Below are 52048 nucleotides of genomic sequence, written 5' to 3' on the forward strand. Positions count from 1 at the left end.
GATGGTAATGTCGAACCAACCGGACATTGTGGTGGTGGATAAAGAACAGAGGAAAGCAATACCAGGATGTAGCAATACCAGTCACCCCCAAACTGGAGCAGTGGCTCAAACAGATCCCAGGAACAACATCAGACATCTCAGTCCAGAAATGTGCAGCCAAGATACTGCGCAGAACCCTCAAGCTCCCAGGCCTCTGGTAGAGGACCCGAGCTCAGAGGATGAAAGAGACCACCCAAAAAAATTGTTATCCCAATCTTAATATATATATATATATATTAAGATTGGGATAACAATTTTTTTGTCACTCTGTGGTTTCTATTCACCCTCTTCATTCTGTTCAGTGGCCTGATTTGTCTCCCAGCCCTCACGAGGCCCAAAGCTGGTACAACGTGGTTAGATTCACCAGAAACGTATTATGTGATAAAAATAGATACGCTGACATGCTGTATCAATTCTTTTATAAACATATATATTTTTTGTTTTATTTCACTCAACTTTTGAGTTGAGAAACAGGATTACCTACAATATACTTTCAAAAGGTAAAAAGCATCTCAAAGATATAAAAATGTCACAATCACTGATCTTTTCTGTACGTTGGGCAAAATTACAACATGAATCAGTCTGTCCTCTGTGCCACAACAAACCACACTCATGCTGCACAAGACAATCCGTTTCCTCTCAGGGTTTGGTAAACTTACACCTTTTAGCACTGCAGTAGCAGAAGAATGCGGTGAGGATGAGCGGGGGTGGGTGGACGAGTGAAAGGTGTATGTACCATGAGCTGACCAAGATCTCATCATTTCCTTTGTCGTCTCTGCAGATGACAGAGTTAGTTTCTCCTTCAACCCTTATTATTTGTGAGAGACATTTGACAGTTTTCAGAGTTGCATTAGGCCGGACTGAACGACCTGGCAGCTACTGTCAAGTCATGAACGTCGTGGTTGGATTGTTGCTGACCCTAATCAGATTCACGCCTGGTGAGTTCATGGTTTTTGAGCCCATTTAAAAAATGTTGAATTTCAAGTAGTCCATATACTTTCTTTACAACATTTAAATAAGTGGAAGTGAGTGAATAAGAAATAAGAACCTGTTTTAAAAAAAAAAAAAAAAAAGTAAATAGTTGACCAAAGGTTACTTTATGCCATGTGAGATCCGACTGAGTTGTAGTTTATTCCATATTTGTTCAGAAGTGCACAGTTTGCACTTTGTCCTTAATTTAAGTTCTCATCACAACTAACACAGTAAGTCACTATGCTGAAGAAACTATCAACGTGATTTGATTCATGATTATGAAATCATGAAACAAATTTTAAATGGAAGGATGTGAAATCTTTTTCCTGCTTTCATTTTGTGAATCTTAATGTACAATTGGGTGAAAAATCGCAGAGACTTAAATAACATGCGGTGTACCGTATGCATATTTATCATCCAGGGGTAATTCTCTGCAGCTCGATTTAAATTAATTTCATCAAATCAGTTCACCTCTAAAGGGGAGACAACCATTCAGCTCCTGTTTTAATCACACTTTATTGCAGTTTAGCAATAAAGTTTGGGAAAAAATTTAGTCACTCTACCTATTAGTTTCAGACCGTAAAACATCATTCAGCTTTAACAGGTAATTCATTAGTGGTTTTAAAAGATCACTACATCTTACTCCGCGCGCCACCTGCTTACAGAAAGAACAGTTTTATTTTCACGTTCAGTTTTAATCATCCAGACGTGAGTGAAGAATCTGGATAGCATGGGAGATTTTTAGTAATGTTGCTATTCAATCACTGCTATTATGTTTGAGCCACTTTTGACACTTCTGCAGGTGCAATGATTAGTGTGAGAAAGTGAAAGACTGATACGCAATAGTGTGAGGTGTTGTGGTCATTTTGCAGCTAAAGAAAATATTCTGACCCTTTTCTTTTGCATTTCTTCATTATTCTGTCATGCTTAGCAAAACATAATTATGACTGATAGTAGGGCAGTGCATGAGGCTCACTGATGTATGTGCAGCTGTCCAAGGTTGGATTCCCGAATAAAACTCACTAGAGCAACCAAAGCTTTAAAAGACTGACCAGTTCTTTACTTTTTTGTCATATTTTACTGCTTAATATGGCAGTGGGCTTTTTGTAAATTATAAAATAAACTTTCGTTGGTGTTCACACGCAGCCACCAAATAAGAGTAGAAGTACTGAATACCTCTTGAACAAAGCACTCATATTCAGTGAACATTAACATTTAATAATTAAGCAAACTCGTGATTTTATGTACGTATTATAAATAGCTGGATTCTGAAGGATCACAATCGTTTGCTTTTTCAACATGTTTTTCTCAGAATCTACAGCTGTACAATTTGACGGTGACGGCAGGCAGGATGCAGCTCAGCGTTGCATCGCTTTGGGAGGAAATGTGGTCATTCAACTGACTGAAAACACCTCAGAAATACCTAAATATAAATATATATATATATAAAAATTTATGACAGAAAGAATAAGTATTTTTCAACTACCCTGCATAGATTTGGTATATATAGTTTTAAAAAGAAACCTCATCAAGACTGACTGTAGCTCCTATGAACTGACACCAAACACTTCAGATTATTACATAGAGATGGATCAGCTGGGAGGATGTCGCCGGAAACGTGCAGCATTGTTTTGATCCGTGGATCACTAAAAAAAAAAAAAAAAAAGCAGCTTTATTACAACTCTCTGCAGCAAGTGGACAGGTATTGACTCTGTTTGACCCATTGCTTTGTTTTGAAACATTTTTTTATTCTGTCTCAGAATCTGCAGCAGGAGAAACTCACTGTGATGGAAGAGAGGATGGAGGTCGGTGTTTTGTAGCTTTGGGAGCAACAGTGGTCATCCAGCTGCTCAACAAAGTGTCAGAAATACCTAAATATGAATGGAAAAATGAAAGAGTTGTAATTCTTAGAGGCAAAGGGTACAATTTCTCTCAAAATGCCCTTCAGAACAGATCTCTTTTTATTCCCAGCATTGGTACAGTTAGAATCAAGAACCTCCAGAGAACGGACAGTGGAGAATACACTTTGAATATCTTTGATTCAAATGGACGAAATATGGAAAGACGAGCTCTTCAGCTGATTGTTCAAGGTGAAGCTTTGTTTTCTCCGACCGATAATTAACTTTATTGTAGTTCTACCCATAAAGAATCACTTCATAATTTCTGTTCCGTTTTCAGCTCCTGTATCTTCTGTCCATCTGGTCACTGAGTGTTTGTCCCGGTTAGAGATGATGGTGTCCTGTCTCACTGAGGGAGGGGACAGTCCTCAGTACATTTGGACTCTGGACGGAGACAAACTGACAGACTCTGAACTTCTATCAGCAAATAATGAGAATGACACTATTATTCTGCGACGCGGTGTCTCAGGAAGTCTGGCCTGCTCAGTCAGGAATCACATCAGCGTTGGTTTCAAAGAGCAGATCATCTCTGCTTGTAAAGGTAGGAAGAACAAACACAATGCAAGATGCACTAAACACAGCTTACTTTTGTTTTTATAGACAAACATAGTCCTTGATACAAAGAGCAGCTTGTTTTATTTGTCATGTTGCGCAATTCTAAGATTCTTAAACCACAAAATTTCATTTGCTGAAATAATTATTTAAATCTTTGGAACTGGAGTTATGAGGTAGTGAGAGATTTTAACTTAAAACACACAATTGTTATGTTCACATAAATGTCAAATGACCAAAAACAAAAACACAACCATGACTTTCTGTCAGATGCAACCATCAGCATTTTTCTTTAAAGTAAAACTTTTATGTTCAGCTTCCATGTAAAATCAAACAAGCATCTGGTTACAACAAATGAAATCTACAGTAACAATCAACTTAAAATAACTGTGTAATGCAAATAACTTTGTGAACTTCAAGCATCACAAGATATCTGCATTGGTTTTTAACATCTGTCTCTCAGAGTTTACAGCAGGAGAAACTCACTGTGACGCCACAGAGGACGGAGCTCAGTGTTTTGGGGCTTTGGGAGGAACTGTGATCATCCGGCTGATGAACAACGCCTCAGAAATACCTAAACATGAATGGAAAAATAAAACATCCATATTCCTCAGAGGTGAAGGGCATAACTTCTTTCAAAGTGTCCTTCCAAACAGATTATTCTTTCTTTCCAGCAATGATACGATTAGCCTTAAGAACCTCAGCAGGTCTGACAGTGGTGAATATACTCTGGAAATATTTGGTTCTGAAGGACAGAAAACTCTGCAAACTCTTCAACTGGTTGTTCAAGGTAAAAACATTCTGACTGAAATTGACTTATCAATAGACTTTTTTTTGTAAGTATTCATATTATATTTACCATTTTACTGCATTTCCTGTTGTAGAAACAAACACACTGCAAGTTGCAACTTACTGTCTTCGGGGCAACATTTTTACATTTCCTCCTGTTGCAGAAAATTGGGGATCATGTGAAACAAAACAATTGCATTATCAATATTTATGACAATGTTTTCTCATTCTAGCTCCTGTGTCGTCTGTCCAGCTGGTCACTGAATGTTTGTCCCAGTTAGAGATGAAGGTGTCCTGTCTCTGTCAGAGAGGGGACAGTCCTCAGTACAGCTGGAGTCTGGATGGACACACACTGACAGACTCTGAACTTCTCTATGAGCAGAAAGAGACGAACATCATAGTTCTGAGAAAAAACATCTCAGGTCGTCTGGTCTGCTCAGTCAGGAATCAAGTCAGCCACGCCTCTGAGGAAAAAACTCTACTTGTTTGTAAAGGTGGGTGGGAAAAAATGGACTTTGTAACCAGACTTCTTCTTGTGTAGGAATTGCGTTTCACACTTTGTTTTTGACATTAGCAAGTGAGAAAATGATCATTTTTTAAATCATTAATTGTGATCTGTGCAATTTGATTGGCAAAGGTTAGTAGTTCTTCTCTATTCTAAATCACAAATTCATAAAAATCACGTTTATCTTATCTTCTGCAGTACAATGTGTCCAGAAATGTTAAGAAAATTTATACTTGACTTTGCTGTTTATATCTCAATAAAGCATCTGCTTCTTGTCGCTCTTGTCTCTACAGATATCTCCCTGCTCGTACACAGTTTGCTGTTTGGTGCAACATTTGTTTCCTGTGGCGGGATCTGGCTTTACTTCAAACTGAAGGAGAGCAAAAACAAGGACTTTGTCATTTACGCCAGAAAAGATAATCCAGATGACTTTAATGTAATTGAACAGTCTGATTTAACTAAGCATAAACACAAATAAATGTTTTTGTCCTTGTGAGTACATAAAAATATATATATGCAGATATTAACCGTTTTTAGTATTGATCATAAACATTTAAAAAGTGTAACTCAGTGAGAAAAAAAAATACTGACACTGCTCAGAAGTATAAGTAGAGAATAAGTCTCACATTTTATAAAACACAAAATACAAAGGAATCTATTTTGAATCTATTTTAGACACATGTTTAAGTCAAACTGTTACTTCTAGGTTTTTTTCTAAGGACTGACTTTTCAACAAAAATAGAAGCAGAGTGAAGATGAAAACGAGAGTCCTTTTAAAAGAAGTAAATAGAGGAAGAGAGTTCTCGACAGCAGTCAGTCCATATTCAGCTAAGCAAAGCTTCCTGTTGTGCTCCTTCTTTGTCTCCTTGTTTACCATCCATCCATCCATCCATCCATCCATGGTCTTTGCCTACATATCATTGGGTCGCTGGAGGGGTGAGCATGAAGCAGGTGCATCCTGGACAAATTGCCAGTTTATCTCGAGGCATCAGAAAGACACAGATGACCACGTAGAGACACACACACACGAAGGGCAATTCAGAGTCATTCATAAACCCAGCAGATAAGTGTTTGAACTGCAGGATGTGTGAGGAGGCTGGAGAACCCAGAGAAAACCCACACAAGCAGCAGGACAACATGCAAACGGCCTGCAGAGAGACTCCAGACCGGCTTTCAATCTTCTTCCTACAAGGTGACAGTGATGCCAGCTCCACCACTGTGCAGCCTGCTGATCATACAGCAATGAGAAAACTGGAGGACAGTTTTCACTAGCTTTCATGCAAACTGACTTGAATATATTGACAGTGAAAAGCATATTTCCAGCAGTTTGCGGCATTAACGTGGTCAGTGTATTTTTAGACTTCCTCTGCTGTCTTCACTTCTCAGAAGTAAAGGCATTGGGTGTTTAAAAAAAAATCAGCTTTTATGTTAGCTGGTTTACAGGTGATGACAAAATATTGCTTTATATGCAGTTAAAATGAACTTTTATGGGTTCGTTTGAAATTGTAAGAAGTTGCAATTTGTAAATGATCCTGCATTCCCTTACAACACTAATTTAGCATAAGATCTGGGGTAACTGGGCTGTTCAAACTATGTGAAGTCTTTAAGGTGACATGCCTGTAAGCAATCATAAAAAAAAAAAAAAAAACTGTGAAAAGCTTGTTTTTGTTTTGCACTACAGTGGAAATGTAATATAAGTTGGCTTGAGGGGGGCAGCAGAATTGACTAAACTGTCACCACTTCCTTTTTCACCTCCTATAGCTTCGTCTGCTCAGGCCGATCAGTAACAAGATGCATTTTAAGCTATTCAGCTGCACAATGGTGTCTGGTAGCTGGTTTAAAATAATAGCTGTGGTTGGAATACTGATGGTGGTACTGGAGGTATCCTGGGGTGAGTTGGACATTTGTTTTCTGAAAGCTAATTAAAAAAATGCTGTAAATGACACGATTGAAAAATGTTAAACATTGAAATAAACTGGATACAAAAGGAGAATATTTTATGTTGAGAACTGCCTGAACATCAATTGAATTTTGATACATTTTAGTTAGGAACTGTAGAGTCACAGCTGTTCTGTTATTTGAACAGTTCGACTCACATAAACTTAGTGAATGTGAAATGTAGCTTAATAGATGTGTAATTGGTCCCATGACGGACATCACTGATCTTTATCATGAAGACAGATATTAAACTAAAGATGTTCAATCAACACAACAACATCACCACCTGGACCAAATGTGACCTCTTTCCAAATTGACTTCTCGTTGATCTCTTAATCAGCAGAAGCATGCTATCTGCTAAATCTCGCCATCAACGCCTCTGCACCGTTAGGTATCTCTGGGTCATAGTTTAGACTGATTTCAAACACTGCATGAAGAAAAGGTCACCTCTCCATCTTCTCCATTATCTTTTCATAGCTGTAGAAATAAAGGATGTTAGTGTTCAAAATTCAGATATTTATTTATTTGAAATGTATTTTTCAATTAACTGCTTTTCATTTACTGTTCACTAGGTTTGGAAAATCAATTGCAGGTGAAAGTAAATAAAATATATATATATATACAAAGAAAAACATGGTACATTCAATTAGAGAAAAAAATGAATATTCACAAAGAAACTCTAAAGCTAAATATTTTTTTTATTTCCCTTTCCTTGTTTGTTCATCTTTATTTTCTTTCTTCAGTCTGTTGTGTCATCCATGTTGTTTCTATGTGCATGTAAAATGTAGGGCTGGTCTTCTGTTTGACATTATTTCTAATGAAAAGGAAGACAATCTGACACCCAAATCTCAGTTTGGACATGAAGCATAAATGTTTAGATTCCATCTTGAATATTGTTAAACCACTGTAACAATATTCAACCATTGTCCTAAAACACATTCATCCAAGAGCCACTGAGAAAGATTCCTTGAAATTTTCTGATTGGCTTTGGATTCCCTTTCAAATGGGATTTATATCAGGTGTGGTGCAACTGGAAATACACGACATTTGAAACAAACTCATGATTTATTATTCAATTTGTAACTTTTGAGCATCATTTTTGGTGCTTTGTTTTTAATTGCTTTGTGTTTTTTTAAACTTGCAGGTGCAGAAACTTACTGTGATTTCAGAAAAGATGGAGCTCAGTGTTTGGGATCTTTGGGGGGAACAGTCCTCCTCCAGCTGATGAGTAACATTTCAGAAATACCTAAATATGAATGCAAACATAACACATCAAACATCTTTAGGGGTAAATTCAATAATTCTCAATTAACTGGTCTTCAGAACAGACTTAACTTCATTCCCAGTAATGGTACATTAATCATAACGAACCTCAGCAGAATTGACAGTGGTGCTTATACTCTGGAAACCTTTGACTCAAATGGAAAGAGTGTAGAGAAGAAAACTCTTCAGTTGAATGTTGAAGGTAAATAATTTGTTTGTTCTACTGTCAGATTAAATTATTTTGATCGAACATCTTATTTTGTTGGCATTTATAACAAATGCTGTATTTAACAGAGATTTTTCCTTTTTGCTTTCATTAGAAATGATATAAAAAAAATAACTGGATATTATGTATATTTTTGGACTAGCTAAATTAAAACTCCGCTATATTATTAAATAAATGTTTCTCTCTTAGCTCCAGTGTCCTCTGCCCAGCTTGTCTCTCAGTGTTTGTCCCAGGGACAGATAAATGTGTCCTGTCTCTCCGAGGGAGGGGACAGTCCCCAGTACAGCTGGACTCTGGATGGACACTCACTGAGAGACTCTGAGCTTTTCTCTGGAAATAATGAGACCAACATCATCGTTCTGAGACAGAACATCTCAGGACGTCTGGTCTGCTCAGTCAGGAACCAAGTCAGTTTGATCTTCAGGGAAATACAAATATCTACATGTGGTGAGTTAGAATATGCTGAATATATTTTGATGAATTTAAAACTAAAAAGATTGCTCCCTACATCAACTACCTTTCTTTTCTCACAGTCTTCATAAACTGTTCTGTGAATGGGACAGAAATATCTACCTGGATGTTTCAAGAAAATGACAGTCTATGTGTTGAACCAACCGGAAACCCTTCACCAGACACACCAGACATTCTTAATGCTTTTGCAGGTAAGGAGTAACTTTAAATCAATAGCTTAGCATTAACACAACTTTGAATCAAACCTAGAGGATTGATCAATCTTGTACAGTACATTAACAAGTGAAAATTTAGTAATGAGGGTTCATTTTTTAAATGTATTTTATTTTTATGTAAGGAACAGAATGGTGGCCAGTAGTAGCTGTTGGACTCGGAGCTCTGATAATTATCGTAGTTGTAAGCTCTGCAATCATCTGTGTCAGGAAGAAGAAAAGAAACAACAGAGGTAATAAAGTTATTCCTTAGTGATGACATTGACATTGAAACAAAACACATCCAGTTGACATCCTGTGCTATAATTTCCCATTCTTCTGTAGTGGAGGAAGATAATGTAGAACTAACCAGTGATAACGGGAGAAGAAGGCAAGAGGAGCAATCTGGGGACGTCCAATACGGCCAAGTGACGAAGAAACCTCGGCATTCTGATGTAACGTTATCAGATGATGTGTATGCAAAGGTCCTTAAGCAAACCTAAACTAGATACATTCATGTTGTCTGCATTATACTGAAATCAAGAAAGAAGAATTCACAACCAAATATCTTTGTTTTTCCTCGATTTTGAGCACATATATGATTTACTGCCTCAAAAAGTTGATGAATGTACTTTTATTGACGTTCTTTTCTTGTTTGTATTGACCGTACATGTTGATGAACTGTAAAGTTGAGATAAAAGTTGTGTAAAGTTGCGTGTTTCATCGGTTACAAGTTGTAGCCAGCCATATTTGCAATCGTGTTATATAGATGTGATCAAATGAGCTTCACTGCTCGTAATACGGAAGAGGAATAGGGCCACTGAAAAAAAAATAAAACAGTTCTGACTTTCATCTCAGAGTTCTGAGAAAAAAGTCAGAATTCTGACTTTAATCTCAAAAATAATAATTCTGACTTTAATGTCAGAATTCTGAGATTAAAGTCAGATTTTTTATTTTTTATTTTTTCCTGTGGCCCTAATCCTCTTCCATATTTTAATCTCCTCTCTACTGAATGAAAACAACATTTTGTACAGCAGGGTCAACAAAAAAAGTTTGTTTTCCACCAGCCAAACTCCATAATGTCTAATGAAACACGTTATGATATGTTTGAGATTTTTAAGAAGTTTTTAAAATCCATGCAAGCAATGGGACTACGAACATTAGTACACAACACAACACAAAACACATGCTTAAATGATGCTGATATCTTTTTGTTCCTCTTCTTGTCGTCTCTTGGAACACTTCCTGTCTTTTTGTATCTCTTTGCTTTTTTGTCCAAGGCAAAGATCTCAGAACTTTTTCGACAAGGTCAGAGGTTCTTGTCAGAAAGGATCTTGACTTAACATTATTTCTAACTTGCAATGAAACATCCCCATCAAAAGTCCTGATATTTTAGGAGTTCGGTCTCATCCAGAGGATGACACGTTTCCAGCGTAGGTTACCATGGTGATGGACCCAGTTAGGAGGTGAACCAGCTGTGCGATAACAATCTTAACTTGCTGTAACTTTGATAACATTGACTAATCCCACTTCCTTGTTCATGTGTCATGTGTACTATTTTATACTGCTATCATGTTCGAAATAAATAAATAATTTCTAAGTGCATTTCTCTGTACATTCTTTAAGTGTTTAAAGCCACTAAATACTGATATGCAGTAGATAAAATGTTGAATAACTTCATATTATTTTATATTATTTTCTCCATGTATTTAGTGCAGGGGTCAGCAACTTTTGTAACACTAAGAGCAGTTTTGTCCTCAGTGCAGCTAAAACAAATTTGTTTGGAGCTGCAGAAGCAACATGATTCTGAAAAATAGAGCTCGTTTTTGTAATATGTGCTATAAAATATTTGTGGGTTTTAAATTAAATAATCCTATATTTGTTTTAGTTATTCTCATAAATATTATTTTGAATGGGACATTTACAGTTTATAGAAAATGATCTAAAAAGGACATGGTTTGTGGCTTTCCCTCTGATTTATATTTTTACTTTTCCAATCTTTTTCAGCAAAGATTTTATGCTTATATCAAATATTTAAAGATAAAAGAAGGTCAAAAATTACATCTATATTTTCATCTTCTGCTTCTGCAAAGATCAGTTTTTCCACTCTAGAATTAAAAAAAAAAATCTATTTTGTCTGGTGTCATGGTACATATAGGCTTACCTTTTAATAACTGTGGTGGCAAAAGAACCTGGTGAGACGCAATGAAGGTCCTGTTTCATTTTCTAATCTAAAACTTGATGAAGCAGTCATCACTTCCTTTTTACCCCACTGCAGACATAGTTTCTATCTTTACATGTATTAGTCATACCAGACAGTTTATAGTTTATAGTGCTGCATTTCGTCTGACTGTCATGAAAGCTGTTTTTGGATTATTGGTGATGCTACTTAGAGTATCACAAGGTAAGTGGTTATTTTTTATTTTTACAATCATATTTTTTTAGAACAGTTTTTTTTGCTAACAACACTGATTTTAGTTAAGGCTACTAAATTATCCGTATAAAACAGACTTAACGATGCTAAGTTGTTGATTTGATGAGATTGGGGACGTGATATACTGTCAAGACAAAACTTTGCACCCAGCTTGGTGATATTTTGTACCACCTTTGACAGCCATAGCATTGCTTTTTTTTTTCTTTTTAAAGAAATGTGGTTTTGACATTTCCCTACAATACATATTTGCTGTCAAATTTTTGAAAAGTCAGTGCTCAGCTTTTATTAGTGTAAAATGGAAATCAGTCAATATATCACAGCTGCTCATTTTCCATTAAAATCCTGCCAATACGGTTCATTATATTGGGGAAACTAATACAAAAAAAATAAAATAAAAAAAATAAAAAAATTCGTGTTGACATTTCTTTTCTTGAGCAGCAGTGGAGACTTTCTGTGATGGCAGACAGGATGGAGCTCTGTGTTACGGAGCTTTGGGTGGAAGTGTGGAGCTCCGGCTGATGGACAGCGCTTCAGAAATACGCAGATACAAGTGGAGGAAGAAAGTATCAATGGCCAAAAACTACCAAATGATTCTTACAGGCCAAAGGAACAAGATTAAAAATAATACTTTGAGTAGCAGATCTGTGTTTTTTCCCAGTAATGGAACGTTCTGGATCAATAACCTGAACAGCACTGACGGTGGTGAATACACACTTGAGTTTTTTGATTCAAATGAACAAAAGACTCGAAGTCAGACTCTACAGTTGTTAATAGAAGGTAAATCTTTTTGTCATCTAATTCTTTCAAACTTTGAAAGATACTTTTTAATCATATCAACAGCTTCTCTGTGTGTGTTTCTCTTAGCTCCAGTGTCCTCTGTCCAGCTTGTCTCTGAGTGTTTGTCCCAAGGACTAGTAAGGGTTTTCTGTCTTCCCGAGGGAGGGGACAGTCCTCAGCTCAGCTGGACTCTGGATGGACATGCACTAACAGACTCTGAGCTCCTCTCTCGAGATAATGACACAAACTTCATTGTCCTGAGACAAAATATCTCTGGACGTCTGTCCTGCTCAGTCAGGAATCATATCAGTCATGTCTCCAGAGATCAAACTGTGTCTGTCTGCGAAGGTGAGATAATTTACTTTGACCAAATTTTTATTTTATTGTCTTGTTAAATACAGTAGTTTGCAAACTTATCGCCACTAAACCTTTTGAACCATCATGCAACCATAAACTTGAGCATTTTGACTCTCTTTGTGTGCCATACATTCGTATTAAGTTTTCCTGTGAAAACTGTTTATTATTTTACTCTTTAAAGTTATGTACTACTTTGTGTTGGTCTGTTACAGTATTCTGATGAAATGCATCTAAGTTTAAGGTTGTGATGTGACAAAATGGAAAATATATAAGTTGTACAAACAATTTAAAAGGTGCCGTATCCAAAGGTATCAAATCTTCAGGCTGTATTAATAACTGTCACACATAAGATTTATAAAAGGTAACATATGTACTTTACGACTGAGACAGGATTAACCTCCAAAATACCACACTTTATTTTAAAATAATATATCTTTATTTTACATATGTAATTATTTTTAGTTCTGTGCAAATGTTAGTTTTTCTGTTGCATTTAATAATAAAAACTGGTCACGTTTTCATATGAAGATGCAAATAAAACTTATGAATTGAGGAGGTTTTCTGTGAAGAACAAGCAAACTATAATTGCAAATCATAGTTGAATTGATAAAATAATCATTTAAAAATGAACAAAAACTAAACAATTATAATGGCCTGTAAAATAAGTGGAAATATATTTGCAGGAACTGCAGCACTGTCATGAGTTTTGTGTGTAAGTGGACTCTCACAAAAAAGACTCTCATCTACTTGCAGAAATGGAAACTTACTGCGATGGCAGACAGGATGGAGTTCAGTGTTATGGACCCCTGGGGGCAACAGTGGTTCTCCATCTGATGGATAGCTTATTAAAAATACCTAAATATGAATGGAGACATCAAAGCTCAACAATCCTTAAGGGCAGAACGAACACATTTTTTCCACATCCCCTCCAGAGCAGATATCTCTTAATACCGAGTAATGGTACATTTACCATAAAGAACCTTATGAAGGCCGACAGTGGTGAATATACTCTGGAAACATTTGACTCAGATGGACGGAAAACAGGGCAGCATGCTCTTCAGCTGACTGTTCAAGGTGAATTTCATTTCCTTCCTGATAAAATTATGGCAATGTATCATATCATTAACACAGAACTTTATACATTTTCTGTTTATTATTACAAACTTTGAAGAAAAGACACCAAAGGTGTGTTAATTTCATTAGTATTTCACAGTTTATTGTCTCTCCTTCAGCTCCTGTGTCCTCGGTCCAGCTGGTTACTGAGTGTCTGTCCAAGTCAGAGCTGAAGGTGTCCTGTCTCATAGAGGAAGGGGACAGTCCTCAGTACAGCTGGACTCTGGATGGAAACACTCTGACAGATTCTGAGCTCATTTCTGGAAACAATGGGACAAACTTCATCATTCTGAGACAAAATGTCTCAGGACGTCTCCTCTGCTCAGTCAGGAATCACATCAGTCGTGTCTCCAAAGGAGAATTCATTTCTCCGTGTAAAGGTGAGAATAAAATCATCCCAATGCTTCTTTTAAATATTTAGTGTTTTAGATTGCCTAGAAAAGGATTTCATCAAAAATATTTTTTTACATGATCATACGACATTTCATGATTGATTGAACCACCACAGCAGTTTTACACAGAGGGACACATTGCACTGCACTATGTTCACCAAGACTTCTGTCATATATTTATTACCTAATTACAGCATTGTGTTTTCACTGTATTGATGCTAACATAACTTTTGGTTTTTGTTCTTCAAGTCTCAATAGATACTTCTCTGCTCAGATGTGGTTTGATGTTTGCTGCAGCCGTTCTTACATGTGGTGGGATTGGCCTCTATTTCAAACGGAAGGAGACAAAATATAAGAAAATGTTAATCACACCACAAAGAAACGTGAATCCAAAGGACCTTCAAGTTATTGAACAAAGTAATTTGACTGATGATTAAGTGTTACTCTTTATCTTTTGTTAATGTGTGAAGATTTCAGCAGCTCAGTTTAAATGTTCGATAAAAGGTCTGAATAACTGCTTTATTTTAGCATCTATGTAAGTATCTGTCCTGACATTTAATGTAAACATGCATGTTGATTTAAATATAAAATTTTCATTGTTAAGCCAAACCGTAATATTATACAAGTTATACTTTATATACTTGGTAGAGAGCAACTGATAGTTCACAGACATTCATAATTTAATTCTTATTCAAATTTGAAAAACACTTTATTGATCCCAAAGGAAAATGAAATGTTGTTGTAACTCATTTATTCAAAGTCTTCAAATAGTTATTGTAGGCAGTGATGGCTGTTGGCAGGAAAGATCTCTTGATTAATATTTGGACTTTGAAATTATGTATACTTTTCCAACTTTAAGAAGCCTTTTATGTACATATATTCATCATTGCTTCTAATACTTAAAAATAAACAACTAAAGACTTACCCGTTTGTCGTTTATCCTGTTTTATTTTCAGTTGTGCAAATGTAATGAATGACAATCTGGTTCTTTCATAAACACAGTGCTGAAGTCAAGAATCTCTATTTTAGTGTACAACATCCTCAGTTACAATTTCCTCAGTTAAATATTGTTTACATAATTGCTCTACTTTCAGATAAACATGCAACTCAGATACACGTGTTGCACCTTCACCACGTGTGAAGGTGCAACACACACAAAGAAGAACAAAAGTGTTTTTCTTTTGTTCTTCTTTGACGATCATTCAGATTAAAATGTGCTTTTGATACATTTGATTGATCTTTTCCTCTTGGCTCATTTAATGAATATTTTTTTCTAATTCCTGTTTCTCTTGAAATTATTACAATGATTTTTTTTTTCTCAAAGTCTTTTATTTAATCCCAAGCATAGTGATGACGTCTACTGACTGTGGAGCACAGGATAATGACATTGAAAGCTGAATTTATAAGCAGACTTTGTCTATAGTTTCATTTTGTGCCATGTCAGAAAATATTGACAGTCCTATCTGTTAAGTCTGTTGATTGGTTCAGGCCTCATAAATACATTCAGTACGTATGAGGTTGATTCACTTTTTAAGCTTCAGTTTGTCAACCCATGAAATTGGAAAAATATTAGATGTATGGATAGAATAATACTAATTTAGTCTGACTTTTATATTTAACACTGATTTTACAGTAGGTTGAGCCGCATTAAGATGTGTGTTGATGTTTGAAGTACTTAAAAATGTTTTTTTTTTTTTTGTATTTTTAATCTGACTCAGGATAATCGAAAACTTCAGATGCTGAACTAAACACTTTGAAGCTGAATTAAAAAACCTTCTCAATGTTGCCATCTGTTTTATAAAAGGACCAACGTGGCAAGAACCCACCAAGACATGTAAATTCAATTTATATAATCTGACTGGGATACCACAGTTTCATTGAACTGAGTTTATGTCATTGCTGTTTTGAGAAGAGTGGTATGGGTAGAACCCAGTGTAGTCCCAATGATCCTCTCTGCTGTGCCCAAGGGCATTTTGTTTACCTATTCAAATCTGTCTCACAGAGTCGTCACTCATGCATTCCACAGATTCCACATTTCTCCATGGAAGAAGATCTGTCACAATGACAGATCTCCATCTAACATCTTAGTAGTTTTCTTAGCATATTCCACATATGTGCTTTTTGTGCAAATCTTTGCAAATTTCTGGAAATAAATGTTTCTCTTTCAGCTCCTGTGTCCTCCATCAAGCTGGTGCCTGAGTGTTTGTCTCAGGGTCAGATGAAGGTGTCCTGTCACCCAGACGCAGGTGATAGTCTGCAATACAACTGGACTCTGGATGGACGCACACTGACTGCTGATCATCAATGAGAAAACTGGAGTTCAGTTTCCACTAACGTTCATGCAGGCTGACTTGAGTATAACGGCAGCAAAGATGTATTTCCAGCAGTTTGCAGTATTAGCATGGCCAGTGTATTTTTAGACTTCCTCTGTTGTTTACACTTAAGAGCTCTCACAGTTAAAGGCGAAGTGACAAAAGAATGTCAGCTTTTGTGTGACATTGTTTAAGAAAGTTTAAATAAAAGCAATTTATACGATGGCAGATTTTTGTTTTATAGTCAGTTAACTTTTACTGGTTCACTAGAAATTGTAAGAAGTTGGGATTTGTAAATGATTCAGCATATTCACTTGCAACACTAATTTTATATAAGATCTGGGGTAAATTGATAGGCTTTTGCTGTTCAAGCTATTTTTAAGATTATATGCAATCACAAAAAAACTGGGAAAAGCTTGTGTTTGTTTTGCACTACAGTGGAAATGTAATATAAGTTGACTTAGGGGGGCAGCAGAATTGACTAAACTGTCACCACTTCCTTTTTCACCTCCTATAGCTTCGTCTGCTCAGGCCGATCAGTAACAAGATGCATTTTAAGCTATTCAGCTGCACAATGGTGTCTGGTAGCTGGTTTAAAATAATAGCTGTGGTTGGAATACTGATGGTGGTACTGGAGGTATCCTGGGGTGAGTTGGATATTTGTTTTCTTAAAGCGGATAAAAAAAAATTGTAAGTCACATGGTTTAAAAATGTTTTATCAGTGATTCTTGAGAATAAGGACAAAATGGGTTTTAATTTTCCCATATTTTTTTTTTATTTCTCAACCTTATGTATGCAAATATGACAAATAATGTTCAGAAAATATGAAAATGCTAAGGTACAGGCTCCCAGTTGCGAATTTTTTTAAAAAAATTAAATTTTTAATCGACCTGACCCAAAACTTTGTCATCACCATCTGACAAAAATAAATCTAAAATGATTTTTAAAATACCCCATTAGTGATATTTTTACTCAATTTACAGACAAATGCTTCTCAAGAAATAAAATAAATATTATTTAAAACAAAAAACAAGAAAAAGTCCATCTGATGGAGTTGACAGTGCATGACGGAGTTGACACAGAACTGAAGGTGGTGACAAACTAGTGAATAAAATGAAAAACTTGGTACATGTGAAGTAATGCAATTCATGTAAAATACATTAAAATGAATTAGTTGCACAATTAAGTGAGATTTGACAACAATTTCACTGAAAGAGTCAGAAAAACTCTGACGGAGTTGACATCTGACGGAGTTGACGAAATGCCAAACTACCTCAATTTACATGATGTTATTCTGAAGGAGGCCATATTGTAGCTCGTCAGGTCAATGAAATCTTTACAGTTTACCAAAATTAAGCTTTTATTTCGCAAAATTTCAACAAAGTTTTGTAAATTGTCAGTTATGGAGTTGACACATCATGGTTGTGACAAACAACTTAGGAATAAAACAGAAGAAAAAACTAAAGAATAACTTAAGCTAACCGGAGCTAACTAGGCCTCCTAGCAAAGGAAGAGAAAAGACAACGTCATGGGGTCCTCAGAAGTTCTGGTGCCCCCCAATAATGCCTGATTTTTTTTACATTCTTTTCATTTCTGACGGTGTTGACAAAATCTAAGGACAAATTTTAACGGAGTTGGAAAATATCTAAAAATTATTTTTAATTCAATTTATCGATACTTTTATAATTATTTATATGACTACTTATACTTAATTGTCATAATATATAATTTTAGTATTTCTTTGTTTTAAACTATAAGAATGTATTGAGTTCTGCTCCTGGACAAGGGCTTTTACAGGCATCATCCACCGACTACAATGTTTAAAATAAAAAAATATTCAGCAAAAAAAAGAAAAATATACATTGTTGTGCTCACATGACACAGGTTAGTTTAGTTAGATATTTGAAAAAAATATATTTTGTGTATATTTTATTCAAATTTCATGCTTTATCCATAGGACCTGTTTTGTCCCTATTCTCAAGAATCACTGTTATAACATTAAAATAAACTGAATACAAAGTGAGAATATGTTGAGAACTGCTTGAACATCACTTGAATTTTGTTAAGTCACAGCTGTTTTGTTATTTAGATTCAAACATGAGCTTAGATAATGTGAAATATAGCTTAATAGATGTGTAATTGGTCCCACGATCTGAGAGCTATATGACACACAGCATTGATGAAGATTGATATTAAACTAAAGATATTTAGCTTAAGCTCAATCATCACAACAACATCACCACCTGGACCAAATGTGACCTTTTTCCAAACTGACCTCTCAATCTGCCAATCGCCAGAAGCATGCTATCTGCTAAACCTCGTCATCAAGGTCTTTGCACCGTAAGCCAGCTCTATACTTTGGGTCCAGAACCTCTGGGTCATAGTTCTGACTTATTTCAAACACTGCATAAAGAAAAGATCGGTTCTCCGTCTATGGGATTATTTTTTTGTAGCTGTAGAAATAGAGGATGTTAGTGTTCAAAATTCTAATATTTACCAAGCTGAAATGCATTTTCAATTAATTACTTATCAGTTACTGTTCACTAGGTTTGCAGTTGCAGGTGAAAGTAAATCTTTCACCTGCACATCTGTTTAATGAGAGTCTAAAGGCACGTTCACCCAAGATCCACTGTGAAAGATTTTTATAATGTGTCTGATTGGCTTCAAGGTTTTCTTGAAAGTTATCTCATGAATGTCAGGGAAATACAAAAAACAATGCTAATAAAATACAAAAAACAAGAATTTTGAAACAAACTCATGATTTATTATTTAATTTGTAACTTTTGAGCATCATTTTTGGTGCTTTGTTTTTAATTGCTTTGTATTTTTTTAAACTTGCAGGTGCAGAAACTTACTGTGATTTCAGAAAAGATGGAGCTCAGTGTTTGGGATCTTTGGGGGGAACAGTCCTGATCCAGCTGATGAGTAACATTTCAGAAATACCTAAATATGAATGCAAACATAACACATCAAAATTATTGAGGGGTACATTCAGTAATTCTCAACTAATTGGTCTTCAGAACAGACTTAACTTCATTCCCAGTAACGGTACATTAATCATAACGAACCTCAGCAGAATTGACAGTGGTGCTTATACTCTGGAAACCTTTGACTCAAATGGAAAGAGTGTAGAGAAGAAAACTCTTCAGTTGAATGTTGAAGGTAAATAATTTGTTTGTTCTACTGTCAGACAAAATTATTTTGATCGATCATCTTATTTTATTGGCATTTATAACAAATGCTATATTTAACAGAGATTTTTTCCTTTTTGCTTTCATTAGAAATGATATAAAAAATAACTGGATATTATGTATATTTTTGGACTAGCTAAATTAAAACTCCACTATCATTAAATAAATGTTTCTCTCTTAGCTCCAGTGTCCTCTGCCCAGCTTGTCTCTCAGTGTTTGTCCCAGGGACAGATAAATGTGTCCTGTCTCTCTGAGGGAGGGGACAGTCCCCAGTACAGCTGGACTCTGGATGGACACTCACTGAGAGACTCTGAGCTTTTCTCTGGAAATAAAGAGACTAACATCATCGTTCTGAGACAGAACATCTCAGGACGTCTGGTCTGCTCAGTCAGGAACCAAGTCAGTTTCATCTTCAGGGAAATACAAATATCTACATGTGGTGAGTTAGAATATGCTGAATATATTTTGATCAATTTAAAACTAAAAAGATTGCTCCCTACATCAACTACCTTTCTTTTCTCACAGTCTTCGTAAACTGTTCTGTGAATGGGACAGAAATATCTACCTGGATGTTTCAAGAATATGACAGTCTATGTGCTGAACCAACAACAAAAGTTATTCTGGGTAAGAAGTAACTTTAATTCAACAACTTATTTTCAACACTTCTTTGAAAAAACCCAAGATCCTCAAACGACTGGCTTGAAGATCCTGCAAATCTTGTTTGGAAAAAGATTTGCAGGAAAAAAAATATGGTCATGTGCAACACAATATTATTTCTTGTGACATTTTAAGAGTGTGTAGTTTTCAATAATTGATTGCAAACTTTGCAGACAGACATATAGCAGTGGACTACTGTATCCAACATAACATAACTATAGTATTGTGTTTTAACATACTATAACATAACTCCTGGTTCTTGTTCTTCATGTCTAAACAGATTATTCTCAGCTCAGATGTGGTTTGATGTTTGCTGCAGCCGTTCTTACATGTGGTGGGATTGGCCTCTATTTCAAATGGAAGGAGACAAAATATAAGAAAATGTTCATCAAACCACAAAGAAAAGAGAATCCAGAGGACTTTCAAGTTATTGAACAAAGTAATTTGACTGATGTTTAAGTGTTACCCTTTGCAGGTATCTTGCTTATGTGTTAAGAGTTTAGCAGCTCAAAAAGGTCAGAATAAGAATATCTGCTCTATTTTAACATCTTTAATACCTTTCCTGACATTTAATCTAAAAATCTCTTGTTTTCTTAAATGTAAACTGAACCTATTGCAAATATGTATGATTTGTCGTATGCTTTCACATATGAGTTTGTTAAACTAAACTATACTATTATTAAATTTATACTTTTGAAAGATGCTTACCTGATAGAGAGCAATTTATAGTTCATAGGTGTTCATATGATTTGCACTTGGAATTTATGCATATTTTTCCAACTTTGAAAGTCTTTCTATGTATCTGTTCATCACTGTAACTAATACTTTAAAAATAAACAACTAAGATTTATTACCTGGTTGTCATTTATCCATTTTTATTTTCAGCTGTGCAAATGTAATGAATGACAAACCTTATTCTATGAACATTGACTCAAAAATGAGAAGTCAAGAATCTCTATTTTAGTGTACAAAATACTGTTACAACTACCTCAGTTAACTATTGTTTACTTAATTGCTCTCCAATCAGATACACATGCAACTCAGAAAAAACTATGCATTAAATAAATTGAAACATTCATTCCAGCAGCTATGTAAATATAAAATATGTAGAGGGTCATTCAGTCTGCATTGCTTGTATGAAGAGCAGTGTTTTCTTTTGCGTTTCTTTGAGCATCTTTAAGATTAAATTATGTTTTTGATACATTTTCAGAGGTAATCGCTCTTTTCCTGTAAGCTTATCTAACAAATACTTTGAGTTTGTTTCTTTTTGATTTTTCTCAAACTCCTTTCTTCTATTTAAACTAAAATCTGTATGAGGACATAGAAAGTCATGGCAATTTGTGATTTCTAAGCAGAGTGATGACATGCGCTGACTGAGGAGCAGAGGAGGATAACATTGAAGGCTGAACTTCAGGTTTTGTTGAATTTACATTATTCTGCTGCATCACAACTGGAATTGTTTTCTTGATATTTAGGGATCAAGGAGCCATTTGCAAATCATGCAAAGTACAAACTTTGCATGATTTTGTAAATTATAATAATTCAATGCAAAGTTGGCATTTTTAATGGACTTTCAATGCAACTTTTAGAGCAACTTTGCATTAAAAGTGTCATTATTTACCGAATGACACTTCATGACAACTGTCATAAACACTCATAAAGACTTCTTTATGTTCATGACAGGTGTTATGTCATGTTTATGACAGTGTCATGTCAGTCTTATGCACACCCCTTCAAATAAAGTGTTAACAAGCTTTCTTTACTTTTCCAGCTACAATCATCTAAAACACCTGGTTTATTAAAACGTCCCTTTTCATGAAGCTGGTAATATTTGTGGGTTTGGTTCTGTTTTGGGGTTTTTACTCCAGCCCTTTTTGCTTTTTTAGTCCTGAGCTGATGCAGCTGGTTGAGTAAGATTTATGTGTCAATTTCCCTTAAGTAACATCTTCATGTGATGATATGTTCACTTCCCTTTTCACCTCTGTGCAGTGGGGATATTAAGCCTATCTTCTGATTGTTCATCTGATTCAGAGTGATCATGGTCATCAGAGCATGATAAATATTTTCTTAGCACTTCCTGACAGTTGCTGTTTCAACAGATGTAAAAGGACATGGCAGCCAGTGTTGGACTGCTGTTTCTGCTCATAGGAGTCTCTTATGGTGAGTTATTATTACATGTGGAATAATCAGTGTTTTATTTACAACATAGCAATGTTTTTTTGTTTTTTTTTTGCATCTGGTGACCTTAATAAAAATAAGCCTAATTTTACATTTGTTGGTGTTTCTTGGCAGTTCAAGTGCTTTGCCGTCTGCGACTTTTGTTTTTATTGAAAGGAGTAAAGTTCTGATCTGACCATGTCCTTCCAGTTTTGCTTTTTCTTTCCTTCTTCATTCTTCCTTTTTTTTATTAGAAGCTTTAAATATTGTTTTTTACAGAACAATCTTGAGCTGAAAAACAACTTTTGAAAGTTCTTGAAATGATTCGAAAAACAAGGGTCTTCATAATACATCATACTGAACGACAGAGGTGTAACTTTAACTGTCCAGCTCAAATGTTATAGAGCAACTTATCATTTTACAACCTCAGCAAAATGTGGCATAGATGTGAATTTTACTTGCTCCTATAATTATAACTAAAACTTTAAACAAAAAATTATTTCATATATAATTTCTAAAAGTTTTTGAATATAACCAGGGAGTTGTGTTGAGATATAGACAATTAAACTATTTAAAGAGATCAATTGTTACTATTGTGTGATTTTAATGTTCATTAAAATTTATTAAAATCACACAATAATGTAATTTTGTGTTATATTTTGTATTATGTGTTTTTACACAGTAGTGTCCTTGTTAAAATAACACAATAGTGTTAAATGTACCCAGATTTTAATGTCTAGGTACAAGTAATTTATCACTAATCAGTTGGTAACAAAAGTTCAAGATATTTTGAACAAAGTTACAAAAGTTGTGTCAGGAGGAACGGACCAGAACGTCACCAAACTAGCAAGTCATACAGTTTAAAAGAAAATTATCCCTGACACTTTGCAAATGTACGTAAACTTTTAAATTCAAAGAAATTTACAAAAAAAAATGTCTAAAATCAAGAAAAAAAAAAGATTTTCACTAATTTTGCGGACATTTAGCATACAGAAATAATTTTCTGTATGCTTTACTTCAGACAGTGAGAACTTGTTTTTGTATATGTCTCTTTATTCGGTGTATGTAACCTTCTGGTTTCAACTGTATTATAAAGTGACATCAACTTTATGACGGTGAAAATCTTCAAAACAAAGTTTGTGTGTTTTATGACTTGTAAGAGCAAAAAATGTAATGAAGGCTTTATATGTGTTTTTACAAAATAGTTTTTAATTTAAACAATTGTGTCATTTGAAATCTTTTTTTTTTTTTTTTAAAGAAGCTCAGATATATTTTGTTTAAACTGCATTACACTTTTTCATTATTCTACTATTCAGGTAATAAAACTTTCTGTGATGGCAGAAAGGAGAGAGCTCAGTGTTTTCAACCCTGGGGAGCAACTGTGTTTGTTCACCTGATGGATGAGGTCTCAGAAAAAACAAGATTCCAATGGACAAAAGAAACAACAATAGTACTAATTTGGAGAAGCAATGGACTTGTGACAAACACATTAAAGAGCAGATCTGAATTCATCTCCAGCAATGGGACATTTAGGATCAGCAACCTTAGGAGCAGTGATGGTGGTGAATACACACTTAAACTTTTTGATTCTGATGGAAAAATAACAGGAGAACGGACTCTGCAATTGTACATTGAAGGTAAAGTCTGGCGTACAAATTCAAATTGGTAAATTTACACAAAACTGAATTGGTAAATTTTTGATAATCTGCATATTCGAAATTATTTGTATAATTTTTCCATTCATGACCTATGTGAACCTAAAAACAACTTCACCTGTTGATGTCTGACATTGCAGCAGAACTGACTGGTGCTTTCTTATTATTTTCCACTCTACTAACTTTCTTTGTATTTGAAACAGGCCAGTCCCCACTAAGAGTTGGAGCAATCTCTGCTCTGCTTTTGTTTTCCATCTATGTCGTCTGTGTAATCGTCATCTGTGCTCAGAGGAAAAGGCAAAATGGAAAAGGTACTAATTAATGCTTATTTCTAACTATTGCAACGTAAACGTTTATATCTTGTAGGAGAGAAATAGTCAAAACTCTAGTTAGAAGAATATTTGGCAAAATATCTGTTGAGTGACTAAATCTTGCTTTTCTACAGGAGAAGAACTCCCTGCTGACTTAACCTACGCTGACGTCAGAGTGGTGCAACAGCAAGAGAGGAAGCCAGCAAAGCAAAACATGGAGGAAGAGGTGGAGTACAGCCAAATAAAGATTGCAGGATGATTCCAGTCAAATTTGACTGAAGAAATGAAACTATATGCAGATGAAATGAACTGTTGTCTGCTTTGGTAAAGACTGCAGCACTCATTGCAGATCCACAGAGAAGATGACGATGCGGACCCCTGAAGATGTTTTACTCATCTTTAGTCATTGTAACTTTTAAGAAACCATATTTGCTAGCAATGCAAAAACAACTGCTTGTTTATTTTAATTGCAATATTTGCTCATGACTGTAATGTTAAATTTGATAAAGAAGTTTTGAGAAATTGGCAACCACTCAACCCATTAAATTACAAAAAAAAAGTTAAGAGGCAAATGCGCTGGAGTCCAAAGAAAAACATGTTATTAGTCTTCATATTTTCCGCAGCAACTCCCTACGCAAAATAAAAGTTGTCAGTGGTGAAACTAACAAATGCCTTGTACTTTTAAAAAAAAATCACCTTAACTAATGGGAGCAGAGCAGGAAACTGACTTAATGAACTGGGAGGTGAATGATTAGTGATATGATAAAGAGATGAAAGATTACTGATGACTTTCTTTTGTGAGGGAGGATGAATGACTAATAAAGAGACATAAGGAGTTTGAATTGCTGCAGTTAGGCTGATGTCCATTTCTAACTCAGTTTGCAGTAATTCTTTAATCTTTCCAATTTGGGATAATGGATTGGTTCTGCTGTGTGAGATGTTCAACATTGTGGACCTTCTCCACAACTTGACCTGACCTGTTTGCTCCCTGTCGGTCTTCATGATGGCTCTCTAACAGAACAGAACTATTCCTACTGAGATTAGTTCACACACTGCACACTCTACATAGTCAATAGGCATCGATTTAAGGTAATCTTGAATGCCCTGGAATAAAAAAAAACTTTCAGAGATTATGAGTCTAAATAGAAATACATGAATCAATTTTCAGGATTTTAATTGTAAAAAAATAATAATCATACAATTAAACACATAATTATTAATACTCATGACCAAAAGATTTTAAAAAAATTGTATTCAACTAAGAAGTTGAATATAGATCGGACTTTGCACTTCTCAAAACAGCACAATATAAAAACCAGTTTTGAAAAATAATGTGCTAATTACAAAATTAGCACAAAATTGATCTACAGCCTTCACAATAATCTTGGGATAAATGTTTATCTAATACTTTGGTTATTTGTCTTTAGTGATGAGCTCCTTTCCATCACCCTAATCTTGATCTCCCTCCACAGAAAAAAAAAAAAAAAAACATGTCGGAAAAGAAATTAAAGATTCAATTAAAGTTGCTATTGCTTAACAGTGTAGATCTTTTCTTCCTGTTCCTAAATGTACTGTGCTTTGTTCTGGTCTATCACACAAAATATAAATTAGACACATTTAAATACATGATTTGCAGCTGCAAAAAGAAACAAACTGTGGGAAGGCTTGTTCAAGACACTGTAAAAATTAACTCGCTGTATCTGACTTGAAATGAATGAATGAAATGTACTTTGATCAGGGTAGAAAATATGCTATGAGCTTCACTAAAATTTGAAGACAGTTCAGCAAAAAAACATTTGCATATCTGTAACCTAAAGTTTTCCAGCAATTTACTTGTTTTAATATAACGTATGTTATCACATTATAAAAAATTATATCCATAAGATAGTTTTTCTCTACAACAAAGCAAACTGGGAGAAAAGTATAATAAAACCTAAGAAACAGTACCTTTTGTCTAACAGCAGAGGGAAACCTAACAATAAACAACCTAAGTACTTGAATGTAAATAGTCTGTTTTGCTTGCAGTTTCATTTTATACACTGCTCGGATCAACGTATTTGTAAACCATCAATTTAAATGTGTGAAAACCTTATTACAGTAAAAAAGAAAAAGGTAGAAAAAAATTACAAAAGTAACTTTATACCATCCCAAACACGGGGCTGTCACTCACAGACTTGATTGTCGTAGCTCTTGCATGATTGGTCGCTTCATAAGGTATTTGTCATAGTTAGACACAAAATGAGATTTGAAAGAGAACGCCTTGTTTGGGTTAAGAAAAGGAAATAGATGGTTAGACCCAAGAAAGAAAAAGATGGTATTCAGTGCAAACCTTTGAGTTTTCTCTCTCTCGCTCACTTCCTGTTCCCACTTATCCTTTTCAGGGATCTGCTGGGAAGGTAACTTTGCCAGCTGTCCTACATCCTGGACAGGCAATTCAGGCAGTAATTGCCTGTCTAGGTAGTTACTGACAGGCAAGACACAGAAGACAGCAAACAAGTAAAAAGATGCTCACACATTCTTACCCAAATGCTCTCTCAATGCTTTTTTTTATAGCAGCTCTAAAGTGTTACAATTCTGTTATTATGTTGTTTCTGTTCACCTTTTGAACAGAGTAGGACATAACTTTGCTAGATGTACAAGCAACTCTTTCCCTTTAAATGCACTTTGGGTTTCCTGCCTTGCAGAGCATTTTTGTGAGGTTTTCTGTCTAAGTGTTACATTTAAGATTTACATTTTACTGGCCTCTGCAGTTTTGAGGAACAAAAATAAGTTGCCCACATTTCCTTCATTTACATAAAAAAACACAAGCATCAATTCCTAAGAATAACTTCTATGGTTTAATTGCAGTCAGGGCACGTAGTTTGACGAATCATCCAGATCACAACATAAACAGTCACAAAATGAGTTGTTTAAACATTGCAGGGAACATTTAAACATTCCCTGCAAGTTACTTTTATTTAAACTAAAAAAAACAACTTTACAATCTTAAAACCGTGAGAAAGATCAACTTTTATACTTTCTGTATGTTGCAATGTGTCAGATAACCTAATCTTCATCCACCATCTGTTTGGTCTCTAGAGTCTCTCCTGCCTGTGCTTCATTGAGGAAGCACGTTTGTGTATTGCTCTTGCCAAGTTAACCAGTTTTTAATTTCAATCATCAAATACAGATGGCACATGTTCCAGAATTGTATTTATAAAAAGTCTTAAAAACCACTTGTTGTTTTTCCCCTCTGTTACAGTCGCTGATCCCAAATAAGTGCTAATTTGTGTTACACTAACCACACAAAGTTTATATGGTGATGCTCTTCTGTCATTACAAAATAGAAATTAAAAGTTGTTTAGTTTTTACCACTAAAAAAATAATACAACCTGGTTGGAGAAAGCTGTTCCGTCTTTTAGTCTAGAGGTGACTAAGTTATCATCACTTCCTTTTTTCATGTCAGTACGAGCATCTTTTTTTTTTTTTTTGTTTTCTCAGGCTGATTCGTAGCACGACATTTTACCCAGTTCACTGTTGAACAATGGGGCCTGGAAACTGCTCTGCAGTCATTGAAGCTGTTGCTGGACTACTTGTGTTGCTACTTTGCATGTCTTGTGGTGAGAAAGTATTTTGTTTTTTATGGCAGGTTTAAAATGCTGCGTTTCATTTGACTTCAATCTGATACAGACGGGAACATTATTGAAGAGCGTGCATGTCTATGGATAGGAAGTAAGACTGTCTTGATAATAGTAAGTGTAACACATAATACGTGTTTGGCTTGGTGGTACTTTTAATTTCGTAGAAAAGTTTCGTAGCATTGTCTGTTTCAGTTGAGTATCACAACTCCTTTGAAAAAAGCACAGGATTGGTCCTATAATTGTTTTTTTTTTCATATAAAGGAATTAACTGAATGAGTTGTTCTATTTAAATAAACGACACATAAATGGAGAAAACAAATAAGAAATGGGAACGTGACATAAAGTAAGGCAAAAGTTTCAGGAAGCAGGAAGTGATGCTTATTTGAATACAAAAACAAGCAATCAGCACTTTATGTAAGAACAAAAGCATAAATATAATTTTGCTTTTTTGTCTTTCAAGCCTTTGCTGGAGTAGAAAGTTGCTGTGATGGCCGACAGAATGGAACTCTGTGTTTTGGACCCCTGGGAGGAACTGTGTGTGTCAAACTGGAGGACAGCATCTCAGAATCGCAGAGTTATCAAATAAAACATTCAGAGTCAATAATCCTTCAGATAAGAAAGAATGAAGTTATTTTGGGTCCCCTTTCAGACAAATATCACTTGATTCTAAGTAATGGTACATTTAGTATCAGAAATCTCAAGATGACTGATGGTGGTGAATATGTTCTGGAAATATTTGATTCTGATGGAAAGATGAAAGAACGTCGAACATTTCATTTGTCTCTTGAAGGTGAGTCAAATTTTTTCTACAGCTAACCTCTTACACCCTCAGGGGGTATAAATAAATTTAAACTTAACATTTTGGGCAAAACCTTTATGCGGAATAGTTTTTGAAAGATCAAAGCCTCTTTTAGCGGATAATAAAAAATAAAAAAAATTTAAAGGCACGTGGAGCCTTTGTTTACAGAGCGAGCCGAGGTCGTGGCAGCTGGACCCACCGGTGGGTCCGTCTGGTTCTAGGGGCTAAATAAAGTCACAAGAACGTACCTAATAGTTTTAAAAACAGATTTAATTCTTATACTTTACTGAGACACATAATGTATCCCTCATTCAACAGGGAACTTGATTCAACCACTGATGCCTTTTCTGCTCTTCATTGAAAATGAAATATTTTCTAAATTGGTTGTAATTTCTCCTTCAGCTCCTGTGACCTCTGTCCAGCTGTTCGCTGAGTGTTTGTCCCAAGGACAGGTGAATGTCTCTTGTCTCTCTGAAGGAGGGAACAACCCTCGATACAGCTGGACTCTGAATGGACAAAAACCTTCAAGCCGTGAGCTCCTCTCTGGAAATAGTGAGTCTAACACCATCGTCCTGAGACCAAACGTTGCAGGTCGCCTGGTTTGCTCAGTCAGTACTAACGCCAATACTCTTCTCAAAGAGAAAATCACATCTACCTGTCGTGAGTGGGGAAATTCCTGGACAAAAATAGATTATTTAAAATTAAAAGCTCTGATCACCATGCAAATAATATTTTTTGTTTGCTTCTTTTGGAATACAGACTTTGTGAACTGCACTTCAAATGGTGTACACATATCTAAGTGGGTGTTTAAAGATAACAACACTCGGTGTGTTGAACTTCTACCACAGACACATAATATTATGGGTAAGATGGCAGATTTAGAAACACAACTTTAAGTCTATGTTGGTATTTTATGAAGTGAAAACCTCTTTTGTAGAGAATTTGATAAGGTATTATGTATTTTTTGAATTACAAATATTCATGAAATCACATTACCTTTCTTAAAAATCTTTTTTCTTTCTTCACTTTTAAACAGCGCTATTGCCAATAATAAGTGGTGCACTTGGAGCTCTGTTAATCATCCTTGTTGTCAGCATAGGAATTTTCTGTGTGAAGAAGAAAAAGCCAAACTACAAAGGTACCATTTATCACAATTTTCTAAGTTTTCATAAGCAAACATGAAGCTCATAATTATGATGTTAATCTTGTACCTCTCCTTGCTGCTCTTCTTCAGAAGAAAATAATTATGGCCAAAATCAGACCAGTGCTGATCAGGTGAGGAGGCGACAGGAGCTGAGCAGAGATATCCCAGTGGAGTACGGCAAAGTTAAAAAGCAACCTCGGCGGTCTGATGATGTGATATATGGAAATATGGACAACAGTGTGTATGGAAATGTGGATGACAGTATCTACGCAAATCTCTGAAAAAAAAAAAAAAAAAAAAAAAAACCTATGTAAGGAATTTGGGAAGTTTGCAGCGACTGCAAAACGACAACAGAAACAAGGAGGATGGGAAGCAATCTCCATCCATCCATATTTGAAGGCTTGCTGTCTGATTCTCAGAGTGTTTATGCAAATCTGTGTGCTGTCTTTTGCATTAAAATGTTTTGTTCCTCATCTCTCTTCCTGTTACTGGTTACAATGAAACAAATCTTTTTAGAACTATGAATGCAACAAACATGCATAACTAAGGAACTTAGCTACTGTTCTGTTTCATTTGCTTTCTTTATTACGTGCATCCCTTAGTTTTAAGATCCCTCATGCTTTTTTGTTCTGTGCCTGAATTTATTTTCAGCTCTGACTTTTAGTCTTTAATCATATTTATGTAGAGTTCAGTTCCTGCTTCAATTTAAGTCCTGTTTCTGCAGAATCTGAATTTTATTGTAACCTTTTGCTTCAGTTTCCTCAGCATGTTACTGTCACAGCTGACTGATTCTGCTATCACACTCATTTCACTCTGGTAATCATATGCCTCAGTATTTAACTCTATCTCTTACAATCATTTCCTGCTGCTATGCACCTGTTTGGTTTTCTCATGTTCTGTAGGTTTTTCTTTTTCTTTTTCATTAAACTTCCACTATGCCATTCACATCCCCTTGTCCTGCTGTCTTTTGGGTCTTCAACAAACACGACAGTGAGGTGTCTTCAAGTGTTATTTGCCAAAAAAAATGCCAGATAGGTTAGTTGGTCTCTCAAAAATGCTTTAAGGTGTGTGTGTGCGTGTGTGAATGATTTTTGCTGTATTTATATCCGTGCTGCTCTGAAATATATTGGAAACCTGTCTGGGATCTACCACACCTTCTACCCAACCCTGCATGAAAAAGCAGGCACAGACATGGATGCAACAACGTGCTTTAATGTTTAGCTTCAAGAGTTTGAAATACTGAAATTTAAAAAATTCATTAAGTTTGTTATATAACAATTGTCAAAAAGTTTTGTTTTCAAAATGCTTGGCTTTCATGAACTCGATGGTTTTATAAGAAGTGTACACTGACTTGTTTGTGTCTCTGCCGGTCTTGTAATGGGCCCGTCTGTAACGGATGCTGCTTGTCGCACAGTGACAGTGACAGTAGTGTTGAGTACAGGCCCTGTGCAACTCTTGAACATGCAACGGAAGTAGAAAGCTGATGAACTGACAAAGCCCATTTTTAAAACTCTATTTTAATTTGTCATGCTGACTCAGGAAAAGACATTACTAAATAGGAACCTAACTTTTGACAAGTATAAATATATGAATAAACGACTTCTCTACAACCTAAGTATTTTTGTTTAAGGTGGATAAAGTACTTCAGTAACTGGTGCACAATACTTTTTATGGTACAGTAACATACAAACAATGAGCAGCTGTGAGAGGAGACTAGGAAGGCAAGTGAACATGAACGGAGCCGAGGAGAAAATAAACACTGACCAACTGATATAGTTGGCAAAATATAATTGAGTTAACTCTTCAGCATCCCTTCAAGTCTGCCAAATTACTGGAAACTAATTTGGCAAATCAGGAGCAGGATTACATGTAAAAGCTGCAGTTCAGTAGCTCTAGTTGGAGATGTTGACCCCTGATCTAAATTGCTTGCCCTTAAGTATGAGTACGTGCATGAATGGCTGTGTGTCTTTGTGTTGCACTATGATGGACTGACAGCCTGTCCAGTGTGTTTATTTATAATAATAATAATAATAATAATAATAATAATAATAATAATAATAATAATAATAATAATAATAATAATAATAATAATAATAATAACAATTTTAGGTATAATGTCCTTTTTAAGTAATTGACATTTCAAAGGGCACAATTGGTGGAACAGGAATCAAACCAGCAACCACTGCTGCCCCCTCAATTTATTTAAGCATCCAAATGAATCTCTACTCTAGTAGAGACTATTCTTTATGAGATCAAAATCACAAACAATACAATAAAGTCATGCTTTTGCAAACATTACACAAAAGACATAATACCTTAACATGAACAAAATTAAAACACAAAAATTAAAATAAACCATCTCAATAACTGTGACATTTTACCATCATTACAAAAGAGCACAAAAACAAGATCAAAACACAAAACAGCAGCAATCTTCATTTTGAGTATAAATTCACACATTCCATAAATTCAATGTTATTTCATTATCTATTATAGGTCATTTAAGACATTTATTTTTAGTATTCAGCAATAATGTAGTTACAAATGGCAACATGTTCCAGTGAGAAATTGTTCTGTACACAGCTGTTCTTTTTGAGTGTTAGGAGGCAGAGGTAATATCAAAGTAACAATAGAGGCTTGTTTAGTATTAAAAGCACATCTATTGTAGGTAGGAATACCTACAATAAATGGTTTATGTGAAGTCCAGATTTTGTGTGAGGAAAGAAGAAGAAGGCTGCATGTTAGTCTGTCGCAGACTTTCACCCATGATAGGGATTGATGCATAAACTTTACAGTCATTGCAAAATGAGATCCGAGTCCTGCAGCTTTATTTTTGAGCTACCCTCACTCCCCTCATATTACCCAGATGTTTTTTGAAACACTTGATCAAATAGCTGAAAAATATTTAAGTTGACAAGTAGCCCTGGAAGGCTAATCAAATATGGAAGATGCATGTTAGAGGACATAATTAATAACACTCCTGTTTTGCTAGTTTTTTTACATGCCATCCATCATTGACTGAACCAAGATGTTTGAAACAAACATTAGAATCTGTTATGGACTCAAAACTGTCAAATGTTATGTTTTGCCTTTTCGTTGGAGAAAAAAAATCAGCCTAAAAACAAATTGGCTCATAATTTTTGGCCTAAAACAAAACATCCGTCCAGTCAGTTGGAGCAAGGTTTCCCTCTGCTGGCCAATAGAGACAAATACACTTATTCTTGTCTCTTTCTGCTCTGATATGCCTGGCACGCCTCCATGTGGTCAGAGATGAAATAGCATGCATTGATTAATTAATTTGCACACTTTCATTATAAATATTAAGTGGTCGTATTGATTTCAACTATGTTTAGCAGGGTGGAGTTCAATCACAGCCTTTATATTGATCAGCTCTTGTTACTTTGGAGATGTCTGAAGGTTTGTTGACGAATGGATCTAACACTTGTACTGATCTAATGGTTGTGGTTAGATTCTGACTAAAGTAGGTTGGATATAAATGTTTCTCTGATCACTTAAGAAACATCAATGAGTTTTACTCTTTCTCAAAATAATAATTAATAATAAATAATAATAATTGACACCTTTGAACCAAATAGATGGATAATTGACAGATTCATCCTAAGGTTGAGTAACATTTATTAAAGTTGTTTTTTATGCAGCTGTTTTGCGATGATTTGTATTCTGTCTTGTTGAACCAGGTTCTGGGGGTTTGGCAGGAAACATTTAGTGTGGATTTAATTCATGAGGTTTCACTTTGATTGCTCTACAGTCAAAGTCTGTGTGTGGAATATGCTTGGGTGTAACTGCGTTGTAAGCTATCAGAAAACAGCCTGGATGTTTGGTTGTGATGTCAGTTTACCTACATATCAACTATAAAACTAAGTAGTTAACTTTATTAAGTTATGGTTATTACTTTTGTCACAGCAAAATAAAGTCAGCAATTACAATTGCTGTGGGAATTGGTTAATTAGAGAAGCCCAACTTGAAAAGACACGGCTCACCACTGGTGTGTAAAAATAATCAGGCTAAATGTTGATCACAGACTTATTTCCTGCATTTCGGTGATAGAACTGTGTCTGCTCTAATATGATATAATCCTATAAATATTTTCAGCAAGTTGCAACAAAATTTATCACCAGTTAGATTAGCTCAAGTCTTGATAAAGTGATAAAATCCACAAAGTATATAATTATGAATAATTTGAGGAGAGCTTTATAATGAAGTTCCTCTTTTTGAGTTTTTTTGCCTACAGTTTAGTTGTTCTAATATTGATGTCATAGTTTTTGTGTGGTGTCGCCATGAGCTTCCGTCTTTGCCTAAGTAGCCTATATGTTCACTTCCTTTTTAGATCTCTCCATTCTCTCTGTATTAAGTTTTTTAATCAGTGACAGGAGTTCAGTCCTATTAAGCAGATAAACATTGATCTTGTCAAAGATTACTGAGAGCTGCTCATCAATAGACTTGAATAATAAAGAAAGATGGCAGCGGCTGTTGGACTGTTGCTGCTGTTACTCGGAGTCTCTCAGGGTGAGTTAAACATATTTTTTTACGTTACTTTATCAGGGTTTTATCGGGGCTTTAGATACTGTGTGGGCAGTAATTCAAATAAAATGGCTTTAAAGTAAAAACTACATTAAAATGCTTTATCCTTATTCTTGTTGAACAGCTCAGGTTTACATATAGTTAGAGCAGCAAAACTACAAAAAGCTGTTCTCTCAAAGCTTGCGCATCTTCTTCCTCTTTTCTTTGTCTTTGAACTCAACTCGTCGAGTGGCAATATTTCTGAAACATGTCTTAGTATTAGTTTTAAATGGAGTTTTCTCAAACACAAACTTTACTTTTTAAACATTTTAACAATAGAAATAAGACTAACTATAGAAATTTTGAAACACAGAAATCCTACTTTATTGTCTACATCTGTGTTTCATGGTTCTCTGGGCACATTGCCCTGTATGTTTAAGATATTTCCCTGCTTGCATGGCCTGAAAATCAAGGCTAAATCACAGTATTAAAGTACTTATAAATTACTAGAAGACCATAATATATGTAATATGATATCTATCTATAAATGTTGCTATGAAAATGTAGATTAAGAAAACGTATGGTTGTCTGATATAAATATGAAAAATGTGACTGAAGAATCAATTTATTGGAAAATGCAAAGTGGAAAAGAGTATAGAAAATCTGTTATACCATATTTTCTGCACTATAAGGCGCACCTAAAAACCTTCAATATCCTCAAAAGCAGACAGTGCGCCTTATAATCCGGTGCACCTTATATATGGACCGATATTGAGCCACAACAGGTCTAGCAACTGCGGTAGCTGCCGACTTCATTTTCGCCCGTAGAAGAAGAAGAGAGCGGTGCATGCTGGGATAGTTGTCAGAACGCAGAAAACTCATTCTTCTGTTTTCATTTCAGTTTTTCTGTGTTTGGAAGATGACAATTTTAATTGTAAAAAAATGTTTTTTTGTACTTTTTCTATTTCAGGTCTGTCAGCTCACTGCGATGCCAGAAATGATGGAGCTCAATGTAACGGGACTTTGGGAGAAACTGTGTTTCTACGGCTGATTCACAACGCTTCAGGAATTAGATTTGACTTGTTAAAGGGGAATGTAATATTACTACAATGGAGGATAAATAAAACAGCTGAAAATGAAATAAAAGACAGATCTGATTTTATACCCGATAATGGAACATTCAGGATAAACGACCTGAAACACAACGACAGTGGTGAATATAAACTTGCAGTGTTTGATTCACGTGGGGAGATTACAGAAAACCGGACTCTTCATTTGTCTGTTCAAGGTAAATACCTTACAAGAAAATAAAATTAGATTGGTTTAATTGACATGATATGGATAATATATCTAACTGACTAAAGCTCTGTAAAATTATGCTTTTCATGATCTCTACTAGAACTTATAAGTTTTAATTTCTTTATTTCTGTCAGACAGGTTTATTTGCATGCCAGCATTTATACACAAAGTGGTACAAAGCAGTCAATAGAAAGTTTTAAATGTACAGAAAGAAAAATTACATTAAAAAGAAGAAATTAGTATTGCATAAAGAATGAAGCAGTGAACTGTATATTTCAACCACATTAATAACTAAGACTAAACTAAAAGCTGCCTGCTCATGTTTGGCTCTTGTCCTGTGAACTCTTTGATTTCATACCTTCTACCTAATGTGATGTTACATTATCTTTCACAAGTCATTGCAGCCATTTTCTAAACATCTAAAACATAAATATTATTTCTCAATGTACCCTCAACATCCCATTTTGGCAGAAGAAAACAGAAATATAGAAATTTTTACAAATTTATATAGATAAAAAACCTGAACTATCACATGGTAATAAATATTCAGACCCTTTGCTGTGGCACCCATAATTAACTCACATGCTGTCCATTTATTCTGACCCTAATTGAAACTATTGCAATAAAACACAAGAAATCTCCCAGACTATGAGAAATAAGATTCTCTAGTCTGATTAGACAAAGATTGAACTTCTTGTTTTGTGTTTCAACTGTACTGTATTGATGCTAACATAACTCTTGGTTCTTGTTTCTCAAGTCTCAATAGATACTTCTCTGCTCAGATGTGGTTTGATGTTTGCTGCAGCCGTTCTTATATGTGGAGGGATTGGCCTCTATTTCAAATGGAAGGAGACAAAATATAAGAAAATGTTCATCACACCACAAAGAAACGTGAATCCAGAGGATTTTCAAGTTATTGAACAAAGTAATTTGACTGATGTTTAACTGCTACCCTTTGTAGGCGTCTTCTGTAATGTGTGAAGATTTCAGCAGCTCAGTGCAAATGTCAGAGAAAAGGTCTGAATAAGAATAACTGCTCTATTTTAACATTTTCAATGTATCTGTCCTGACATTTGATATAAAATTGTCCTGTTGACTTAAATGTAAATTTTTCATGTTTGTTCACATTTTGAGTTTGCTAAGCTAAGCTGTAATAATGTGCAATTTATTGAAAGATGTTTACCTGATAAAAAGAAATTGATTCTTCAAAGACATTCATAATTCAGTTGAAATTTCAAAAATACTTTATTGATCCCAAAGAGAAATGAAATGTTGTAACTCATAAATTCAAAGTCTTCAAAGAGTTGTTGTAGACGGTGATAGCTGCTGCCAGGAAAGATCTCTTGATGAAGATTTACACTTTGTAGATATACACATTTTTCCAAATTTAAAAGGTCTTTTGTTTGTGTTCATCACTGCAACTGCATCCATGCTTAATGTTATGTTTTCATATTTCATTGTTTTATATGTATGATTTTGTATATGTAGTCAACATCATGTTATTTTAAATTGCTATCATTCAACTTTTTAATAGTTCTTACATATACTGATTAAAAAGCCCATCTAGGGACAACTGCTGCAAATTAGCTCATGCTATAAGAACTATGACACAAACATGGGACTGCTGTTCGATTCAGTTTGTCTATGTTATTGTGTTTCTGTCCTTATCAAATAAACCCAATAAAAATGAATACTTAAGCAACTGAAGATTTACCTGCTTGTCATTTATCGTTTTTTTTTTATTTTCAGTTGTGTAAATGTAATGAATGACAAACTTGTTCTTACATAAACACTGATTTTACAAATACATTTTTGAGTTTATTTCTTTTTGTTACAATGATTACAACTCCTTTATTTTATTTAAATAAAAACTAGCCAAACTGCCTACAATATATTGCCAAAAGTATTTGCTCACACATCCAAATTATCAGAACCAGGCGTTACAATCACTTCCATGGCCACAGGTGTAAAAAATTAAGCACTTAAGCGTGCAGACTGTTTTTACAAACATTTATGAAAGAATGTGTTGCTCTCAGGAGCTCAGTGAAGTCCAACATGGAACTGTGGTAGGATCCCACCAGTGCAACAAATCCAGTCGTGAAATTTCCTCACTCCTAAATGTGGCAGTGTGCCTATAGGCTCTAAATGCGCCACACAATGCGCCTGTTTTCATTGGCTGCGGAGTTGGCCGTCAGTATATGAAGCTTCCCAGCCCATTGCTTTGCCCACAGGTACATTACTCAGTATGTTCATTAATTTCTCACTAGTGACATCTGATGTTGAAACTGTGGCAGACATACTTAAAAAAAAAATAGTAAATGCAATATTGTCACAAAGTTTTTGTCAAACTCATGTTTAGTAACAGGAGAGTCAATTAAATCCTATTTAACTCATCTTTTTTAGTTATTAAAATTATTTGTAGCCAATTCTGGTATATGTTGACTGTCAGTGGCTGTTTTCTTTTGTCATCGACTGATTTGACAATAGACTTTTTTTTTTTTAGTGTATTCGGAGTGCAGTGCTTGCTGGGGCAGACAATATTCTTTGAGTTTTGAATTGCCTCCCGAAAAACTAAAATTCTTCAAAAAGTCTTTTTTTCTTGGATTTCTATTGGCTCTCTGATCCTTTATATTTTTACTCATCAGGCCAGAATTTTACTCTTCCCACAGCTTTAAGTCTGTTTCTGCTGTGCAAGACTGATAAATCTTTGCAGAATAAAGAAATAGTGGAAATTTCAAGAAGGTCAGGCTTTTGGAGGTGAAGGGGTTAATTATTTTTATTTAAGAATCTTGATTGTCTCAAAGTATTCCCAGATGTCAGATTTTTTTTCTTCTCGCTGGCTCCATTTCGATCAAGTTTATTTGCAGCACATTTCAGCAACAATGCAGTTTCAGAGTGCTTTACATAATAAAAACACACAAATATAAAGTCATAAAATATACAATTTTCTCAATCAACAACTGAGAAAACCGGTAACAAACATTACATTTTGATGAGTGCCATCATCAAAATCACTAATACACATGAACTATGTTGGTCAAGGTTCCTTTTATTTCGGCCACTTCTGAAAACAAATACTCCTCTGATGCGAGATCAAATGCAACAACCCATGAAGCGGCACGGCTCATCATGCTTTTATTTTGAAATCCGACAGGCAAACTGAAGCAGTCACGTGACCCAGGCAACTCGAGGCACAGTTTGCTGTCAGTCACGTGGTTTTCAGCAAGACGAAGCGGGGCTTCATCTGACACGCCCCCTTTTTACTCGGTACATTCCTCGAAGCCCGGCTTCAGATCACTGCTACTGATTCATGTGTTCCTGTGTTCTCTGCATTCAGATGCAATTTAGGACTTTTAGCTGGCTGGGTGGGTGTGCCTATGATGCATGTTGAAGGCTTACGTTGTTCCGCTCCTGTTTATTCCTGTTCTAAAAACAAGCTTCTGAAGAAATCAGTCAGCTACTTGTTAGGCAATTCTTTCCTTTGAATCAGCAAAGACAAAGGACATGTATTACAAGCATGTCCAGTATGCAGTAAGATTGGCATTTTTTATGGCATGAGTGTTCGTGTGTCCATTGTACTAGACAATTTGATCAGTCGATCATATTTTGATTTAAAATCAGTGAGTGTTTGTTTTATTTGTTTTAAGTATTGTAGATAGTAGTTCCAGGGGTGCAGAGCACAAAACTTATCAAGTATGAACTTCCTGTGAGTTATAGTTGTCACCCTTTCTCAAAATAATTAAATAATCGACACCTTTGAACCAAATAGATGGATAATTGACAGATTAATCCTAAGGTTAAGTAACATTTATTAAAGCTGTTTTTGCTGTAGTTATTTTTGCGAGGATTTGTAGTCTGTCTCGCTGAACCAGGTTCTCATTCTGGGGGCTTGGCAGGAAACATTTAGTGTGGATTTAATTCATGAGGTTTCACTTTGATTGCTCTACAGTCAAAGTCTGTTTTTGTGGAATATGTTCAAATCAAAGGAAGGTGATCGTGTGCGTGGGTGTAATTGTGTTGTGAGCTTTCAGAAACATCAACAGCCTGGCTGTTTGATTGTGATATCAGTTTATCTACATATCAACTAAGTAGTTAACTTTATTAAGTTAAGGTTATTACCTACGTCACAGCGAAAAGAGGGCAGCAGTCACAATTGCTACGGCAATTGGTTTATTAGAGCCCAACTTCAAAAGACACGGCTATTATTACAGCTGGTGGGTAAAAATAATCAGGCTAAATGTTGATCACAGACTTATTTCCTGTATGTCTGTGGTAGAACTGTGTCTGCTCTAAGATGATACCATCCTATAAATATTTTCAGCAAGTTGCAACAAAATTTATCACCAGTTAGATTAGCTCAAGTCTTTGTCCTACGTCTGCTCTAGTTTTGCCAAGACCTTTTGATATGCAGTGAACTTTTAAACTTCATGGGTTAAACTTAATACTTTAGTAATTTTTTACATCAGTTAGACATTGTTTCTAAACCTTATTCGTCTTTTGTATTTTCCTCTTGTTGAGACTAATTGGTTAACCTGGCATAAAATATTTTTTTTTTTGGTGTTCTTTTCCACGTTGGTAGAAATCCATAAAGAATATACTCATGAATAATTTGAGGAAAGCATTATACTGAAGTTTAATTAACTTTTGATTAAGTATTAGCCAAAAAAAAATAATAATAAACAGAAAAACAGAGATTTGAACAAGTGCCAGCTGTTGCTTCTAGAAAACCATAACGTCTGATCATCTTGACTTTTTTTTAGATTATTTTATACGAGTATATAAGTATTCATTCTTTGTGGTTTTTTCTGATAGGTCAGTTGTTCTAATATTGATAGTTTTTGTGTGGTGATGCCATGAGCTTCCGTCTTTGTCTAAGCAGCCCGTATGTTCACTTCCTTTTTAGATCTCTCCATTCTCTCTGTATGTAGTGGCTTGTCAGTGACAGGAGTTCAGTCCTCCCAAGCAAATAAACGATCTTTTCAAAGATTACTGAGAGCTGCTCATCAACAGACTGGAATAATAAAGAAAGATGGCAGCGGCTGTTGGACTGTTGCTGCTGTTACTCGGAGTCTCTCAGGGTGAGTTAAACATATTTTTTTTACGTTACTTTATCAGGGTTTTATCAGGGTGTTAATTACAGTGTTGGCAATACTTAAAAAAATGGCTTTAAAGTAAAAACTACATTTAAAATACTTTTTATCATTATTCTTAGTGTTTTCAAGCAGCTTAGCCTTACGTGCTCAGTCTGCAAAACCACAAAAAACTTCCACCTTCTATCTTCTGCTTTTTTAATCTTCCACATCTTTTGCTTCCTCATTTGTCTTTCAAGTTAACTCTTCGATAGTGCTTCATTATTTCTGAAACATGTTGACATGTTAATGGAGTTTTCTCAACCGCAAGCATGACTTTTAGAAAATCTTAACAAAATAAATAAGATTGATTATAGAAATTCTGAGATACATAAATATTATTGTCTACACCTGTGTTTCCCAGTTCTGGTCCTCTGGGCACACTGGCCTGCATGTCTAAGATGCTTCCCCGCTTTCATGACACTGAAAGTCATGCAAGCAGGTTCCTCTTAATGTTTCTCTTAACTAATATTAAAATACTTATACAGGACTTGGAGACTATGATATGTGTAATATATTATCTGTCTATAAATGTTGACTGCTATGAAAATGTAGATTATGAAAATGTATGGTTATCTCATAGAAATATGAAGAATACGAGTGAAGAGTCAGATTATTGGAAAATGGAAAAAAATCTAGAAAATGTCTTGTAATTACTTTAACATGTACAAATAAGCTGATGCAAACTTTCAAATAGGCAACATGTGTTTCCACTGTTATTAAAGTAGCTAAACAATCAAATAACGCATTTGACCGTGGTTGTCAGCGAGACATAAAACTTAATATTACGGGTGAATATTGTCTCAGAAAACTCATTCTTCTGTTTTCATTGCAGTTTTTCTGTGTTTGGAAGATGACAATTTTAATTGTAAAAAATGTTTTTTATTTTTTTCTATTTCAGGTCTGTCAGCTCACTGCGATGCCAGAAATAATGGAACTCAATGTAACGGGACTTTGGGAGAAACTGTGTTTCTACGGCTGATTCACAACGCTTCAGGAATTAGAATTCAGTTGTTTAAGGGGAATGTAATATTACTACAATGGAGGATAAATATAACAGCTACAAATAAAATAAAAGACAGATCTGATTTTATACCCGATAATGGAACATTCAGGATAAACGACCTGAAACACAGCGACAGTGGTGAATATAAACTTACAGTGTTTGATTCACGTGGGGAGATTACAGAAAACCGGACTCTTCATTTGTCTGTTCAAGGTAAATACCTTACAAGAAAATAAAATTAGATTGGTTTAATTGACATGATATGGATAATATATCTAACTGATTAAAGCTCTGTAAAATTATGCTTTTCATGATCTCTACTAGAACTTATAAGTTTTAATTTCTTTATTTCTGTCAGACAGGTTTATTTGCATGCCAGCATTTATACACAAAGTGGTACAAAGCAGTCTATAGACAGTTTTAAATGTACAGAAAGAAAAATTACATTAAAAAGAAGAAATTAGTATTGTATAAAGAATGAAGCAGTGAACTGTATATTTCAACCACATTAATAACTAAGACTAAACTAAAAGCTGCCTGCTCATGTTTGGCTCTTGTCCTGTGAACTCTTTGATTTCATACCTTCTACCTAATGTGATGTCACATTATCTTTCACAAGTCCAACAAATTATTACCTATACTGTTTATTCACACTTTTATAAGTGACATATTTTATTAGCAGCACTCATAGCTTAAATTGAGGAAGTGGGTGTTTATTTTTAATTGATCAGACTTCAGAACTGAATTCCTGCTCAGAGCAACAAAAAGTTCAGAATGCTGAAAGTTTCACAGATGTGTTGTTCTCTCTTTCTGTATTAACCTGGTTCCTTTTGCCTTTATTTCTGAAACAGGCACTTCCTCATTGACAATTGGACTTATCACTTCAAGTATTTGCGTTGTTTTACTTTTCTTCATCAGTTTAATAGTCATCTATGTATGGAGGAAAAAGCAAAAACGCAAAGGTACAAATGAAATGTCAAAAACGATACTTGCTTTTTTTGTGGAAAACTGTCATTGTACTGTAGGTATGTTTTTTAAGCTGTAAGTGACCCTTTACTGATCATTTTCAGAAACTGAAGACCCTACCGATTTAACCTACGCTGTTGTCACAACAGTGCAGAAGCCAGCGAGGAGCCCAGATAAGCAAAAAGTGGAAGAGGAGGTGGAGTACGGCCAGATCAAGTCTGCAGGCTGATTTCTGCTCTTTAAAACCGACATCATGAACTGAATGTCAGTTCAAATAATGTAAAATGTTCTGAGGACAGACGGATGAAGAAGTTGGAATCTCCTTTTATTGTTATTCTACATTAGAAAAGCTTACAAACCATTAAAGCTCAAAGTGCTGGATGTCTGCTGTTTGCCACAAATGTATTTGATCATGGTGAGGTTTAATTTGTTGATGCTCTGCACTGATGTCACCTAAAATACTAGAAACAAGACCATTTCAAAGTGGTTTTGCTAATTGGGGAAACTGTGTAGGTTAGGTTTGGTTAGGTTTCTTTAGCACAAAATAATCAAAAATATTTTTGGACAGTCACAATGAGGATGCTATAGAGTACTGTAAACCAATATATACTGTGTTACTGAGATATTGTATTATAAACAGTTTATTGTCTTTTTATTGTTCAATATACATTCACTTTTTGAACAAAAAAATGAAATGTTCCTACTCAGTTGCACATCGCTTTGATCATAAGTTTAACGTGTTTCTATTTTTGATAACTTCACAGTATTTTTTTATTTTAAAATCTTGAACAATGTGTTATTGCTGTCTTGGCTTTTAAAATATTTTTTAACACTTTTTGATATTTTCTGTGAACCTACATATGATACTGGTATTGGACCTGAATTTCTCCACTGTGAGAAAATAAATGCTATATTTATAACATTCTTCTGCTCTTTTTCAAATGTTCTGCTTGTACTTGTGTAAGAGTTATTTAACAACAAAGAATAAAGACTTTCCTATTGTGAAGCTGCATATCAGCCAATGCAATGTATGACCATGCAGTTTCCTCTGAAATGTATTTCAATCTGGAGAGACTCAAACGGAGAAAGAAGGCGATTAAAAGAGTTTAATGACAAAATTAACATGAAAATAAAAAGTCCTTTGGCGTTCAGGCCCCGGCCGGGGACATCGAGCTGGACTTCGATGAGCTCGATGAACATTCCTGATGCAGCATAGGAATGTAGACCCCCCGGGCCCTGTACTGGTGGCGGTGGTCGGAGGAGGATGAGGCCTGAGAGCCGGGAGCAGAAGGTGGAGATGGGGTGGAGGTGGGTTGATTGCAGCTGGTGAGCAGAGGAGGCTATGGGTGGAGGTCCTTTTGAACTGAAGCCCAAACGATGATTGGCTGGAGCGAGGCTTGGTCCGCGCCGATAGGTCCCTGTTGCAGAGAGGCGGGCGCTGATGGATGAGGCAGGTGCGACTAGAGTCTTCCAGACTGAACTTTTGTCAAGACTCCATTAGTCCTGGAGGTAAACCCAGACATCTCTCTCTCCCTGTTAAAACACTTCACGTGTTCCCAGGTTAGAAAGATTAAATACATGAATAATCCTTCCAGTAGGTTCTGGTTCTACTGTATTGTCTCCCACTTGGAGAAAATACCAATTATACCCTCCAAACAGGCACCCAGTCGACATCCTGATTAAATCACTGATTCATCTCAACTAGCAGCTTTCAGAGCAGAGAAGCCAAAGTACTTTGAGCGTCTTTCCGTGAGTCAGAGACTGAGATAATGGATGGTTGGATATTAAGTAGTAGTATCACTGGAAAGTGATTTTCCAATCTGTTCATCAAGCTGGTTGCTGTATTGCAACATCATCGTACTGCCCTACTCAGGTTCTCTTTAGGAGTGCACCGATTACAGTTCCCTGGCTGAACACCGGTTACCAATCTTTTAAAAAGCTCGACCTGACGATTTTGGCTAATACCAATATTTTTCATCTGAAATGTTGCTCGAAATAGCAAGAAAGTTGCTGAACTGGCAACAGTGAGGTCATTATTGTTAACCGTCGATGTGCAAACATGACCTGGTGGGCTGATTTATCGGTCAAACCATTTTCACAGAGCAACAAAAGAGGACATTGGTTGATTTTTAGACCTTTACAGAGGTAGATAAGATCGGTTAAGATCGGTTTCACATGTAAATATCGGCCAATTACCGACCTCCCAAAAATAAGAAAACTGGCACCAATAAATCAAATGTCAGATAAAGCTCTTGTCTTTTTTCTAAAAAAAGATTCTTGCAATTTCTATAGGTTTATAAAATCTACCTGATACCTACATGAAATATCATACAAGCTCAATACGCTTCAGCTTTGCTTATCCTACTGCTTATAAAATCTTTTGTTCACGTAATACACAAATGCAGAGTTCAGTAGTGATGGCCAAAGTAAGCAATGAGGCTGTCCAGTCCACTGTTTTGCCCAAAAGTTCATTACTCATTGCTTCATATTGCTCACTATCTGCTGCTGCACTAAAACTGACAGCCTTTTCACATAAACAAATATTAGAACGTGCGAGTGTGAGACTGATGTGTCTTTGCTGATGAAACATTTTATCTATTTTTTTGGACATTTCTGTGACATTTCTGGAGGGTGGGAGGCAATTGAAGAATTAAATTGTGAACGGTGATCTCAAAATATTTCCAGATGAAAGTTTTTGTCCTTTTTTATTGGCTCCATTTCAGCCACTATTGATGAAAAATGCTCTCCTGCTTTCTCATGCTTAACCAAGCTACTGACAACAACCCACATAGCAAGATGGTTTGTAGCGTTTTTATCTTGAAAACTGACACACACAATATAGCAGTGACGTGTCCAGTGCAACGCGAGGCATTGTTCGTCATCGGTTGTGTGTTTCACCAATACAAATGCATCAAAGCGGGACTTCATCTGATACATTTTAACTCTGTACAGAGCTAGTAGGAGAATGGCTTACAGAGAACTGTAATCTTCTTACTTTTTTTTCTTATTATTGGTTTTTGTAGGTTTGCTGAACTTCCTTCCTTATTTCACCCCTAACTTAAAGGTATTTGCACAGTTTTTCTTCTGAAGCTAATCATTAACGGGACATACATCAGCTGTTGCATGCATTTATGTTTTTAACAGTCACTGATCAACAAAGACTCGGGTGAATAGAGACATGAAAGCTGTGATTAAGCTGCAGTTGATCCTGATAGGAGTCTGTAGTGGTGAGTGGCTCACAATTGTTGCACATATTATGTAATTGATTGATGTGTTTTTTTTTTGTCTTATTTTCTAATTCAGCCCGTACTTTTAGAAAAAAAAAAAAAACAGCTGACAAAAAAAAAAAAAAAAAAATATCTCAGGGAGCTGTTCATATTTTAACCCCATTTGCACAGAGGCTTTTTTTTTAAAAGCCTGTTGATGATAATAAAGTTAAATATTGTTACAAATAAAAAAAAGAAAGAAATATGTTTGAAATAAGTATAGAACTAGAAATAAAACAGTTACACAAAAGCGTTTCACTGTAAAGATGGTTTGTAGTTTGGTTTTTTGCAACCTGAAGAGTGAAATAAACTTCAGTGGAGTTTGAAAACAAAATACGTGTATAGGTTTATGTCTTGTTGAACAATGTATGTGCCCAGTTGATTTATTCTTTCTCTTTTGAGGGGGATTTTATTGTAATCCATGGGGGGTGGGGGGGGAGCAGAAGAAACTCTTTGGGAGCCACTGCTTTAATGTTTGTTTTTGTTTAAATTTTCTCCTATTGGTTCACTTTTGTCTACATTGGTAGTTAAAAATAGTTTATTTCCTTGGTATGAATTATCTGCATCAGTGTCGGTCATCCTTAGCATATCTTATATGTATATGTTGCTTTTAAGCCTTTCTTCTTGGTGTGGAATTAACAACTTAAACAAGGTTTAAAGCTAAGAATTTGGTAGACAAATTTAAATTTTGTGTGGATTTTCTCTTGTCTGAATTTGTTCTAAATTCTACCTACTAGATTAAATAGTTGCATACACCTCCTACTATTACTTAGATAAATGTCTTCATCGCCATCAGCAAGGTATATATTTATATATTTCTTTCTCAGAAATGATCAAACTTATTTAAAGCTCTTAATTTCCGGGAAGAGGCTTCACTTTTAACCCAGTGGTTCTTAACCTTTTTTGAGGTACCGAACCCCCCAGTTTCATATGCGCATTCACCGAACACCCCCCACCCCCCGACACAGAAAATAATTTGCGGTATTCTGATTTATTAATGTAATTATATTAGTTGTATTACCTCCTCCACGCCACTAGAGGCAGTACCAACCCCAAAAAGATGTGACTAAGGAGCAGATTTAGACTATAGAATTTGGTAAAAACCATAGACATAATATAATATGCTTACATTATGTCTATGGTAAAAACTGTGAGCTTTACACAAGTTCAAATCCATGCTGAGAGTGGAGCTCCTTCCCGCAGCACTGATTGGCTAAGCAATGTAACGTGATCCTCTGGAGCAAGTGATGGCAAAGCGGGGCGTCATCATGACTTTACACAGTCTCTACCTCCGCGGCAGAGGCTCCGCCGAACCCCTGAGACCGACTCACCGAACCACTGTTTTAACCCCTTAATGTCTGGATGACTTAAGAGTCATTCAGCTCAGACGCTAGAGGGCAGTAAAGTGTTTGCAATGCGATGTTTTATGTGTAGTTTGAGGCAAGTAGTAACTTCTTGCATTTTCTTACTCAGTTACATTTACTTCAGAAACAATTTGAAAAAAAAAACTGTTAGGAGTAATGATATTGTACCAACTATTTTGAAGAAACTACTTGAGCTTGATGATATTTTTGGCTTCCTCTATGTATCAGACAACATCAACAGGTGATGGCTTTATTTGTCCTCTACTCCATAGTAAATTCTCTAAATCAGCTAAACTCAATTTCTGTTTCAAAACACCTTTAAACATACCATGCCACATCTTTGGCATGATTTCTAAACTTTAAGTCAAAGACTTGCCATAATTACTGAGACAAAATCTTAGACTTTTATCTACCTGGCTGTCACATGTTATAAGCAAACATGTTAATTAGGAGATTTTGATTGCCTTAAAGTATCAATAAGACATTGTATTCAAAGAAAAGTGAAAATGTTGCACCTGTTACTGTGAGATTTAATTGGATCTCCTGCTGCTCTTTTTGTCAATAGTTAAAAAAGATTAGTCATTTGTCCTCAGAAAGTAATAATAATAATAATAATAATAATAATAATAGTATTTTTTTAAAGCACTTGAGCACTATTTGTACTTATTCTTGTTATTCCTTTAAGCGGTGAAACCTTCCTGTGATGGCAGACAAAATGGAGCTCAGTGTTTTAGAGTTTTGGGAGGAGCAGTAGACATTCAGCTGATTGACAACGTGTTACAAATACCCAGATTCACATGGAAAAGGAACAACTCTATGATACTTTATTGGAGGAATAACAAAGTTATTACTCGAAAGGACGACAGAATTCCCTTTTTCCCCATTAACGGATCAGTCAGGATCAATGACCTGAGAAGGAATGACAGCGGTGAATATAAAATTGAAATGTTTGATAGAAATGGAAAAAACACTGGATGGAAAACTCTGCAACTGTTTGTTCAAGGTAATCAAGTATTTCTTTTCTAATTTTCCTCAATTTTTTGCTCCTTTTCATTGTTCCAATTCATGACTTCACAACATGAAGTAGTATAGAAACACATTTTACTGATATTAAATAAAAGTATCTTGCAACAAACTTCAATATTGTATTCTGTACTTTCCAGTTTTCTACCAAAATTAAAAAGAAAGCTATTTTCTGTCATTCATTTTTCATGTGTTTCTCTCTCAGCTCCTGTGTCCTCTGTCCAGCTGTCCCATGAGTGTTTGTCTCAGCTACAGATGAAGGTGTCCTGTGTGTCTCAAGGCGACAGTCCTCAGTACAGCTGGACTCTGGATGGACACACACCGACCGACTCTGAGCTCTTCTCTAGAAATACTCGGACCAACATCATCGTTCTGAGACAAAACATCTCAGGACATCTGGTCTGTTCAGTCAAGAATCAAATCAGTAACTCCTCCAAAGAGATGAACTTAAATTACTGTGGTGAGTAAGAAAAATATTAATAGTATCCAGTTTTCAGATGATATGTCTAGTAGTTAATGTATTGAATTAATATTTTTAATCTTTGAATTGAATTCCTTTATTATTATGATTATTTGATTTTTGATTTTTACAAACAACAATGAAAATCAAAATGTGGTGTCTGTTTTCATGATGAAAATCGACTTTATGGAACCCTGCAACAAATAAAATCTTGACAAAATCTTTTTGCTATGATCACATGATTTGATGATCCTTGAAAATCATTATTTACTTGTCCTAGCCTAATCAGAAATGTAAAAAATGGGTAGGTTTGTCCTTTGCATATATTGATAATGAGCTGAAGAGTCACTTTGTGTGATTTTTGCGAAAACAATGTGATTTTGAGGGGTACAAAAACAGATCCCTGAATCTAAAATAACTGAACAAAGTATTACAATGATTAATTTTCTTTCTAATATTTGTAGTCCATTGGCTAAGAGAATCCCTTCATTTTGTAAAAAGCAACAATAATAATGAAATGAATACACTAATTATTCTTATTCATCATCCTAATTCTTGTTATTTATTTAAGTGGAGAAAACTTCATGTGATGGCAGACAGCATGGAGCTCAGTGTTTTGCAAACTTGAGAGGAGCAGTAGACATTCAGCTGACGAACAACGTGTCAGAAATACCCAGATTCACATGGATAAAGGGCAACTCTATAATACTAAAATGGAGGAAAAAGAAAATTGTTACTCCAAAGAACGACAGAATTCCCTTTTTTCCCAGTAATGGATCAGTCAGGATAAATGACCTGACAAGGACTGACAGCGGTGAATATAAAATTGATATGTTTGATGAAGATGGATATTTGATGGGATGTAGAACTCTGCAACTATTTGTTCAAGGTAATAAACTCTCTCTCTTCCTAATTTTTAACTCTTTACTCTTACATTGTTTCAATTCACAACAGGACGTAGGTAGACACTTTACTTATATTAAATAAAAAATATTTTTACAACATACTTCAGTTTGTCTTCTATACTTTCCAGTTTTCCACTAAAATAAAAAAGTTATTTTCTGTCATTCATTTTTCATGTGTTTCTCTCTCAGCTCCTGTGTCCTCTGTCCAGCTGTCCCATGACTGTTTGTCTCAGGGACAGATGAAGGTGTCCTGTGTGTCTCAGGGCGACAGTCCTCAGTACAGCTGGACTCTGGATGGACACACACTGACCGACTCTGAGCTCTTCTCTAGAAATACTCGGACCAACATCATCGTTCTGAGACAAAACATCTCAGGACATCTGGTCTGTTCAGTCAGGAATGAAGTCAGTAACTCCTCCAAAGGAATGAACTTAGCTGGTTGTGGTGAGTGAGAAAAGATAAATAATTAGTTTATCTTAGTCGTTTGTTTGCTTCTAACCTTCACATTCAGTAACTGCACTTCAAATGGGACACAAATCGCTTTGTGGGTTCATAAATGAAATAGCACCCTGTGTGTTGAACTAACAAGAGTCTCCAACAGCTGAATGTACTAGTGTGTGTAAGAAGACAGTCAAATAGCAAATAGCAGCCCTAACTACTATGATCAACTCTGATACATTAGCACGTGAAAATTAGTAAAAATCTCATAGATTACCTCGTCCTCTGGTGTGAAAACTGATGGAGTTCATCCAGCAATAAATTCAACCTAACAATCTACAGTGAAAGCTCATCAGTTTAATTAAACAATGAAGTTTTTTTTGTCTTTAAACGTATCCGGCTCTCTTTGGGATTGCGTAGTATTACTGTGGTTCTTCCTCTAATTGCCCTTTGTCTCTACTTCTCTTGGAAGCAAAAGAAATATGAAAAAGCCAAATCCTCTGCCATCCCACCCACAGAGGAGAATCCAGAGAACTCTATTCTGATGGTTCAGCTGAGCTCTGCACCTTAGATGGATGACATCATGACTGTAATTTGTGAAAATTCAACATAAGCTCACAAATGTAAACATGTAAATTGTAGTCATACAAAACCAGCAGAGGAAAAGATAAACTTCACAGAAAAGGCTCCAGCTATAATGTAATAAAGGAACCTTGTAGCCTCAGAGAAAATGGTTAACCACACCAACACATATATCAGGAGAACAGTTGAAACATGATTTTCTGTATATGAATGGATCTTACAGGTTTTTTGAAGCAATTTATAAAGTGCAAACACTTGGCCCTATCTAACAGGTTTTGTCCAGCTCTAGATGTTCTACAAAGATACATTATTAGCTTCTGAAAGCAGCTGAGCGAATGAACAGAAGCTGAACGGGAAGCAAACATAGAAGGTATTTTTCTTTGTCTTGATGCAATTTGGACGTTCATTGTGAAATTTCAACTGTCTCCATCTGGGACGTTTTAAATGTTTGTACAATAAATAAACTACATGTTACGGGAATCTAGTTTCTTAGAGCTACGCAACCTCATCTGCTTGACACTATACTTAGAGAACTAAAGCAGCTTCTATGCACCACAAATTTGGAACAAACATCCAGAAAACTGTAAAACAGCTGAAACACTGAGTGCCTTTAAATCTCGACTAAACACCCACCTGTTTAGAGTTGTATTTGAAATGTAATCAATTATGAATTTAATGATGGCACTTGACTTAATATAATGTTTTGATTGTTGATTCTATGTTGCATGACTGTGTTTTTGTGTTTGTGATGATGTAAAGCACTTTGAAACGCCTTGCTGATGAAATGTGCCTCACAAATAAAATTTGATTGATTGATTGATGTGCATCATGCATGTGAGTGTGTATGTGCATTTACTTATCCATGCATCCATCTTCCATTGATCCGGGGTCAGGTTGCAGGGTTAGCAGCCTAAGTAGGGAGGCCCAGACTTCCCTCTCCCCATCCACTTGTTTCAGGTCCTCCAGGTTAATCCCAAGGCGTTTCCAGACCAGCTGAGAAACACAGTCCCTCCAGCGTCTCCTGGGTCTTCCTCTGGGTCTCCTCCCAGTGAGACGTGCTCAGAACACCTCACCAGGGAGGCGTCCCGGTGGCATCCTGACCAGATCCTGAGCCACCTCAACTGGCTCCACTTGACGTGAAGGAGCAGCGGCTCTACTCTGAGTCCCTCCTGGATGACCAAGCTTCTCACCCTATCTCTAAGGGAGAGCCCAGCCACCCTGCGGAGAAAACTAATTTTGACCTCTTGTATCTGTGGCCTCGTTCTTTTGGTCATGACCCAAAGCTCATGACCATAGATGAGGGTAGGTAGATCGACCGACATATTC

General features: G+C 35.5%; 8 protein-coding genes and 1 pseudogene across 11 annotated transcripts; all 9 read left to right on the forward strand.

The window, feature by feature from the left end:
* The first annotated feature begins 737 nt into the window (after positions 1–737).
* Positions 738–5405, forward strand: LOC106920297 (contactin-4-like). Its single transcript, XM_088009616.1, has 6 exons — positions 738–977; positions 2772–3101; positions 3190–3450; positions 3925–4251; positions 4484–4744; positions 5049–5405. The coding sequence occupies exons 1-6, from the start codon at positions 770–772 to the stop codon at positions 5231–5233; spliced, it is 1572 nt and encodes a 523-aa protein (XP_087865742.1). The 5' UTR covers positions 738–769; the 3' UTR covers positions 5234–5405.
* A 38-nt stretch (positions 5406–5443) lies between these two features.
* On the forward strand, positions 5444–8855 carry LOC106920303 (HEPACAM family member 2-like). Its single transcript, XM_088009749.1, has 4 exons — positions 5444–6646; positions 7838–8158; positions 8372–8629; positions 8716–8855. Exons 1-4 carry the CDS (start codon positions 6547–6549, stop codon positions 8853–8855), a joined length of 819 nt encoding a protein of 272 aa, XP_087865875.1. The 5' UTR covers positions 5444–6546.
* A 2201-nt stretch (positions 8856–11056) lies between these two features.
* Positions 11057–12632, forward strand: LOC148157100 (uncharacterized). Its single transcript, XM_088009752.1, has 4 exons — positions 11057–11248; positions 11717–12055; positions 12143–12403; positions 12625–12632. The coding sequence occupies exons 1-4, from the start codon at positions 11086–11088 to the stop codon at positions 12630–12632; spliced, it is 771 nt and encodes a 256-aa protein (XP_087865878.1). The 5' UTR covers positions 11057–11085.
* Positions 12633–13167: 535 nt separating this feature from the next.
* Positions 13168–20930, forward strand: LOC106920299 (pregnancy-specific beta-1-glycoprotein 4-like). Its single transcript, XM_088009617.1, has 6 exons — positions 13168–13486; positions 13645–13905; positions 19071–19391; positions 19602–19859; positions 19946–20044; positions 20358–20930. The coding sequence occupies exons 1-6, from the start codon at positions 13168–13170 to the stop codon at positions 20534–20536; spliced, it is 1437 nt and encodes a 478-aa protein (XP_087865743.1). The 3' UTR covers positions 20537–20930.
* A 1118-nt stretch (positions 20931–22048) lies between these two features.
* Positions 22049–26510, forward strand: LOC106920330 (uncharacterized). The gene is made up of 4 exons (XM_014991272.2): positions 22049–22237; positions 23551–23871; positions 24093–24200; positions 24335–26510. Exons 1-4 carry the CDS (start codon positions 22189–22191, stop codon positions 24457–24459), a joined length of 603 nt encoding a protein of 200 aa, XP_014846758.2. The 5' UTR covers positions 22049–22188; the 3' UTR covers positions 24460–26510.
* A 526-nt stretch (positions 26511–27036) lies between these two features.
* LOC106920329 (uncharacterized) lies at positions 27037–30708 on the forward strand. Of its 2 annotated transcripts, none has more exons than XM_088009618.1 (6): positions 27037–27799; positions 28281–28610; positions 29022–29171; positions 29379–29483; positions 29656–29757; positions 29854–30708. In XM_088009618.1, exons 1-6 carry the CDS (start codon positions 27724–27726, stop codon positions 30042–30044), a joined length of 954 nt encoding a protein of 317 aa, XP_087865744.1. In that variant the 5' UTR covers positions 27037–27723; the 3' UTR covers positions 30045–30708. The 2 variants fall into 2 exon arrangements, with proteins under 2 accessions (XP_087865744.1, XP_014846757.2); XM_014991271.2 differs by having other exon boundaries at positions 27038–27799; positions 29022–29279.
* Positions 30709–34091: 3383 nt separating this feature from the next.
* Positions 34092–37290, forward strand: LOC148157101 (uncharacterized). Its single transcript, XM_088009620.1, has 3 exons — positions 34092–34290; positions 35255–35572; positions 36341–37290. The coding sequence occupies exons 1-3, from the start codon at positions 34242–34244 to the stop codon at positions 36526–36528; spliced, it is 555 nt and encodes a 184-aa protein (XP_087865746.1). The 5' UTR covers positions 34092–34241; the 3' UTR covers positions 36529–37290.
* A 1566-nt stretch (positions 37291–38856) lies between these two features.
* On the forward strand, positions 38857–43606 carry LOC106920331 (uncharacterized). Of its 2 annotated transcripts, XM_014991273.2 has the most exons (5): positions 38857–38948; positions 40487–40661; positions 41614–41931; positions 42570–42680; positions 42789–43606. In XM_014991273.2, exons 2-5 carry the CDS (start codon positions 40613–40615, stop codon positions 42911–42913), a joined length of 603 nt encoding a protein of 200 aa, XP_014846759.2. In that variant the 5' UTR covers positions 38857–38948; positions 40487–40612; the 3' UTR covers positions 42914–43606. The 2 variants fall into 2 exon arrangements, with proteins under 2 accessions (XP_014846759.2, XP_087865745.1); XM_088009619.1 differs by lacking the exon at positions 38857–38948 and having other exon boundaries at positions 40465–40661.
* A 2256-nt stretch (positions 43607–45862) lies between these two features.
* Positions 45863–51225, forward strand: LOC106920332 (pregnancy-specific beta-1-glycoprotein 3-like; annotated as a pseudogene). Its single transcript, XR_015764500.1, has 6 exons — positions 45863–45911; positions 48000–48317; positions 48543–48797; positions 49369–49686; positions 49892–50162; positions 50540–51225. The product of XR_015764500.1 is annotated as a pregnancy-specific beta-1-glycoprotein 3-like (transcript).
* The last annotated feature ends 823 nt before the right edge of the window (positions 51226–52048 follow it).

The sequence above is a fragment of the Poecilia mexicana genome, unplaced genomic scaffold (assembly GCF_051168715.1).
Source record: "Poecilia mexicana isolate PSO_F unplaced genomic scaffold, ASM5116871v1 scaffold_10, whole genome shotgun sequence".
NCBI classification, from domain to species: domain Eukaryota; kingdom Metazoa; phylum Chordata; class Actinopteri; order Cyprinodontiformes; family Poeciliidae; genus Poecilia; species Poecilia mexicana.

Coding starts and splice junctions, on each gene's coding strand:
- LOC148157100 (XM_088009752.1), top strand. CDS start 11,086: ATGAAGCAGTCATCACTTCCTTTTTACCCCACTGCAGACATAGTTTCT. Junction 11,249..11,716: donor GCTACTTAGAGTATCACAAG/GTAAGTGGTTAT, acceptor TTTCTTGAGCAG/CAGTGGAGACTTTCTGTGAT. Junction 12,056..12,142: donor TCTACAGTTGTTAATAGAAG/GTAAATCTTTTT, acceptor TGTTTCTCTTAG/CTCCAGTGTCCTCTGTCCAG.
- LOC106920303 (XM_088009749.1), top strand. CDS start 6,547: ATGCATTTTAAGCTATTCAGCTGCACAATGGTGTCTGGTAGCTGGTTT. Junction 8,159..8,371: donor TCTTCAGTTGAATGTTGAAG/GTAAATAATTTG, acceptor TTTCTCTCTTAG/CTCCAGTGTCCTCTGCCCAG. Junction 8,630..8,715: donor AATACAAATATCTACATGTG/GTGAGTTAGAAT, acceptor CTTTTCTCACAG/TCTTCATAAACTGTTCTGTG.
- LOC106920330 (XM_014991272.2), top strand. CDS start 22,189: ATGGCAGCCAGTGTTGGACTGCTGTTTCTGCTCATAGGAGTCTCTTAT. Junction 23,872..24,092: donor TCTGCAATTGTACATTGAAG/GTAAAGTCTGGC, acceptor TATTTGAAACAG/GCCAGTCCCCACTAAGAGTT. Junction 24,201..24,334: donor GAAAAGGCAAAATGGAAAAG/GTACTAATTAAT, acceptor GCTTTTCTACAG/GAGAAGAACTCCCTGCTGAC.
- LOC148157101 (XM_088009620.1), top strand. CDS start 34,242: ATGGCAGCGGCTGTTGGACTGTTGCTGCTGTTACTCGGAGTCTCTCAG. Junction 34,291..35,254: donor GTTACTCGGAGTCTCTCAGG/GTGAGTTAAACA, acceptor TTTCTATTTCAG/GTCTGTCAGCTCACTGCGAT. Junction 35,573..36,340: donor TCTTCATTTGTCTGTTCAAG/GTAAATACCTTA, acceptor TTGTTTCTCAAG/TCTCAATAGATACTTCTCTG.
- LOC106920331 (XM_014991273.2), top strand. CDS start 40,613: ATGGCAGCGGCTGTTGGACTGTTGCTGCTGTTACTCGGAGTCTCTCAG. Junction 40,662..41,613: donor GTTACTCGGAGTCTCTCAGG/GTGAGTTAAACA, acceptor TTTCTATTTCAG/GTCTGTCAGCTCACTGCGAT. Junction 42,681..42,788: donor GAAAAAGCAAAAACGCAAAG/GTACAAATGAAA, acceptor GATCATTTTCAG/AAACTGAAGACCCTACCGAT.
- LOC106920299 (XM_088009617.1), top strand. CDS start 13,168: ATGGAAACTTACTGCGATGGCAGACAGGATGGAGTTCAGTGTTATGGA. Junction 13,906..19,070: donor ATTCATTTCTCCGTGTAAAG/GTGAGAATAAAA, acceptor TTAAACTTGCAG/GTGCAGAAACTTACTGTGAT. Junction 19,392..19,601: donor TCTTCAGTTGAATGTTGAAG/GTAAATAATTTG, acceptor TTTCTCTCTTAG/CTCCAGTGTCCTCTGCCCAG.
- LOC106920297 (XM_088009616.1), top strand. CDS start 770: ATGTACCATGAGCTGACCAAGATCTCATCATTTCCTTTGTCGTCTCTG. Junction 4,252..4,483: donor TCTTCAACTGGTTGTTCAAG/GTAAAAACATTC, acceptor TTCTCATTCTAG/CTCCTGTGTCGTCTGTCCAG. Junction 4,745..5,048: donor AACTCTACTTGTTTGTAAAG/GTGGGTGGGAAA, acceptor TTGTCTCTACAG/ATATCTCCCTGCTCGTACAC.
- LOC106920329 (XM_014991271.2), top strand. CDS start 27,724: ATGGGGCCTGGAAACTGCTCTGCAGTCATTGAAGCTGTTGCTGGACTA. Junction 27,800..28,280: donor GCTACTTTGCATGTCTTGTG/GTGAGAAAGTAT, acceptor TTGTCTTTCAAG/CCTTTGCTGGAGTAGAAAGT. Junction 29,758..29,853: donor GAAAAAGCCAAACTACAAAG/GTACCATTTATC, acceptor GCTCTTCTTCAG/AAGAAAATAATTATGGCCAA.